This window comes from Anopheles ziemanni, chromosome 2 (assembly GCF_943734765.1).
Source record: "Anopheles ziemanni chromosome 2, idAnoZiCoDA_A2_x.2, whole genome shotgun sequence".
NCBI classification, from domain to species: domain Eukaryota; kingdom Metazoa; phylum Arthropoda; class Insecta; order Diptera; family Culicidae; genus Anopheles; species Anopheles ziemanni.
In genome coordinates, this window is record NC_080705.1 from 53007540 (window position 1) to 53079628 (window position 72089).

The following is a 72089-nucleotide window of genomic DNA, read 5'->3' on the forward strand; positions in this document are numbered from 1 at the left end:
CTTTCGCGTAGAAAAGCACATTACTGTTATTGCTTCATATACTGCCTAAATGAATTCACGTACGATAAAGGCATTTCATAGAACGGTCCATACATTCAGAGATTAGACTGTGAAGATGAGACCTACGGGTTCTTATGGACACCTAAGTATGGTCGAATCGAATGCAACATATTCTATGTTTTCCTTTTCATGATTTTGTAAATCCGATTGGTAACAAAATGTTAAGTTTGAACCATTTGTCATGCCAAAAACAATCTATCTTGGCAGAGCTCTCACTTTTCCTTTGCCCATGGAAGTTGGGGGGTATCATGTTGGGGATTGTGTTTTTGGCGCATTAACTTATTTACCATAAACTGATCAGTAGTAAATATTTTAAGTGTAGGTTTTGGAGATTGTGTTACATGTGTATTGCATACACAGTGCATGTTGATCAGCTTGCATTTTGAAAAATATGATTTCAGTATAGTTGTAGATCTTGGCAGTTTAACACGTTAAGCGCTATGCGCAAATTGCGCTGCTTTCCGTTCTGCCAGCGATTCGTAGAAACGCTGCCCTACTTAAAGGCGTACTGTCGGTCCGAGCAGACCGACGCCGGCTTACGGGAAAGAACACTGTCGACCCCACGGGACCGCTTAACGTGTTAATTTAGTTCGTAATAACCGTGGTTGGTGTCGCATTGTTGCAGCTTCTTTAACCCATACCGGAATAGCGTTTGGCATGTTTTCTTAAAACGAATAGGTTTTGCATGTGTCCCTTTTTCAAGTAGGAACTTCATCCATAACCATGATTTTCTTTTGCGAATCCTTCCATTCAAAAGTATGCGCGAATGGATACGTACATTTGTTTTTCTTTACAAATTTGAGTCGCTATCAATTGCTGTACCAGTCAGTGTGTAGCTCAGGCGCGCAATACTGATTTACATGTGCACACTCTTTCATACCCCAAGCGGCATGCCTTCGAAACTTTACGCTACGGTTCATGGAGAGAGCATCAAGCAGTGCTTGCAAACCATTATCTAAGAGCGTCGCATTGTACGCATCTACCGATTAGTGCGAAGCCCAAGTTGCACACCTCTGGTCTGCATTCGCTCGCTCTTTCATATCGTGAGCGGCATTGCACTGAGAGAGCACAGCGATACAATACAGTGAAGTGAGCAAGGAGGCTGCGAGAACTGCAGAATCCGTATCTCTGATTTACACTACCGCGCTCTTTCTCACCGGCACGTGTTCCCCTGCGCATGCTGCCTCATTTTTGCTGCAGTCGTTCCGGCCTTAGCGTTACGCGTTAGTTTCCACGGAAGAATGTTTATATATAGATTTAGTTTGTTTTATATCAAACTAAAAAAAATCTTTAAGTTAATGTAAAAACAAAGATTGAAAAAATAACGCACCCATAAAAAAGTCCAAAAATATGAGGTTTTTGCAGCGCCACCTGGCGGGATTGTCCAGAAACATCATAATTTCGTGTAATATAATAGTATTACACGATATTACAATGAAAAAATTGCAAAAAAATTGATTCCGAATTTTGCGCACCTGGTATTGAATTCAAGCGCATGAAATATAATTGTTTGCGATGATGTTTAATATTTGTTCCAAAGATTTCGGTGAACACGTTACCTCTCTGCTACTTTTTACACTTAAGTATTCAAATCAAGACTGAATGCGTTTTCATTTGGATCGGCTCACGAATAGTAGCGTCAACACGAAACGAAAAAAAAAGACAGCAAAATCGACATTCGCGCGTGTATTATAAATCTGTTCCGTCTCGTGCAAATTAAGCATTAAACTGCAGCTACACATGATAATCCACATTATTGAGATTGAAGTTGGGTATTGTTTCGGCCAATAGCACAAATCAACTCAAACAGGAACAAAACAATTCAAAGAAGTCAAAGGCACTTGCTCGCAGCCTGAGCTTACCGAAAAGCCAGTGTTGCCGGTGACATCCTTCTCTCTCCATACCATACGTGCCCATTCGCTGCACATTCTACGGCTCATTATTCCCCTCGTTTCCGGTTTCTTCTTTCTTTCATTCGTACTGCAGAATCCTTCCATGTGTGACGATTCACGAAAGGCGCAGTATCGGCTCGACATCCGGCACACTCTGCCGCTTGCTGCCGCTTTCTATATCTCTTGGCTTGTGCGAGCAAGTAGTTTTACCTTCCGCGAAACGAACAACTCGGACATACCGTCCTATGCCGCTCGCGTTCTCCCTCCCTCCCCCTCGCCACTCACTCTCACCCTCTCTCGTTTCCGGTTTCTTCTTTCTTTCGTTCGTACTACAGAATCCTTCCATGTGTGTGACGATTCACGAAAGGTGCAGTATAGGCTCGACATCCGGCATACTCTGCCGCTTGCTATATCTTTTGGCTTGTTCGTTTCGCGGAAGGTAAAGCTACCTGCTCGCACAACTCTGACATACCGTCCTATGCCGCTCGCGTTCCCCCTCCCTCCCGCTCCCCTTTTACTTACTCTCTCTATCTTTCTCGTTTTCTCCTCATCCCTCTCATTCTCATCCAATCCCTCTCTTTCTTTGTTCACCACTCTATGACCCTTACTTTCCCAACTCTCACCACCCATTTCCTAACTCTCTCCACCATCCTCCTATCTACCACCACTGACGACCATCCACCCACCACCAACCACCACCACCAATCGCCCACCAACCGCCCATCTCCCATCTACCATCTCCCATCTCCCTCCTCCCACCATCCCTCATCAATAATCTCTTTTCTCCCCATCGTGCTCTTTCTTACTTTGCCTGCCACACCTCCCATCGCATTCACACTGTCTGTCTCTGTCATTATCTCTCTCCCTTTATCTATTTATCTCTCTCTCTTTTTCGCTCTCTGACTTTCCCTATCCCTATGTCTCTCCTTGTCATACTTTCAATTTTTGGCTCTCTTTTTCCCACTATGTCTGCCTCTATCTTATTGTATGTCTCTCTCTTTCTCTCTCACTTTCTCGTTCTACCTCTCCCTATTTCTTTCTCTCACTCTTACACACACTAACAGCACAAAATTCCAACAGTCACGCGCAGAAGGGTCGGTTTTGGTTAGCAGGCCCATTTTTCTGATTTTGCATTAGTAGCGACATCGAATCAGACTTCAATCGAATGAGGGTAACTTTTCGCGCGCGTGTTTGTTGGGCCATGGTCGACCCTCGGAAGCAAAATTATTATAAGAGATGAAGTCGTCCAGAGTAAAATGACATTTCATGACTTGACGTAACACTGCTGTTGGTATTGTTGTGAGTTTTGAGGGAGTATTGGAGAAGGTTTGAGCTTATGACATATCATTACTCAAATATGGCACACCTGCTAAAGCGAATTAAAGTCACCTTCTATATTTATACACCTTGGGCTTGAGAGCTAAAAAAAATGTGAAATAGTGACATTACAGAGTAAGAAGGAGCAAGTGGGAGAGGAAGTCAGAGAGCTGGGCGAGCGGGAATGAGAAAGAAAGAGAGCGAGAGAGAGAGAGAGAGAGGGAGAGAGAGAGAGAGAAAGAGAGTGAGAGAGAGAGAGAAAGAGAGAAAGAAAGAGAGAGAAAGAGTGAGAAAAGGGCTGGGAAGCGTGTGAGATAGTGAGAGAGAGTGAGAGGGGGGAGGCGTGCGAGAGAAAGAAAGAGAAGTTAGAGGAGGCAGCCTAAGAGGGGGAGAGGGAACCGTGCGCATTAGAAATTTGGTAGCAACGTGGTCAGTTAATTGGAACGCGCATCTACATGCATCCGCAAAACGAACAAGGGAGATACATCCTTCCGAGAAACAAAGATAGCAAGCGTCGCAATGTTCCGGCCTTCGAGCTGATACTGCGCCATTGACGAATTTTCACATATCCAGAAGGATCCTGCAAGATAGTATGGAATGATACGGATGTACACCGGAAGTATCATCAATGTGTGCTCTTTACTTCTCTTAATTTTTGTCTCCCTTTTCGGAGAGGGTTTTATTCAATGACCGATACAATGTGGAAATCGCATCGCAATCATGTGGATTATCATGCGTAGCAGGAGTTAAAAACCCGGCACTTTCAAACGTTGTAACTGTGTTGTAACTTGGCTAACTAAGTTGCAATGTGTTGTAACTTGGCTTGGCAATGAAGAAACCTCCTGCTGAATTAACCGAAAGGTTTGGTAAACGTGATTTCATGAGCCATCGGTGATATTTGTATTTAAATTATAACCGCCATTTGACACAAAAGACCTTCTACAGAAAGAACTAGAAAATGTAACGGGGACGACATGAAACCTTCCATGGGACGGAAGGGGATCCAGGAGTTACCGACGGGCCAGGTACCTGGCCTCCAAAATCTAGTTATCATCTTATTTTATATTCATTTTATCGTTGCAGGCAAATCTGACTGTAATCAGCACCCCATCCGCTACAGCCAATAATGATTCGTGCACATCTACCGGTTCCAGTGGCACTGCTGCCACATATGGTCCCATCGCTTCCTCCACCGATCCTGCTGCAACGGCACCAAGTAGTGGCATGTTAGAGGGACGTGTTTCTGGCTCGCGGAACCGTAAAAGAAAGCGTGAGGTGGTGACAACTCGCTCTCGGTAGATTGCCGATTGTATAACCACGCTCCGCTCCCTAACGGAGACGGCTTCCGCTGCAAACGCTGCTACCACAGCAGCCGCAGTTGCACCGTTATCGCGAGCCAGAAATCTGGGTAACTTTGTGGAGACTGAAGTTCTCCCTTTCGAGCAAAGTAACCCGGAGTTCTGCAGCCGACTGATCCGTGGGGTTACTTCATTTTTAATTGAAGAAATCCAAAAATTCTATGAGATGCAGCGCTTTGGACCACGTCACGACCACGACTATCTGTAGTTGTAGCAGATGATGCGAGCGGTTTCAGGAAATACAGCGAGCAGATTTTAGCAGGGAGCAGGCCAGATAAATTAATAAATGAAATTTTAAAAAACAACAAAAACCAGATAGCCTTTATCTTGCCTAATAGTAATAAATGGTTCAAAACATTGAAGCAGAATAACGTGTTTTTAAACTAGATGAATTAATACCATACCTTGACAAATTCCTTCAACTCATCGATGATATGAGTATAAACTTCTCGAACGATACTGGAATTGGAGTTGCTTGAGACCTAAAATAAATTATAAGATTTATAAAGAGTCTATAATTTTTACGAATAACTTACTCTGAATATGAAAGCCAAGGATTCTTATGAGACGCCTGTAGCCAAAAATCGAAGCGCGATGGCGAGCCGTTGCTTAGGAGATATTGCTTTGCGCATTGTGGTATTTTCTTTAGCTATTTTCGGCCCAACTAAGGACAACAGGTCCTTAAAAAGGACAAAGCTAGGTGCCGCCGTGCTTACTGGCGTTGCGACTCTCATTTCAACAAGTGCCGCTATAAGCTGGCTTCGTCCGCTTTCCGAATCTATAATCGCTCGCGTTATCGTATCTATAATGCCAGATTGCAGTTGCATTTTCACACAAACCCTCGGTCTTTCTGGCGCTATGTTAACTCCCGCCCTGGTGGTCAATCCATCCCTGCCCAAATGTCACTTGGGTCCCGCAGTGCTAACTCGCCTCAAGGCATAGCGGCTTTATTCGATGAACATTTTGCGGCCATGTCCTTGGACCCAATATCCGATCCTCTCGTACAGGGACTGTCTTTTACCCCGTCGAATGTTATCCATGTTCCTCCTATTGTTGTGAATAGTGAAATTGTTGAGGGAGCTCTTGCCAAACTAAATCCGTCGAACTCTCCAGGGCCCGATGGCATTCCGGCCCCGGTCCTTATCAAGTGTCGATCGATCCTTGCTCCACTGCTCGCTTCAATTTTTGGACTCAGGCTCTCTACCAGTACTTTCCCGGCTTTGTGGAAAACCAGCTGGCTGTCTCCTGTGTTCAAGAAGGGCGATCGCAGTGTGATATCTAATTACCGTGGCGTCTCCTTACTCTGTGCTTGTGCGAAAGTATTCGAATCCGTCGTCCACCCTTGTGTTTTGTTTCATACTCGTTCGTGGATCAGTATTCATCAGCATGGTTTCATGCCTGGACGATCCACAACGACGAACCTTGTGCTTCTCGTCTCTTTCCTGTCCAAGTATTTAGATCGTCGTTGTCAGGTTGATGCTATTTACACGGATTTTCGTTCAGCGTTTGACCATGTTTGTCATTCATTGTTATTAGCCAAGCTTGACAAACTTGGTTTATCTTCTTCCCTACTTGCCTGGCTTTGTTCTTATCTGTCTGATCGGTCTGCAGAGTTAAACTTGGTGTCTCCGGCTCTAGTGTTATTGCCTGTACTTCTGGGGTTCCCCAGGGTAGCGTTTTGAGTCCTCTCCTTTTTCTTCTGTTTATCAATGATGTTTGTCCTATACTTTCCCATAATGGTCATCTTCTCTATGCAGATGACCTTCAATTTCCTGTTGCCAATCTCTCTGACTGTATGGTTCTTCAAGATTTTTTGAACGAATTTTCCTTGTGGTGTTCCGCTAACTTTTTATCCCTGTGTCCCGAGAAATGTTCTGCCATTTTTTTCTCCCGTTCCCAATCTCCTTTTTGTGCGACTTATTCTGTGTATGGTTGCCGCCTTCAACGTGTTGAGTCCATTCGTGACCTTGGTGTCATTCTTGACTCCAGGGTTACTTTCAACCTGCACTATGAAGCTGTCCTTAGTAAATGTTTCAAAACTTTAGGTCTGATCAGACATTTGTCACATGGCTTCTATGATCCTCTTTGTTTAAAAGCCCTGTATTGTGCCCTCGTTCGTCCCATTGTTGAATATGCTTGTGTTGTTTGGAATCCCGCGGGTGTTGGTTGGTGTGCCAGGTTTGAGAGGATCCAAAGAACTTTTACCCGTTTTGCTGTTGCTCGTTTGTACGGGGGTTCTGTCCTACAGATGCCTTCGTACACGTCCCGGTGTCAGCTACTGGGTCTTCCCTCCTTCATTGCTGGAGTTATCCTGGGCGAGATTGATGCCCCAGCGCTGCTTGCCTGCGTCAACTTTTACGTGCCTTCTCGATCCCTTCGTCCGCGTGCTCCTCTTTTTGTTGAATCCCGTCGTACTGGTGTCGGTAACAATGACCCTTTGCTTGTGTCTATGCGTCACTCCAATCTTCTTTCAGATCACTTCGATTTCAATTCTTCCCTCTCAAATTTCCGCTCTTCAATATCCTCTACTCCTGCTTTGCTTTAATTTTTCTATTGCCTTCTTTCTGCTTCCGGTTCAACAGCATCTTTTCGGGTCCTCGCTTATCGCGCATCTTTTCGGGTCCTCGTCATTATAGCGGTTGTTTGGGCCTTCGGCCCAACAGGAACAGCCTCGAACAGCCGGCTCCACACATCATCCCTTTCCAGGAAAAGGTCCGTCATCTAGCAGCGCCGTTCCGCATTCTGCTCCTGTTCCTCCTCCTCTTCTTCAATTAGTAACTGCACTAATATAGACTGTTCTGCAGCTGCAGCAGTCAAAACTGTGTTGAATGCCATTTTAATACTAATTTTTTTAACTTAAATACCACAACGAACTCAACGAACAACGCACGGCACAACGAACTCAAACCACTACTCATAAACACAATAAACCTTCATTTGGCATTTGCAACTGCAGCGATTGACAGCAACATCTGCGGTACCACAGAAGCCCTCCCAAACGTGACATATTTATCTGTGGTCGCCATTACGGAAAGAACAAAGGAAAAGCTGTAGATGTCAAAGATCTGAACAGATTAATATGTATCGTCTACATCCAGCATAACGTTTACATTCAGCTTTACTGGCTAAACTTTGAAAGTATAGTGTGAATAGAGATCTCGTTCTCTGGTTGACTAGCTTCCTATCAAATAGATCAATTAAGTTAAGTATAGGTGCGTCATACTCAGAAACATTCTCAAACGCTTCTGGTGTCCCGCAAGGTAACGTTTTAGAGCCTTTGCTCTTCGTTATATTTATTAATGACATTGTTGACCTATCTGATGTTTATAAACTACTATTCGCTGACGACCTTGTGAAGGAAGTGATGTATGTTAACGTTAGCAATATTGTCTCTTTCTCGCGCGATCTTCTGAAGCTCGCGATCTTGGTGTACTTCTTGATAGCAAGCTATCTCTTCAGAAGCATTTTGACCTAACTATTTCCATAGCTCTACAAACACGAATAACGAAGAAAGAACATGTAAAGATTTTAACGATCCTTTTTGTTTAAAATCTCTGTTTTGTTCGTTGGTTCGTCCCATCATTGAGTTTGCTGGTGTAGGTTGGTCGCCGCTGCAACCAGACAGGATTGGTAGACTAGAATCCATACAACGGAAATTGACAAAAACATTATTCTATCTCTTACCTAGGTCTACTAATATTATATATCCTGACTACCGAACTAGATGTTTACTTTTTGAACTCGATTCATTAGAACACAGAAGCAGGACGGCACAGTGCATCTTTCTATACAAGACCTTATCAGGAACCTTCGACGCCCCGTTCATTTTAAGCAAAATCAACCCTTTAGCTCCAAGTAGACAACTTGTTTGACGATCCCTAGGTTTACTTTAGCACGCTATATTTATATTTATGTTTTGTTATGAAGGCAGATTATGCCAGATAGCACGAACCAATAATAATACATAAATAAATACATACTTTCCTTCAAACAATATCGAAGCATCGAAGATAATTGCGGTTCTGGAAATATCCGTTGTTTCATCAATCGTAACTGCTTCGAATGGAGCCTCCTGTACCTCCTGCGAAATTTGCTCCAGCACGAATGATCCAATTATTTCCACAAGCTCATTTTGGATTAGAGCTGACATCCCCGAAAATACTGCATACTCCTTTATTTACTGAGGTGGCGCTTTCGTCGTGACCTCGGAAGCTTAGACCGAGGTAGCACACTATATCGATTAGGGTTTTCATTCCCTTTCTATTTTTTTTCACTAATATATTGTGGTTGTTTCTTGCCACTATACGGAAATGATCCAAAGCATCATCAATTCGCGTTTTCCCGAATGTGCGGCATGCCAAGCTGTTGTTGATGTTTTCTTTGGTGGCAGAATGCATTTTAATGGCAGCAGAAAGGTGATTCAAATCTGCGTATCCTGCTTTATGCCACACGCTCTCTGACGGCTTTTGAAAAAGCAAACAGGGCCAGTAAAATAGTTTCAACCTTGTCTCTGAGCCACAAAGCTACTTCGTATCATAAGCTTCGTATCACAACTTGAATGAAGCAAACTTCAATCAGTGAATGCATGCACCAGAAGCAGTGCCCAGTTCTGAGCTTAACCCTTAACCCTTAACCTAGGGAAATATTTTTCCCATCTACAAAACTCGTTACTGTTTGTCCAACTGTTATCGAAACGATATTTTTGAAACGAAACATCAACGAAAACATTATGTCAAAGATGGCAAATGTTTTTCTGAATTAATAAAGAAAAAAGAACTGTCACAATTAATTTCGCCAAAACCAAACCATTTGTGCGTTTCGGAATTTCGAAAGATTTTTAGACTAGAGAAAGTAAAATAATTGTGTTTTGCCTCGTTTTTTATGATTTGGTAACTAGAAGGTTATGTACTAATGGAGAAAAACTGCAACATATAAGCACATATCATATGATCTAAAACTTCCAAATCATCTTAAGGAAAATAGTTTTCCCTATGGTCTACTTGTAGTGTGGTGATACGTAGTGCTTAGTGATGTTGTAAGGTTCTCTTGTGTGTTTATTGTGATTAAATCATTTTTTCACAGAAATGGCTAAAAAATAGAGCAGAGGATTTCACATTAAAGATGATTTCATTGCTCAAGATATAGAAAATGGTGATTTTGTGGAAATTGTAGAATTTGATGTTGTTGAAATTGAAAATTCTGTTCAAGAACATACAAATCAAAACTCATCACCCACTTGTTTGGCCTTCAGACAGAGGCTTCAGAGACTATTCACAATGGTGGAATAACTCATACACTCCTCACATATTCAATGAAAGTGAGTATGATTTTGGCCGTATAAATGCATGACCGGAATGGCATGTCGTTAGAAATCGACATTTTTATGTACGTTACACAAACGGATCGGTTAGTGTCTAGTATCATAGTACCAGAAAGTGTCAAATTCGCGCATCAAAATGGAAGATTTACAGTCAGCTTGGATGTAATGAAAGCATTTTTAAGGATGAATTTTGTAATGAGCTATCATAGTTGACCAACTCTTGGCAATGAAAGGCACACCCATGTCTTCATCAGCGGACCAGTAATTTCTAATGTTTTACAAGCTATAGACTTGAGGAGATTCTGCAAAATTTACATTTCTCTGATAATAATGGTCAGTCACAATCAAGTGATATATCCCACTTCAACTTCTCCTCAACTGACTGGAACTTTTTGAAGAATCACGTCACCATAAGTCACCATCAAGAAAAAATCTAAAAAGTCCAAGGTTTCTACTCGGGCCAAACATAATATAATCAGAATAGCTTAGAATTCACAAACATCATTGGAGAAGCAGCAGCTTCAGGGAGAAAGAAGTGGCCCGTCTGTGCCGGTAAAGCCCATCCAACTAATGCAGCACCCGTAAACGAATGTTTGCGGCCATTATTTTTTACTACTACTATTTTTAGCAAAGAAGGCCTGAATTCCTTGGAGTCGACTCTATCTTTGCAAGAAAATGTAGCAGAAATGGAACACTGGCTCGCACATTCAGTTAGCGGAAACCCGAGGCAGTGGGTGAACGAGTCATTGGACCTTTTGTTCAATAGAATTTCTTTTGTCGGGATGTAATTGGACGGGGCTTTCCAGGGACAACGAAAACTCTAAAATAACTTTAAGGCATATTCAAATATTCTTAAATTATTAATTAAAATAACTGATACGGATAGCGTATGTTTTAAAAACTATTTAAAATTAAAATTATATAATGCAAAAAGGGCATCAAGCTAGAAAAAGTGTACCACATGCGAGTCATTCGCGAAAAACCAATGTAGAAGATAACGTAGTTGTAGAGTAAGAACAGTGGCTGGTATCGCGAACGAATCGATCGATACGATTTCGATCAAAAGAATTAGTCGATCGAAATCTAAATCTACTCTAAATAGCTATCGGCAACGGGGTTTCTGTTTCGATCGATAAACTATGGGCGGTCGTATAGTCGAGCAGCTGTCAGATCGATGTTGTTTTCGTTTATGGTATCGCAAGCGTATGCAACGTTGCTGTGTTTTGTGTAGTTTGTGATTAAAAAATTCAATATGATTTATTCGCCGTGTATTATAAACGATGTTAAAGGCGATTCAATCAATCTTGTCAAATATCGTAGAAAATAGCGGAACGAATTGTAGGAAAAATTTCAGTGTCTACAAGACTCTGTTTGTTCAAATTCGGCACCAAAATGTGCCCAGCATCGGTCCAAACCACCTTCGGGGACATTTTGCATGAGTAACTAATTTGTTGTGCCCCACACACCGGGCATCACCTTGCTTCACGCATCGGGCTTAGGGATATCAGGCATCTTCGTGCCAAGCTCAATTTTCCTATTATATTTTGAAGAGCATGGGGTATCAATTTTTTTTTCGAATCCGAATAATTGAGCATAATGAATCAAAACATCAAAAATTAATTTTATACGCCTTCCTTGAATCAGTTTATACGAGGAAATATGTTTGCCCATGATTTTGCGGCCGCTCTCGATAGGTCCCGACCTGTCTAAATCGTTTCGATCGAGAAAAGGTGTATGCGATAGGAATTATCGATCGAAATCGAGACAACTGTTGACTGCTTGAACATTTATCGATCGTTTGCTTCTACATTTCGATATCGATCGATCGCGATTCGGTTATAAGGGTAATTAGGTTAGGTTAAGTTGTTTGTAAAAAGAATAAATACCAAATCGCTCGACCTGCCATACCAAATTTATAATATCAGCTGCTACGATTCTGATTTTAACTGACACAGTTATAGTAAACATGATTGCGTTATAAAATCAACTAATGCTGATGGAATATCACGTGCTGCAGTTGGAATAAATGCTGTTATGATATCACCTGAAAATTTCTGTAATTAGCGTAATTTGGATAGGTAGTTTTAAGATGTTTGTTGTAGTGTAGGTAATTAGAATAAAGCAAAGAGCTACAAACACTAACCACTCACAAAATTACTTAGCAATAAAAAGAGCATCAATTGTTTTCGTTGAGAAACTGATTTATTGACATTGAGAACTTGAATGGCGCTTATTGCGTCAGGAATATTACAATATTCCTAATTTCCTTAAAATTCAAGTAAGTAATAGGTAAAATAGACATTAGAAAAGTAATAGTGAAATAATTATGTGTTAGTAAAGATGTTAGATGGAACGTATATGACATACAAATATTTTATAGTTGGAACGTATGAATTAGCGGAACTGTAAACGAGTCAGGTTGAAGTGATCGTAACTACACTTGAATGAAAGTGCCCTGCTAGGTATAAATACCGATAACAATTTACACTTGATCATGGACGGTAATATTTTAACCGTTTGATTTAGAGCATTTAGCTCGATTTTGTAAATATTCAAATTGACTGACGATAAGTTGATGATGCCCTCTTGTGAACCTCTTAAAGTAATTTTAAAACATTCTTCAAAATGCAGCATTTTAACTTCTCCTTAGTTTTGGTTAGTAACCAACAATTATGGAATTGTGGACCTAGTTCATAATTTTCCACCACCTTAAAACGTCCCTTTTTCTAAAGCCTCGGATACTTTGGGACATTCTGCAACCTAGCCTTAATCACAACACTCTGCTCTGTCAGCCTGCCGGCTACCGGCTCCTCAATTTTGCTTCCTGATTTTACGCAGGGCTTTATGAAACGCATGTTGTTTTCTTATGCGTAGGCAGATAATGAATCGAATGGTCCTAACATCTGCACTTCTTCAGCAATGTGTTGCAAATTATGGACGTTGCTCGATACAAAAGATACTCCATAATATTTTGCAAAGTCTTGCACGAATTTACCGAACATGTTCTTTGCAAGCGGCAAGAGATGCTTATATTCTAAGGAATTTAAAATAGTTATACTACTAAAATATAACAAAATATGGCGATATACCTCGCGAAGCATAAAATCCTTAAAAATAACTATACTAACTTAATGTAGGAATTTACGATATTCATTGGCCTTCCACAGACAATGGACAATTTTGTCTGTTTGAACTTAAAATTAGTCTTAAAATTAAATCTAAGTTTACAATCTTCATTTAAAACAATATCACAAACTGAACATTTTTAATTAGTGCTAGACGTTGTAGTGCTATCTTGTAACTATAACTCATGTAATTATAACTCATGGTAAGCGCTGAATATATTAAACATTTTACACATAGCGATAATTGGGCAATTGCATATGCCGTACTTGTATGTGGGACTCTGATGGCGTCTGTGAATCTTCGTCAATTTAATTATTTAATATTTAGCTATGAACGTAGCTTGGGCAACATTTCGCCTGTAGGATAGGGGTTACAAACCTAATAGTGAGCAACGATCACGATGGCATATCTGATTAGTAGGCCTGAACCACAGTGCGTAATAAAGAGCTAATTTAGTGAACCTACGCTGAATTGACTCTAGGCCTGTTTATACAAACTGCGGATTATGGCGTCCGTATGGGAGTGACAGAATTGAATTCGAATGTTGAGCGAACTAGCGAGGTCTAGAGAGCTTTCAGGCACTGCTAAAGACAGATTGTCTTTAACGGGGGACTCTAAGTGGAACCTAACAGCAAGTCATGATTAATTGTGTCAAAAGCTGCTTTAAAGTCTGTGTAAACTGCATCTATCTAATTTTTCCATGCAATTCTGAGTATTTCCATGCATCGAGGAATTTGCGAAAGCGTATTGAGGTTTGAAGCAAGTTACAGAGAGGAACACAAATGGCTTGTGCACACTTTATAAGCACAGACGACGGAATTCCATCCGGTCCAGAACTATTTGAGGGCTTTATTTTTTTATGGAGACCAGCACTGATTCAGGTGTAACACTTACATTCCCAAATGAGAAATCTATGACATCTTGTGGCAATGGTGAGAGGCATTCATCTACGTTTGTGCAAGCCACACAGCTAGGTGAAAACATTTTGCTCAAAAATTTGAAAATATGTAGACGTATGTCATTTGGTGTGGACCCTTGGGTATCATTAAGAGTCATTGTTGTCGGTATTGCAGGCTGTTTGCGTTTGTTGTTGAAGTATTTCCAAAATGCTTTAGGACTTGAGTAGAATGTTTTTTTGCATTTTCTGCGTATATCACGTGTGAGGCACGTAATTGAGTCGCCGACATCCATCAGTAACACCATGGAAGATTACTCTGTCGCGTTCGTGGCCCGATCTGTTGTATCATTTATGGGCTCTCATTTTTTCTACGTTGTGTTCCTTCTCTCTGAATGTTTATTAAATGGTTTTCCTATCTTGTCTGAAGAATGTATCTTTCTTGTCGCATCGTTATGCGCTCGATTTCGCTTGGCGGTTCTTCCGCTTTGTGTTTATGTTATTGAAAGTTCTTCCGCTTGAAGCGTTCGCGGTCACGCTGTTTGTTATTGTTTTCGCGTGGCTGTGCCTTTACGCGTCGCGATGCGCTTGCGAGTTGCGCTGTTTCGATTTAATTCATTGGCCAAAATCTGCAAAAAATTGCCTCTGAATATATGGGTCAAGTTGGTTCGAGTATGGTTGAATTGACGTTACGTATGTCCGGTTTGAATCTTTCCGATTCTTCTTGTGACATTGTCATCATTTTAAGGCTGTATAGCATAAGCATTGTAGCATACGCTATGCACAATCTTAACCAGACACACTTTTATTGATCGATGCCAATCTATTCATAATTGATTTGACCGAAATCATAAAGACGCAGCATAAGCAAATTCCGATCAACGCATCGAAACAGCGCAACTGGTAAACAGGTTGCGACTCGATTGTGCGCGAGCGTTCGGGCCAAGTAAGCATGACCCACAGTGGGCCGGATGTTATGAAACAGATAGGGAACGATGCGCGCAAAAAAGCTTTGCGCAATCGAACTCAACAACCTAATTATTCTTGAAAAACATCAATCTATCCAATCAGCATTTATAGAACGCCTCATTACCAACACTTATTCAACCACCTGTAAACTAGACCTAAAAGGCGTTTTAAATGATTGCAACTTTCACTTAACAGCAACTGTCAAACACTCATTTCACTCATGTGAAATCCAACTTAGCACGTCTAAACGCGAAATAAACAAACAATTTGAGTTGCGCAACTAAAATTTCACTTAACGTAGCCGGGCTGTAAATTTCTTTCACAGCAATGAAAGTTTTTTGACAGCTCGTGCAACTGACAGATTTAGAAGGCGTCAACAGTATACAACCATTTAAAATGATCGTTAAACGAAATAATCAAAGTTGTTTTATGCGATTTAAGTTCACTTGCATGATTCACTATGCTAAATGAGTATTATTATTAATTTTAGAGATGAAATAATACAGCTCATTTACAATTCTACATAGTTTTTTAACGACTCATCATTGCCGGTTGACAGTTAGCGTTAATTTGTTGTGAGTCGTGTAAACGCGTGATGCGTTCGGAAACTTTCAGTCCACAGAAATGACGACGACTGAAAGTTTCTCTTGCATGAAAGTTGCTGTCATTTATCTGCAGCTTAAAAGGCGTTTTAAATGATTGCAACTTTCACTTAACAGCAACTGTCAAACACTCATTTCACTCATGTGAAACCCAACTTAGCACGTCTAAACGCGAAATAAACAAACAATTTGAGTTGCGCAACTAAAATTTAACTTAGCGTAGCCGGGCTGTAAATTTCTTTCACAGCAATGAAAGTTTCTTGACAGCTCGTGCAACTGACAGATTTCGAAGGCGTCAGCAGTATAAAACCATTTAAAATGATCGTTAAACGAAATAATCAAAGTCGTTTTATGCGATTTAAGTTCACTTGCATGATTCACAACGCTAAATGAGTATATATATTAATTTTAAAGATGAAATAATACAGCTCATTTTCAATTCTACATAGTTTGTTTACCGACTCATGACTGCCGGTTGACAGTTAGAGTTAATTTGTTGTGAGTCGTGTAAACGCGTGATGCGTTCGGAAACTTTCAGTCCACTGAAATGACGACGACTGAAAGTTTCTCTTGCATGAAAGTTGCTGTCATTTATCTGCAGCTTAAGAAACCGTATAAATAAATCGATACAGAATAGACCACAGAACTATTCGGTGGAACTGATCGGACGTGGTCGTAATGCCCGTCGCACATCCAGTGTAACGAGGCGGTTATCCGACCGGGCGCGAAAGTGAACCCGACCGAGTGCGTCGTCGTCTGTCACGCGAGTATTCCCCAACAGGACACTTGGTAGTCCGACGGTTTCGGAATCAACGGGTTCCGTCCGGGCCGTGACTGGCCGACGCCGGAGAAAACCACGCGTGATGACGAAACCTTCAAGTTAAGGCAAATCGGGAACCCGGTCCGCAGCGCGACACGCCGCTGACGGAGAGGAATTCCAACGGATTTTCCTTAACCTTCTGGACGATGGAAGGGATCGAACTTGTCGAAGTTTCGAAGTTCCGTCCGAGCCGTGACTGGCCGACGTCGGAGAGAAGCCTTCGAGTTTTTTCTAAGTTCGATTGGGAAAGGGGACTTGTCAAATTTTGAAGTTCCGTCCGAGCCGTGACTGGCCGACGTCGGAGAGAAGCCTTCGAAAATTTTCTAAGTCTTTGGGAAACTTACGAAGATACCGGTCCGCAGCGCGACATGCCGCTAACGGAGAAGTGATCAAGCGTAAGGAGGTTGGGAGTAAGAAGCCTAGTTTCGGATTATTGGGACGTCGAAATAAAATTCCTTCGTCCTCAAGTGTCGGTTGAAAAATAACTGGTTTATTAAAAGTTTCAAGCGCTTATATACTAAAACGCTTCTTATCCTCTAATGATCGTTAGCGAGATGGAGGATCTCGTTCTAACATGCGAGAATTTTGAGCTTAGTTTGTTATCTCGCGAGTCCTGAATTTTACGGTCTTATCTTATCCTCGCTTTCGTTGCGTTCGCGTCGTTGCGCGGGTCCTAACGGGGTGCGTTCCTTGCGCTACGATTACGCAACGCATGCACACATGCGTCGGTCGTTGCGTAATGTTTATTCATCCCACGCATTGCCTTAGACTCTCGGTACCGACGCGTCGTGTCCTTTCCTTTTTATGTTTATTTAGGACCACGATCGCGGTCGTTACCGAAAGTTTACATGTAAATCTGTTCTTTGCCTTTCTTGGGTGGGCTCATGGGCGCGCAACAGCGGTAATCGCCGTTTTCTTCTATTCTCGCGTGTTTCGCTTCATCCTAAACTAACAAGCGTCGCAAGTACGATCTCGTTCGTACTTGACCCAAATTCTTTTAGCGTGTAAGTTTATGATGCCAGAAAGGAGCAAAGATTAGCAAAGACTATAAAAAATATGCACGAATGTTCCGTCCAATTCAGCTGGCCTCTGTAGGTGCTCGTGTTCTTCCGGATTCACTAATGTGTCCACCGACAGGTATTCTTCCTCTGTTTCCGGTACTCTCTCCAGAATACCGTTATTGATAGAGGTTACATCAACATTCATCTTATAGTACCTTTCGATGTTGGGGTAAATTCTTCCAATCAGGGCTAAAACGTCCGTATCTGGGTTGGCTGAGCGAGGTAACACCATATCTCGAGGAATTTTTGCAAATCCTGTGCCTAACTCCGGAAATGTTGGATGTCGTCCTTCGCCGATACGTAGGAGAAACTCACTAAAATCTCGCAATTCCGTGGCGTGATATGCGTTGGGTGCTGTTTGAACGCGCATGTTCGTTCATAAGCGTAGTACTCGGCAGTGCTGCCACAGTTAGTGTTGTGTCAAGTAGCTCTTTTCAGTGAGCAGAGCAGAGCCTGCTCGTTCAATCAGATGAGCAGAGTGAGCCACCTAGCTCAGCTTGCTCACCTACTATGCTTACCCACCTACTGAGCTTACCCACCTACTGAGCATGCTCACCAACTGAGCTTGCTCACTACTGAGCTTACCCACCTATTGAGCTGGTGAGCTCACCTACTGATCTTGCTCAATTACTGAGATGGCTCACCAAACTAAGTTGTGCTGGAGGCTTTCTTTGGGAACCAATACAGACTGAAACTGCTGTGGCATCAATTCCACTAATTTAGTCAATAACTAACGGTATTCTGTTTTATGTACTCTTCGTCCGATTTTCAGCTCCCTGTTGTACGTTGGCATAGGTCGATCTCAAATAAAGTTTAACATTTACCAACCGCATTAAATGAACTAGTTTAACCTTCTAACCTATCAGCTTTAGGACCAAAACTAAAGTTACTTAGCTGTCAGTTCAAGGAGATAAAACGTACTGTGTTTACTGAGCTACCAGATCAACTGAGTATGCTGAGCCACCTCAATAATTGAGCAAGCTCAATAGGTAGGCAAACTCAGTAGATGAGTAAGCTCAATAGGTGAGCTAGCTCAGTAGGTGAGCCACCTCCGTTTTTGTATCCGGGAGATAGCTCTCTGCTCAGTTAGGTGAGCATAGTGGGTCAGGTAGCTCACCTGCTCACTACACAACACTAGCCACAGTGGCATATGTGCCTTTCGGCACAATCGGTAGTATTTACCGAAAATCACTGCAAAGCAACATGACTTTGCCCCCGAACGGTTGACTAATGCCGATAATATCTTGCAGTGCCCGATCGACCGAAAGCGTAACGACTGCTCATGGAGGCTTCGTCCCAAACAATGAGCCAAGCTTACCGGATTAGATCTGCAAGATGCGATTGTCCAGGTATGGCACATTGCGAGTTCTCGTCCAGCACTAACGGCAATTACGCTCAACAACAATGCTGCAATGCCACTTGACGCAGCAGCAAGTGCAATTTTTGACTGTCAACGTGTGTATGCCAATATCTTTTCCAGAAGGACTTTCCAGTTCCGCCAGGCCCATCCAGAAAGAAAAATCTGCAAGTAGAAACATTCGTAGGTGCACGATCGACTGCTGTAGTGATGATTTCATAAACAGCACGTTGTTCTGAATTCAGAAGTCCCACTGTCAGGAGTGTCTCGTCCAGAGCGCTAATACTGTAGGAGCGTTCTGCATTAAGAAGAACGTTTACGTTCACCTCAGCCATAAGGTGTTCCCGCACGTGCGCAAAGTCAGCAAGCTGAGGCAGGTCTTTGAAGCTGGACAAATGTTTTGGCGGAGTCGTACCGCGCAAGTAGTCTTCTATGCAATGTTCGCAGCTGCTCTATATCTCGCAAGATACGGTTTTTCGTCAGAGTCTTCGGCCGTATACCTCGCTCGATGATTGTGACGAAAATCTTCGCAAAGATGGTCCGCGAATGCATCCCATAGACGCCTCGGATTTTGCGATACTCCTTCCGAAAGGATTAGAGCGAACAAATGGCGAAGCTGGGCTGGCATTTGGAACGTGACTGCTTCCCGCAAGGTTCGTTCCCATTAGTGTCGTCGTGCAAGAGCCCTCTAAGTGTTGCCGCCTTATGGTATGTGGTACATAGCGTTCCGTCCACTGTGCGAAGGTCTTCGAACGACGTTGGCCCTTTTCGGTAGCACAAAAGCAGTCGTATACAATACCGTTCCATGAGCGTCATCGAGCAAGAAACCATGCGTCCAGTTACTGTACCGTCATTTCGGCTACGGCGGATCCAATGCTTCCCTGAACCATGCCACGAAAGTTTTTGCCTTGCCGTCGGTATTGCAAATCGATAATACATAGGTACATCTTGATCTGTTAGTGTTGTAGCAAAAGCGTCATTTGTAGCCAGTTCAAAGAAGCGGGTAAGCATCGTGTCATGACCGCGATTGAGCACTGACTCGACGGTATCGTGCTCTCAGAATATGACACCTTGCGCGTTTTTCAGGTGTATCGGAAGTTGAATAATGGTGTGAGATTTGGCTTGCAGTTCAAAACGCATGATACGCCAACAGCTCTCGGATGCAGAGATATAGCGTGCATCGAGGTACTGTTGTATCTCATCCACCGTTTCGTTCGACGATACAGCCAGACGGTCGTGTCCTTTGTATACAAACTTGAAAAGGTGCTTTACGCTAGTTATCGTCGTGCATACCTCAACATTTATGTGGGCGTTATACTTGGCACAACGATGGGTTATAAGGTACCACGTAGCGGTTGTCTAACTCCACGTTACCTTTTACATTGACTGTGCGTCCGTTGTTGCAACGACGATACAAAGGATAACCGTTTTCGGCCTGGCGGGTCTGCTCACAAAACGCCTTCGGATAGTGCTTAGAGCATGCGCTGTCTTTCATGCACGTAGCATGTGGATAGGATCGACCACACGGGCCATAAATCATGCACTTCTTTATGGTCTCGTAAACTTGGACATTTTCTGGATCCGGTAACTCTGCCGATACCAACCTGTCGTAATCCTCAGGAGTCCTTGGTATGTCATGTATGTCATGACATGTATTCGCGCAACCAGCACTCCTATTGAAAGATCCTCCAGGATCGCTTTTAGTTTGAGGCGAAAAACACGGGCTGTTAGATCTGGCCTATCTGCAGCCTGTTGTCGTGGTAGCAAAGCCTCCGTAATTTCTGTCCTTAACGGATTGCATGTCACCCTGATGAAAAGATCGGGCTTGCCCATCGCTCGAACCATGGCCATGGTATCTTGGTATTGAGCCCGCATATACCGATCACTTCCAACAAACGATGGTGCCAGGATAATACGCGTGCCCGATCGACCCAGTGTGGCAGTTGCTTTAGGTTGGCGAGTAGCTGCCGCCGTTGACTGAGTACACGTTTTGGCCCAATGATCGTCATCCTCAAGTAACCCCAAAAATTGGCATGCTTGTCTATAAGTTTCACACACCGTTTACCGTATTTACCGTTTTTAGTTATTCAAATGATCGGGGCCCACGTACTGTGTGAAGTAGCATGCGAAGGTAAAAGCATTCAGCATTATTAGGATGGACCGTGTACACGCACCCTAAAGCGTCAAAGTTTTCCTGGATGCATTCCATGTGTAAAACGCTGGTACTTCAGGATATAGTAAGGTCCGAGCAAAAGTATCAGTTTGACACAGCTGAAAGAATGCTGTCAACGTGGTATAGGGTGGGTTATTGGCTATGTCCGAAGTATTATGCCTATCAAAAATGATTCTTTGCCCATTTTCTAGATGTACACCGAGATGAACAACGGCTGGATGCCTCTCGTGAATTGAAAATCCTAAAATACGCCAGACAGCTTCGTTACTGCTGATGTATCTTCCTAACTGATAGCTAGTCACTTCGTCCACATTTGTTCCACTGTCAATTTTAAAAACTGCCATATCACTTCCCTTGTTCACATATTTGCATACATATTTTATAGACTTGATACTATTACAGTATTCAACATTAATATGTGCATGGAACATTTTTGATAATAATGTAGAATATGGAACAACCCACCGGTTATCAATTTCAACAGCTTGGTTATGCCGTTCCAATGTGGCAACGAATCCACGTTGGGCTGAAGATCGACGTCTATATAATAGATATCCGTCCTCTCCGGATTGGGTTTCCTGTAAAATGATCGAGGATATATTTTAGAACATTTCCCGTCTTTCATACAGGGAGATTTTGGATTCAGCGTTCCGCATGGACCATGAATCATGTTCTTTTTTATTACCTCAAACAAAACAGGATCGGTCATTTGATTGGGCAACTCCGCAGAAATGACGTCATCAATTTGCGTTGGTTGAATTTTATCGACCAACCAAATGAGATTGTGTGAATGCGGCAGTCCACGCTTTTCCCATTCAATGGTATACATCCAACATCGAGATCTGCCAAAAATATGGCCCTTAGTGATAACGTCAATTAATTTGGCTTGTTTTTGCTTAAATACTCTAGCCAGTAAATCATGACGATCATTTGCACATTGACCTTCGAAAAGTTCGTTTTAAATCTCCTCCCATGACGGATTACAGGTGAAAGTAATGAATAAATCAGGTCTACCATACATTCTAACATATGTCATGGCATCCTGAGTGTATTCATGCATATGTCTTGGCCCTCCTGTAAAAGAAGCAGGAAGAATGACTAACGAACCAAGGGTTGATCAATACATCCATCTTAGAGATGCTGTACACAATGATGTAAATGTCTCCAAGATGGATGTATTGATCAACCCTAAGCTGTTGTTGGTGTCGTGTTATGAACAAAAGACGCTCACTTTCTATTTTGGCATACGTGTCCACTGCGAACTGATGGAATAGTTGCCTGCAATGTAAAACATGATTATTTTCCATTAGCCTAAATCTATAAAAATCCATTGATGTTTTTTTTTTTTAATGTATGGGCACCAGTCAATGGATTTACTTGCCTAAGATGAAAATTATATCCATCTTCTCCATATGGGAAAATAATTGGGTAATGTAGGCTATCATAGCAACGATGGGTCTCAGAAATCCGTTGCAAAGAATGACCTGGACGGTGGAGAACGATATCACGCTGCTCGAATTCAGTTCCTGATATTACCACCGCAACTTCATCAACTTGTGGAGTATTAAACCGACGTTCATGTTCGTTGGGTGGTTTTTTATCTGCCCTTATTACAATTTTATGTTCATCATCGGGCAGTCTTTCTAAGGTCGTTTTGAATAGTTTGATATGCTCATTGCATTCGTGCAGCATATCTTGCAAAGCCATAACAATGGGAAATTTGGCGTTTTTAATGTATGAGCACCTCTGTTCAGCCTCCGACAATGAATCGCCAACAAAAAAAAGTTGTGAAAATTGTGGAGGCTCTCTTGAAGGAGGAAGCAAAGAACCTATCCTATGATATATTTGACCATGTACGTGGGGGACCCAAAAGTAACGGGAATCGGGTTGTAGGGAGAAGAGGGGGAAAAGGGGATCGGGTGCAATTTTTTTTTGTAAAGCTTAACATGTTCTTGATCAGTATGCAAAGTTTAATTTCTGTGAGTGCATCCGCTAGTCTTTGAGAATTTTTTCAGTGTTACGGTTTTAGTGTTTTCGGCGATTTTGTGAGATGGCCAAGTGAAACTGAGGTTAACCTCGTTCTGGGCTTCGGACAGCTTCAAAAGCGGACGAAAATGTTTAAAAAATCCACAATCTTGTTCAGCAAGGGGTTCTGTCGGTCCGAGCAGACCGACGCCGGCTTACGGGAAAGAACACTGTCGACCCCACGGGACCGCTTAACACGTTGACTGCCAAGCCTTTTTGAGCGCATTTTACCGTCAGGCCAAGAAAATCGCTTCAGAGAGGGAGTCGCTTACTCATATGTATTTGTGGGAAGCGCTTCGCTTATTATATACGAAGTAACAGCATGGACCGGTCGAAGACTCGCGCTAATGTAAGAAAAGTTACTACATATTGTGAAAGTTGCCTGAACCAATCACTGATGTGTTTAATTTGTTTCGACATTGTACACAAGAATTAATTTTGTAATAAATTTAATAACGAATGAATTTTGTGAACTAATCAAACTTATTTCTTTATTCAATGCAAACCGTTTTGCGCATATAACACAGAACAAACAGTAGCATGTTCATGGTATTAGTGTCTTTCGCACGCGAGAGAGCAAGCAGTTTCGCTGTCACCCAAAAAGTGGGTGACATGGCCTGGAGAGAAATGTTACTGTCACCCAAAATTGGGTGACATGGCAGTCAAAGTGTTAATTGAAGGGAACGAGTTTAGCAAAAGAGACATTGTCCTTCACAAAAAAAAATAACACGCTGCAAAAAGTTTCTGATACCCATAGATCTTATGATGCACTGCAATATCCATTAATATTTTGGCAAGGAGAATATGGGTACTGCATAAATATTTCACAAGTGAATCCATTGACAGGACAGTATTCTCCAAAGAAAGTTTCGGCTCAAGACTTTTATGCGTTTAGGCTGATGGTGCGCTGTGATGAAGAAAACCACATTTTGAAATGCCGCATGTTATGGCGCCAATTCTTGGTTGATATGTACGCAATAATAGAAAGCGAGAGACTTAGTTTTATTAAATTCAACCAACCAAAATTACGTAGCGAATACTATCTTCACTTAAGAGATGCTTTGTCGAATGAAGAGGATCCGCATGATTTAGGAAGACGAGTAATTTTACCATCAACGGTGATAGTGAGCCCCAGGCATATGCATGAATATACCCAAGATGCTATGACGTATGTAAGGAAATATGGTAGACCCGATCGGTTTATCACCTTTACATGCAATCCAGTTTGGAAAGAGATAACAGAAAACGTTCATGACGGACAAGCATCCAAAGATCGCCATGACATAATAGCTAGAGTTTTCAAATTAAAACTAACGAAAATGAGCAATGTAGTTACTAAAGAAAATATTTTTGGAAAAGTTCGCTGCTATGTATGTACAATCGAATGGCAAAAACGGGGACTTCCTCATGCACATATGATCTTCTGGCTATTGAACAAAATTCAACCAATAGATATTGATAAAACAATAAGCGCAGAAATTCCAGATCCAGTTTTAGATCCCGTTTTAAATGAAATAGTTACCAGGAACATGATTCATGGGCCCTGTGGATCTTTAAACATTAACTCGCCGTGCATGATGCGTGGAAACTTTTTGGTACATTTACCACTCAAGTTTGTTTCAGAAACACGTACGGACGCGAACAGCTACCCCCTTTATAGATGAAAAAGCCCATCTGATGGAGGGTTTATCACAAAATTAAGGATTAGAAAAGGACGAAATGAAGAACTGATTGACGTCGACAATAGATGGGTTGTGCCTTACTGTCCTTTGCTTTCAAAAATGTTTAATGCGCACATCAATGTCGAATGGTGCCATTCAATAAGATCAATCAAGTATATTTGCAAGTATATAAACAAAGGCAGTGATCAAGCTGTATTTGAAGTTGTTGGACCCAGCAGATTGTAAATGAAGTAGAAGCCTATCAACATGGGCGTTATATTTGCGCAAATGAGGCAGTTTGGAGAATCCTTGGGTTCGCAATACACGAACGTTATCCAACTGTACTTCACCTAAGTGTTCACTTAGAGAACGGACAGCGAGTCCACTTTAATCCAAATACGGTAAATCATCAAACTCTAATGCCGCCAAAAACTACACTTACCTCTTTTTTTGAACTCGCATTATTATACTTGGAACGCAGCGCAAAAAACATTTCAAAGAAGAAAACAAGGTACTGCTGTGGAAGGACATCCTGGAATAAAAACCACCGATGCTCTTGGACGTATTTATGTGGTTCATCCATCAAGCGGAGAATGTTTCTATCTTCGAATGCTACTCTTCGTCGTTCGTGGACCTACATCATTTGAACATCTTAAAACAGTTGACGGAGTTGTATGTCAAACATTTCGACAGGCCATGCTCGAAAGTGACAATCACGTTGAATTTGCAATGCAGGAAGCCACTGCAACTCAACTTCCCATACGCCTTAGACACCTTTTTGCTATTTTATTAACCTCTGAAGCAATATCGCAACCCATGAAGATTTGGGAAAAATATCGAAAAGAAATGTGTGAGGACATTTTAAACAATTGGCAAACTTTGTGCCCTAAAGTAAGAATTGATTATTCTGAGAATATTTATAATACAGGCTTACGAGAATTGGATAAACTATGTCTTTCAATGAAAGACAAGCACGTCTATCAATTTGCGTTACCTAAACCTCCCATTGATAACAATAATAATAACGACGTGTGTTGGAACCGCTGTATCGGTCCAACGAAGCTGTCCGAACGGAAACGTCGCCACGACGGCGATGTTTTTGTAAATGTATAAAAGGGATCGAAGGATGCGCCTTCGTCCTCTTTGGTAAAACGTAAACGAGAAAGCCAGACGATTTTTTGGCTTTTGTAGCTTAATAAAGTTTCGCATAGGAAAGACAAGCTGGTTGCCTTCTCCTTTGTATCATCGTTCCACTTAGAGCCTTGTTAAAGACAATATGTCTTTAACAACGTGTGTCAGGAAGTTTGCATTGAAATGAACTATGATAGGGAAACTCTGACGGCTATCGTAGAAACAAGAGAACCTGTACTAATGGCCGATCAGAAACTGGTGTATGCATTTTTTTTTTTTGAACACTTGAACAAAGGTAATGGTGGCTTTATGTTTTTGGATGCACCAGGAGGTACCGGCAAAACCTTCTTAATCCATCTGATCCTTGCCAAAATTCGTCTCCAATCGAAAATTGCTCTTGCAGTCGCTTCGTCTGGTATCGCAGCCACACTATTGGACGGAGGTCGTACAGCTCACTCTGCACTTAAACTGCCACTAAATTTAGATAATGGAGAAGTTAATATTTGTAACATATCCAAAGGGTCTGGAATTGCCAAGTTACTTGAAAAGTGTGTAATCATCATTTGGGATTTGGCTCATAAGAAAGCTTTAGACATTTTGGATACAACTCTTAAAGATATTCGTAACAACCAATTTCTATTTGGTGGAGTTTTGGTATTACTCGCTGGAGATTTCAGACAAACATTACCAGTAATCCCAAAAGGAACACGTGCAGATGAGTTACATGCTTGCCTGAAATCTTCTTTCCTATGGAGACATGTGCATACTTTACGGCTAGCTACAAATATGAGAGTTCAAATGGCAGAAGATACTACGGCAAATAAAGTTGCAGCCCAACTATTGAAATTGGGAAATGGAGAAATACCTCTTAGCAGAGAAACCGGGAAAATTCAATTACCAACTGAATTTTATTCAATACTTTCGTCTACTTCTCAGCTTATTGATAGAATATTTTCAAACATTTGTCAAAATATTAAGAACTTTAATTGGATAGCAGAGAGAGCAATTTTAGCAACTGACGACTCAGTTGGTAATATCAACCTAAAGATACAGGATCAATTTCCCGGAGCATCAAAATCCTACTATTCTATTGATGTGATGTTAAAAGAGGATGATGCTGTCCACTATCCAGTAGAATTTTTGAATTCTTTCAATCCTCCAGGATGTCCTTCCCACAAACTCGAACTAAAAGTTGGATCGCTCATTATTTTAATGCGGAATATTCATAGCCCAAACCTGTGCAATGGCACGCGGCTGATCATCAAGTCGCTTCAAACAAATTTAATTGAAGCCGCAATTTTAACTAGGTGTGGAAAAATCTTATTCACACCGAGAATTCTAATTATTCCTAATAATCTTCCATTTAGATTCAAGCGAATTCAGTTCCCAGTAAGATTGGCATTTTCAATGACCATCAATAAAGCCCAAGAACAATCCTTAAAGGTGGTAGGGGTAAACTTGGAACAACCATGTTTCTCGTATGGTCAATTATATGTTGCGTGCTCCAGAGTAGGGTCTCCAAAAAATCTTTATATTTTTGCTCCTAATGGTGAGACAAACAACATTGTATACTATGAAGCATTGTCGTAATTCTAAGTTTTAAGTTAGTATTTTAGTTTACCTTTAGTTTAATTTAGTTAGCAATAGTGAAGTTTAGTTAATAAGAAAATTTCACTATTCGTTTTTGTTGTAAATTTTTTGTATAGACAGGGAAAATATAAACTTAAGGTTGTACATACCATAGTGTTAAGTTTTTGTGTTATAAAAAACAAGTTTCAAAAACTGAAAACATATACGATAGAAACAAAATATAAACCAAATCATACCAAAAAACTATCATTTTACTATTTCGATCTATTTCTTGCATTCAACATTTTCAATGCTTTAATAAGATTATACTAATCGATATATTAATGTAAGAAATGGGATAAGGGAGGTTTTAATAATGAATGCAAAACTTTATTGTACTTCGTCTTGATGGTGCGTGCGTTCCTCGTGGCTTTCTAACTTCTACTGCCTCTTGTATCGCCAGCTGTCAATTTTTGACAGTTGACATCGGGGGGTAGGTATATCTTCCTACATTAATGCTTTACTATCCATTATTCCTCGAGCATCGCCGGGTCTTCAAGCTAGTTAGTCTATATTGCATGTTGTACATACATCATTACAATTGGTACAAAATGCCTTCTACTGTCAATATTAAAGACATTTTTATGAGAGCATTTCATCTCTGTCTAAATCGTTGAAAAATAAAAAACAAATTCCATACCCAGACGCAGTAAAAACATTCTTCGTAGATTACAGCTCCTCAAATAGTAACAGACCCTTGCCAATTCAAAACCAATAATATGATGGTACAAGCTCAGAATAGTTCAGAAGTTTTGTCCGCGTTAAATATCAATTATTTTCCAGATAACAATATTTTGAATGAAAGTTTGTTGTAAATTTAGTTTGTTTTATATCAAACTAAAAAAATGTTTAAGTTAATGTAAAAACAAAGATTGAAAAAATAACGCACCCATAGAAAAGTCCAAAAATATGAGGTTTTTGCAGCGCCACCTGGCGGGATTGTCCAGAAACATCATAATTTCGTGTAATATAATAGTATTACACGATATTACAATGAAAAAATTGCAAAAAATTTGATTCCGAATTTTGCGCACCTGGTATTGAATTCAAGCGCATGAAATATAATTGTTTGCGATGATGTTTAATATTTGTTCCAAAGATTTCGGTGAACACGTTACCTCTCAGCTACTTTTTACACTTAAGTATTCAAATCAAGACTGAATGCGTTTTCATTTGGATCGGCTCACGAATAGTAGCGTCAACACGAAACGAAAAAAAAAAGACAGCAAAATTGACATTCGCGCGTGTATTATAAATCTGTTCCGTCTCGTGCAAATTAAGCATTAAACTGCAGCTACACATGATAATCCACATTATTGAGATTGAAGTTGGGTATTGTTTCGGCCAATAGCACAAATCAACTCAAACAGGAACAAAACAATTCAAAGAAGTCAAAGGCACTTGCTCGCAGCCTGAGCTTACCGAAAAGCCAGTGTTGCCGGTGACATCCTTCTCTCTCCATACCATACGTGCCCATTCGCTGCACATTCTGCGGCTCATTATTCCCCTCGTTTCCGGTTTCTTCTTTCTTTCATTCGTACTGCAGAATCCTTCCATGTGTGTGACGATTCACGAAAGGCGCAGTATCGGCTCGACATCCGGCACACTCTGCCGCTTGCTGCCGCTTTCTATATCTCTTGGCTTGTTCGTTTCGCGGAAAGTAAAACTACTTGCTCGCACAACTCGGACATACCGTCCTATGCCGCTCGCGTTCCCCCTCCCTCCCGCTCCCCTTTTACTTACTCTCTCTTTCTTTCTCGTTTTCTCCCCATCCCTCTCATTCTCAACCAATCCTTCTCTTTCTTTGTTCACCACTCTATGACCCTTACTTTCCCAACTCTCACCACCCATTCCCTACCTCTCTCCACCATCCTCCAATCTACCACTACTGACGACCATCCACCCACCACCAACCACCACCACCAATCGCCCACCAACCGCCCATCTCCCATCTCCCTCCTCCCACCATCCCTCATCAATAATCTCTTTTCTCCCCATCGTGCTCTTTCTTACTTTGCCTGCCACACCTCCCATCGCATTCACACTGTCTGTCTCTGTCATTATCTCTCTCCCCATATCTATTTATCTCTCTCTCTTTTTCGCTCTCTGACTTTCCCTATCCCTATGTCTCTCCTTGTCATACTTTCAATTTTTGGCTCTCTTTTTCCCACTATGTCTGCCTCTATCTTATTGTATGTCTCTCTCTTTCTCTCTCACTTTCTCGTTCTACCTCTCCCTATTTCTTTCTCTCACTCTTACACACACTAACAGCACAAAATTCCAACAGTCACGCGCAGAAGGGTCGGTTTTGGTTAGCAGGCCCATTTTTCTGATTTTGCATTAGTAGCGACATCGAATCAGACTTCAATCGAATGAGGGTAACTTTTCGCGCGCGTGTTTGTTGGGCCATGGTCGACCCTCGGAAGCAAAATTATTATAAGAGAAGAAAGATGGAGTCCTTGGGAGCGGTCACGGTTAACAAACTCTCTGACGAGAAGGCCAATTGGCCAAATTTCCGCATACAGTGCTTTATCGCGCAGGGCAATCGGGATCCGTACCTTTTATAAAAGAAAACGCATGGATGCGATTATCTGACCTGGTTTCAGTAGCGGAAACGCGATCACATTGTCGGTGTCCAATTTCTCAATCACCGCACTAACAATAGTGGTGACGTTGCGATCAAGTCCAGAAAGATGTGGTAGTTTTATTTCTCGACGAGGTTGAAATATTATCATTGTTGTGATAATATTGTGAGTATTGTGTTGTGAGTTTGCTTTCGAAGTTGGTCTTATTGAAGTCAATTGTTATCGTTGGTGGACAGTCATTGTCGACAAAAACACGGCGTTGTTTGCCAGACGGAGTGAGGGAGTCGATTGGGTGGTTCAAGACGCGTTGCACAGTCGGGTTTTGTGTGACTTTCTTCTATTTTCAGACTTTCGACTTGAGCAATGAGAACACTCCATATTTCATAAGCCTCATAGAACTGTCCGCGTGCTTGTGGAATAGGAGGGATCCAAGCTATAAACATAAAAATAGGCATGGGAAGAAATCAGTAAAGCAATGGGGGTTTCAGTCCGCAATCGGGTATAATGGAAGCACGAAAGACCGCACACACCTGTTTCACCCATACATACGCAACAGAGCATCCATTTTACTCTTTGTTTCGGTTTTCAAATTATTTCAAATTTGTTGTCAAACGCACGATTTTGTTTTGGTTCAGTTTTTATTTCGCTATGTATCCAGATCCTAAAAAGGCAACCCATCGCACAGCATTCCGACCAGGTGTTTTGTAAGGCGTTGTACCAAAACAGCCGAATGTAATCAGTATTGTACCGAAAGTATGGCAACAACTGAAACCCTCATGACCGATTATTCAACAGTCACGTCGTCCAGCCATACCCTCGATTCCGATTGAAAGTGCTTAATTACCCCAATCAACAAAAGAGCAAAGCAACTTTGCAAAGATGATATCAAGGAGATGAAAGAAAGAATAACGAAACTAGAAAGTGCAATTGAGAGCCTTACAAAACAAGTAACGCATTTCAGAACAATTTTGAGCAAATAAAAACTAAGCAAGATCTAGACGATTTCGAATTGAAGTTGGCAGAAGATTTATTGTTTAAGTCAAACGTGCGAAAATGGCTAGCGTCTCATATGGTATCGATAAACCATACCAAAAGAATGCATGATAATTTAGATAAAATTATTTCATTAGAATTATTCGCTGCGTGCACCTGGGCATATGATAAAGGTGAAAAAATAGCTTTACGGGAAAATTTAAACGTGATAAATTTAATAACAGAAGTCAAAATGACAGGGCTGCATACGAGCGTGAGAAGTGAGGAGAGAGACCAGGAACGGTATACACTCGGAACTAATAGTTCAAAAGTTTGAACCGGAGCCCACAGGGGTTCACGGGAGGCAATATACGAGGGCTGACAATAAAGTAAGGTCTCCAACGCTGCAACTTCGCCGGATCACGCGCTAGGCGAAATCTGGCAACACCGCCGTGTTCCTTGGTTCCCCCACTACCACGTTGCTGCTGGGTGAGGCTTCCCCGACCGCTCAGTCTTGGCTGAGCAGCCGTCAACGATGGAGGTACCCCTCGCGTCAGCGTCCAAGTGCGAATTGCGTTCTGTAATACGTTTTTTGAGTGCGAAAAAGGTGACACCTATTGAAATCCATCGTCAACTAGTTGAAGTTTACGGGGAAAATTTTATGGACATAAAAAACGTGCGTAAGTGGAGCCGCGAGTTCAATTCCGGGCGCACTAATGTTCACGACGAGGAGAGAAGTGGCCGACCGTCGGTCTCGGATGCGATTGTTCAAGCAGTGGAGGCAGAAATACTCAAAAACCGCCGTGCGACAATTAGGGACTTGGAAGAGAAGCTTGGAGGAGTGTGTAGCAGCGAAACAATCCGTCATATCCTTGTGAACAACTTCTAGTATCACAAAGTTTCTGCCCGATGGGTGCCGAAACAGCTGACCGAAGACCACATGAAGCGGCGCGTGGAATATGTGACCAAAGTTGTGGCCCGTTTTGAAGAGGAAGGCGATGATTTTTTGGAAGGGTTTGTTACGGGGGATGAAACGTGGGCTCATCACTACACACCCGAAACAAAGGAGTCGTCCAAACAATGGCGCCATAGCGATTCTCCGAAACCCAAAAAGTTTAAGGCGACACTGTCAGCCGGCAAGGTGATGGCTACGGTGTTTTGGGATCGCCACGGGGTATTGTTGGTGGATTTCATGCCAAGGGGAACCACTATCAATGCAGGAAGGTACTGTGAGACCCTGGAAAAGCTTCGTCGTGTCATAAAAAACAAACGCCCGGGATTGCTGAGCAAAGGAGTAAAATTTCACCACGACATCGCGCGCCCGCACACAGCCAACGTTACCCTTGACCTGCTCAAGAAATTTGGCTGGGACATCATCGATCACCCTCCCTATAGTCCCGACGTGGCCCCAAGTGACTACCACATGTTCCCCAGCCCTGAAAAAACATCTCGGAGGGAAGAAGTTTGAAAGTGACGCGGAGGTTCAGAAAGAGGTCAACACCTGGCTGCGCGAGGCGGACGGAGAGTGGTATTCTGCCGGCATAGACAAGTTCATCGTGCGGATGCGCAAGGTGTTGGAAAAAAATGGCGATTATGTAGAAAAGTAGCCAAGACCTTGGCCATTCCAACGGTGTATCGCTTTTTGTGAATAAATGTCATTTTCTATGAAAAAACAAATTGGAGACCTCACTTTATTGTCAGCCCTCGTATCTTGGCAACAAACATGTTTCTACAAGATGTCGAGCCATAATTGCCGACTCACCGGCCAGGGCTTTCATTAAAAGAGAGCAGCTTAATTAGAAATTTTGATATAAAACTGCATTTACTTATACATTATACGTTATAGGCATAGTGAACTCCAATGCATAGCATGGTTGCCAGAAATGTTCAGTACTTGGTGAATTTAATCGTGAAGCACGTTCGATGGCTTTCAAAGGAGTAAACGCACCGACACGAACAGATTGAGCTTTCAAAGCAGGATTATATCCTACACTCCAGAAAGTGGTGTCGCCACTTGTGCATCTACGCGACTTCGATATAATCGAAGATGTGCTAGTTGCAGATCGTTTGCATCTCGTAGATTTGGGAGTCATAAAACGACTTTTGTGGGGATAGCGTGATGGAACACTCGGAATAGACACAAAATGTTCCAAAACTGAATTTTGATCTGAACTGAACTGATAAGTCCGCTGTCATGGAAAAGGTTAAGCTGCCCAATAAAATTCACCGAAAACTACGACCCATAAAGTATCAATCGGATTGTAAAGGCTCAGCGTCCAATTCATTTCTCCGCTATGCAGGTACAGTGGTACTGAACTGAGTGAAGAATTAAAACGTCAGAATATGAACATTTCATGCTTCTGTTCTGTGCCGTTTCGCTGCTTTCTTCGGAAAATTATTGCCAGTATTGGGAGTTAGCTGGGCCGCTACTCGATAAGTTTGTATCTGACTTTTCTCAAATTTATGGAGAAAGATACCTCACTAGCAACGTTAATAACTTGCAACACGTAACAACTGAATTTAAAAAAACTGGTTCACTTTGTTTGATATCTTCGTATCCTTTCGAAAATAAACTACAACATCTGAAAAAGCTGGTTCCAAGCGGATACAACAATCTAGAGCAAGCATACATGCACTGCAGTGAACAGGCTCTCTGAGCTCAAAGATTTATAAGAAATGTTACATCTTATTAAAATATCCAGGAAGTATCCATGTTTAAAAAAGAGGAAACATTATACCACCCGTATAAACTACTGGACTGCTTTGGTTGACCACGGTTGTAGGTTTAGGAGTAACCGGTGGTTTCAGCATAACTGACCGAGACGAGCCTTGAATGAAAAATTAATATAATCATACACATTCACACATCCTCAGGTAATATTGCTTTTAATGCTTCCAGTTACCACTTGCTGCTGCACAACCCGTAAAACTCACTACACGCAGTTGGCGATTTTGATTTATGGCACAGTTTGCAACATAAAACACAGTTTTAATGTAGCCCGTTTGCAAAATCGGCCTAGCTACTTTTGAAAATACGATGGTTCAAATGATCACAATGCAGTCTGCAGTAATGGGTTCTAATCCTGGTCCGGTATGTAAAGCACTTCATGTACAGTATGTCCCATAAAAAAATGCGAATGTTGTCAATGCTTATTTTTGGGTAGTATTAAACATTTGAGGGTATTACAATTGGGAGAACGGAAACGACACACTTCTCGACGCTGCCCCATACAAAAGGTAAACAACACTTTAAAAAAAGCGAGAAAATATCATCACTGGCGATGAGACGTGGATCTACGCGTACGACCCCGAGACCACCGACCGGACCAGCGAGTACCGTGCCCCGAACGAGCCGAGGCCCAAGCGGTCGCGCCAGAGCCGCTCGAAGATCAAAGTCATGCTAACGGTGTTTTTTGGCTGCCGGGGGGTGGTGCACCATGAGTTTTTGCCCAAGGGGCAAACAGTCAACAAGGAATACTACCTGAGTGTTATGCGGCGGTTGCGGAACTCCATTCGGCAAAGGCGGTCGGATTTGTGGACGGACAACCGTTGGTTTTTGCATCACGACAACGCGCCCTCCCATTCGGCCATCATTTTGCGTGATTTTTTGCGAAAACCACAAACAAACTTGTGTTCTATATTACAATATCGATTACGGCACACAGGATAATGGAAGTTCTTCGGCTGACACCAAAGCAGTGTACCGCCAATAATCGCGGCTATCTCACATGCGGTATATTGAACTGGTATCGAACACTAATCGAAAACTATTCAAACAGTATTTAAAAATGGCACCATCTGTCTACACGCTGCTATGTAAGCTTTGCTTGCCAAATTTGTCGTATAGAAATACATTGGGATTGGATGTTCCAGTCTATGAGCAGATGGCTGCCACATTTCGTTACCTTTTAACCGGCAGAACGATTGCGACAATGGCTGCAACTACTTGTATACAAACGTTGCAGAGCGACAGAGTTGGGACTAATGAAGGCATTTATGCGCGTAGCAATTTAAAACTGTGTTTCATTTATGCATGCAGTTCAATCAATGTTTTATTTTTTTTAGTTCCCACAATGCCGAGATGAATTTGATTGTATAGCGGAAAATTTTGAAAGAAAACAGAATTTGCCCTAAAGCATTGGTACAATCGACAGTCTACATATCCGAGTAAAAGCCGAATAGGGGAAGAGACAAATTTGAAAAATTACAAGAAATTCATTAGTGTTTTTTGGCTGGCGGTAGTCAACGCGGAGTGTGAAGTCATTTTCTCTAATATTGGTTCTCCTGGTAGATTGAGGGACAGTCGAATTTATGCCACTAGTGATTTGGAGACGTTAGTGAAGCGAATGCCACCTGTGAACGTGTCAGGTCCGCAAGGAATTGCAAAATATGTGATTGTAGGAGACAAAGCATTTTCCTTAACAGAAGAAATGCTTCTACCTTTCAAAATTGTAGATACCCAAGAAAAACGAGCATTCAACTACAGACTCTCTCGGGCACGCCAAGTAGTTGAACGTTCATTCGGGCAAATAACCCAAAGATTTCGAATCTTAAAAACACACCAAGAATTGACCGCTTCAACAGTAATGCCCATTTTGACTGCATGTGTTATATTGCATAACTTTATATCTATAGCATGTAAGCGCGGCAATAACGCCAACCGACTTGCTCAAAAAATACTGCAAATAGAATCAAATGCTGCTATTGTAAACGAAATAAAAAAATCCGTGCCATGCACAGATTACGAGCGGAGGAACGAGAACGAGAGATATTTGCTGAATATTTTTTCAACAATTTAGAGTAACTGTGTAATATCTTCGTCTTTCGGTTTGTCGTGATTTCCACGATTCATTATGATATATTTTCCAAATATTTTCCAATTCATCCAAATATTCTTTAAATCCAAAAACAACACATAAGGTTTGCTGGAACAGCTACTAGATATTCTTGAGCAGTAACCCGAGTGCCACCGCGCTTTGTAAAACGCGTTTCGTACGCATGGTGACTTTTACTTCGTTTTCAGATTTATCGCGACACCTAAACCGAAGCAAAACCGAAGTTGCCACGACAAAAACGAAAAATGGAGGCCCCTTTCGGGGCCCTCGCTCTTTTTCTCTTCTCTTCCTTCTACACATTCTCATGTCTCGAGCTGTTACGCGGAATTGAACCGCGTTGTTTCCACTCCGGTCTCTGCACACCTTCCGCAAGACCGTCGCTCTTTGTTGCGAACGGTGTGCTAAAGGCCCAATATATATCTACTGCGTAGTCGTTTGTATGGACTGTATGGGAATGCATCGGTATACGCTCAACCCGCTCTAGCCATTTAAACCTCTCGCGGAGCGAATTCATATGGCCACCGCGTTTCGGTTTTTGCTCTTCATTTAGCGATCGCTTGCGCTGCGTACGTATGCATGAATGACCGCTCGCGCTGGGTATACCCGTACGGGTACCCGTACGTACGTATTCGACCGCGCTGGGTATTCGACTGGTCTACGATTGCTCGCGCTGGGTTTTCGATCGCTTGCGCTGGGTCTTCGAATTCGCATTTAAACTTCGTATCGTATTGCAATGCGCATGCGCACTTGATGACTTCACACATGAGGGTTCGGCTAGCCAATCACAAAAATCGATTTTTCAGTTCGGATCGGCTGCCGCGGCAACAGATGGGCGCGGTAAGGAGAGATTTCTGGCGGTGGCGGGACGGTAGAATTTCTGCGTTGGTGTAAAAGAGACAAGGCTATCACCATCTCGCTCTTGCCCATTGAATTCCCTATCTCCACCCGAAGCTATTGCTGGTAGGGAAATTTGTCCAATATATCTAACTTTATTATCATACTCAACTTGCAATTCATATTTCCAACAACAACTAAGCTTGAGAATATTTTCGCAAAATATCCTACAATTATGTGGCTACAATTAAGGTTGTCTATCTATCTGCCGTGTTGATGGATTCTCCGAGGATAAATCATTATCTGCATAGTATGTTGCCCCAAACAACACAGTATTGATTTGTTGGTAGTTTAGCTTATCTCTCTTCTTTGACAAAGAGGCTCGGCTGATAAGGTAAGTGATTGTGAGAAATAATCTGTTCCACGTGGAAACAATTATGTACTCCGCGCGACGTTACGATATGCGCATATTAATGATGTGCTCCGTGCGACTATCAAATATGCAAATCCCCTCCACGGCCCGGACCATCGTGCGACGTGCCAAAACCGCGTGCTGGAATGTCAGCTTATGACCGCGTGCTGGTACATCACATGAGAGAGTGCGTGGAAGACGTTTCACTACGGGCAACTCTCCCACGCGTAGGGAAGTGGAGGGGAGCGTTAGAACCTATAAAACCGTTGATCAACGGATCGCGGTTCTCTTTTCCGTTGACGTTCTTGGATCTTTCGGGTGATATCGCGAAATCAATAAATAGATTAAAACGTTCTTTAAAGTTCTTAAACTTCGTGAATCTAACACTACGTGTGAAGATTAGTTTAGAAATCGACTACGTGCGTCGTTCCTACTACGTGTGACGTTTCCCGAAGTTTTGTGTGGGACACGAAGCGTTGTTGTTGGAATTTGCCTGATTTTGCCAAAACAGTAGCGTCATCTGGTGGTTCTTTTGTAGAACTTTCGCTCGATGCATATAGCTTCTTGCACGAGCGTGATTCTACATTATTTCGAGAAGAATATTTATCATTGCCCTCTGCAAACCCCAACATAAAATCAGTTACTAGTTATATGTGCTTTCAATACTTTGATTAATATTTTAGCCCGAACTATCTCCTACCCGAAAATGAAAGGAGAGGAGGCGCGAAGGCATGAGCGGAAGTAAAAAACCAACTGTGTATCATCATATTAGATACTTAAAAACTGTTAAACATAAAATATTTTCATCAATTGCATTTTCCTGGAACAATGAACAGTATTTGAACAATAATTAGCGTGGTGCATTCTGCCCTTGGGCTTAAACCGTTTTGAACAAAAACTTTAACTGCATTTGGGGATATAATCAAACAAAATTAGTTGAATATAATCAACCAAATACCGTATGCATGATGATGTTTGCGCCATTTAACAAAATTTAAAATGTCCTCAAAACCTTACGACGCATAAATTAATGCAGCTGGGGTGAATAAAGCCATTTAAAAATAATTCAAGTAATAGAATATGTTCATCAACGTATCCCCAGGAGCATTAATTTATGCGTCATGCGACAAATCGCGTACATTAACATACGAAAGAAGAGCGTACAGTTAGCGTCTATTAGAAGAGATACAAACGCCTTATTGTACGCTCTCGTAACGTTTCAACCTGGCGGTTGCCTACATGTAGGCGCTAAATTTAAACGGTTTTTTCGGTTTAAATATTGCAAATTCCAATTTACTGTTTAATTTTCGGTTTTACTTTTTTTTTTTTGTTCATTTCATTACAACATCCATGTTTTTTCAAATTATGTCATCAAATGAACGGCATTTGTCCAGAACGTATTTACGTTGCTCTCATGATGGTTCTAGGTTAAGAAGTCTGTAAAATAAAATACCCTATTATTGCAAACGTTTCAAATATTTAAATGCATACTTACATTGTTTGTTAATTCAATTGATGTTAATAAGCAAGCTGGTGGTTTTATCCATCTTTTAGTTGCTTCCCCTTAGCAGGTGCTGTCAGTGAAGATTATTTATTTACATTTGTAAAACATGTTGAGAGCGGCAGAAATATTTGATTAGTGAAAAAATAAAAATTCCACTATTCATAAAATGCAACTTACACAAAAAGGAATGAAGGTTTGCGCTGTTTAATAGACACAACGCATGTAGTCTATATACAAACGGCCGCATGTTCTACCGGAAGCCGGACGCCTGCGGCAACTTGTGCAGTAAGGAAATTTTCGAGCCGGAAATTTCAGAGCCTCTCACACCACCTGAAGATCAATCAATGGGCATGAGAAAAGAAAGATAAAATTGGACAGCAATATGACCTCTACCATATATACCTGAGTTTCGCCGAAGATTAAGTTTTTCCCGGGCAGCGACACGATTCCGTTCGGTATACGGGTGATGGTCAGCTAATACGGGTGATGGGGTGATCCTCACAATTTGGTTCTTCTTCCGGTTTACGTCACACTTACTTGTTTCCAAGGCGCAAACACTGTCCGCGTCACTGGTTGAAACAGCGATAACTGGAACAGCAGGGTAACGGAGCTACCTTCTTTGATAAGCTCATCAAACCTGCAATAAGACTTTCATGGGTTTTATTGATTTCGCACCATACCAACATCAAACTGCATCTAATTTACCAGCTGCCTCCTTACTGCTGCCTCAGGATGTAAGAGTGGAGCCGTATTGCACAATGCAGTTTTAATTTGACTGAAATGTAAACAACTACATTCACCTTTAATTCTCGTGCAAGTTTGCCAAACGATTTATATTTTCCGTGTAGAGAAATACCTTTACCGTCTTCATTTTTACACTATACATTCACTTTTCACGATGATTCTGCTGTAAAAGCAAAAATATTCTTTCGAATGGAGTCTTCTAAGCGCTGCGCACAAGTTTGTTTTGGTTCGAAGACGTCAAACAACAACAAGACCCAAGAAGAGTTAATACGGAGGTTACCTCATATAGCATCTGATTGAATTTGAATGTGGTACTGAACTTGAGTTTTGCCTACTGAGATGAGAGGAAATCAATTTTTCACCATCACAACCAACAACAATTCGTTAGCAGACGACAATGAGTGCAAAAAAATACGTTTAACGTTTTCTTTTTCAATCAACGCTTTTTGTTCTAGATGAACCAACCTCCTTTTTATATGTGTGTTGCGCGGAGCACACTAGCGCCCCTTCGGATTGTTCCTGTGTGACGCGGATGGTTTGAGATCCTTTGGGGTTATAGCCGTTATGCTGTGGTGTTATGTTGTCTTTCGCATCGATTAACGAATCGTTACTATGGCTATCGTACGATCGCATGATTTAACGTAGCTGGGGATATATCTAATACAGCATATGTAAATTTCACTGCACGAAATAACCATTTCAAAAAGAAAACGATAAAAAACCAAATTGACTCTAAATGAGCTAATCGGGTAGAGCACGGACTACGAACGGGTAAAATCCGTTCGAATCGAGTTGTCAAGGGTCACTCATGTTGAAAAGCGCGGGCAAATCTGGCTGTCAAGTATCACTCACCTCCTCTCAAATGTGTTCATTTTACCTGCCATTTTGAATATGAACGAAATGAACTCTTTTCGCAAATCCGTTCGTTCCCGTTTGTATGGGAAGAAATCCGCGAGGTTTTAAGCCGCGGATTCTCAACGAATTCATACATTTTAGGGATCTTATTTAAAAAAAGAGTGTTAATTGCTTTTCTGAGGATCCGATTTGTAGTTTTTTATGAATTTATCATCATTTTGTGTAATTATTCAAAATAGTAAAAATATTTTTCGATGATTTAAGATTATTATTACATGATTATTGTAGCATGAAAGAATATGGAATTTGTTTTTTGAAATTTAGGAAATCCAATTAAATCGTATTTGATGTGCAATTGTACTACGATTTTTGTTTTATTACTAATCAACTCTGGCAACACCTACAGGTGTATGCTGTTGAATACCGCCGACAACATATTCTCCCACGTTCTCCAAGAACGACTTGACCCATATGCTGAAGAGATAGTAGGAAACTATCAGACGGGATTCGGAAGAGAGAGATCAACCATTGATCAGCTTTATTGGCCTTAAAGCCGCATATAATAGCATAGCCAGAGTACACCTGTTGCAACTCTTGCTACCTCTTGGTCGGATATCGGAATCAAACTTCAATAAAAGTCAGCGATTTCTTCGATTTGTTTTGAGCCAAGAGTGAAGCACTCTTCCCTCTTGGCTCCTATTTATGTCCTTTTTCCTCCGGTTCTCGCAAGCCCGACCAACGAACGCTAGCCGACCGTCATCATTCCTCCTTATCAGCTGATCGAGTAAAGGTAAATTGCAAACAACATAATTTGGATGTGGCAACATTCGAATGTGATGGTTTGCAACACACTTGTATCAAGCCATGAGCCCATTTGGAATCCCAGCTGAATTCATCAGACTTATAAGAATGACCATGACCAACGTCACTTGTCAGGTGAAGGTAGAACTCTCAAGTTCCCTTGCTACCACCAAGGGACTGCGCTAAGGGGATAGGCTTGCCTACAGACTCTTCAACCTAGCGCTAGAGAGGATCATCCGAGACTCGGAAATGGAAACTTCGGGGACCATCTTCTGTAAGTCAATCCAGATCCTGGTATACGCTGATGATATTGATGTTATTAGTATGATATTGATGAGTAAGCGGCTAATAACCTCGGACTGCAGATAAACGAGGGAAAAACCAAGATGATGGTGGCACCACCAGCGGCCCTGCCAACAATTGCCGAAAGCCTACTCGAGGGTGACGCACAAGTAGGTGAACGCCGGACTAAACCGGAGGAGGGACAATTGAGGAGCCGATATAATGACGAGCTTTAAGAGCTGTACGGAGACCTCACTGTCGTACAGCGAATTAGACTCGCCAGGCTTCCGTAGGCTGGCCATGTCATGAGAATGGCACCGGACGACCTAGCCCGTAAAGTCCTTTTAGGTTGTTCCTAAGGACAGAGGACACCTAGCACGCCAGGCCTAAATTGAGATGGAAGGATGGCGTAGACAAAGCCACCAATAAAGCCGGGATATGGAATTGGACCAGCGTGGCGAGCTACCGTGAGCGAAATTTCTTTCTTGGAAGATCAAACAGTTCTACGGAGTGGAAAGGATAGTTATATTGAAGTGAAAAAACGATTTAGTAGGCCAGTCTTGCGATTGAACTTGACTAGAGTGGTCTGCATTCAAAGAGGTGTAAGAATAAATCAAGTTAAAAATGGTTGTAAGTATATCATAATAGGATATATAGAAAGGATAAATAATCAATGCAATGTTGTTTATAAGGGCCCACGTAAATCAAGAACGAAGCAACAGTTTGAGATGTTAGTTTCAATGATTGAAAACTGCGGTGCTTTAACCGCAGATCGCGTCAAGGGATCTAATGCATTTTGGCAATCAGTTGCCACAAACCTTAACGAATTGGGTCCTCCAATCAAAGATGGCACAGGATGGAAAAAGATATGTAGGTATGATTATTTTTATTACCATTTTTGACTAATTTCCATTAAATTATAGGTTTGGAGTGATTACAAATTCCAACTAAAAAAAAAAATAAATCATAATAAAAATGAGTTTAGATCGACAGGAGGCGGACCCTGTAACTTACCCAGTTTCAATGCCCTCGAACAGAAGGTGATTGAAATGTTCGATATGAAGCGTACGGTTCTAGGGTCTTCCAGCGTACCTCCACTGGGTGTTGTAATGGAAGAGATTGAAGAAGAACCGCTACTTCCGACATCAGAGCATCACGAAATAAATGACCCGCAATATCAAACTTCACCTGAACATCACCTTGAGATTGAAACTCTAGATGACTCAGAAGAAGTAGAGGTCCTAGAGGATATGCAAGATCCGGGAGAGCCGTCGTACAGCGAGGTTGTAGTTGGCCGCTGAAAGAGACGCACGATTGCGGAGCAAAATTTGTTGGAGTTGCGAAAATGCAACTCCCTTAAAAAACAAATCCTCCAGATCAAAACTAAGCAACTTGAGACCAACAAGGCCCGGTTGTCTATGGAAAAAGAAAATTTCTCCATGTTATACAATCTGAAAAAAGGAAATTAGAATTTGATATAGAAACTGCCAATAACGAATTCCTTTTGAAAAAAGAGATTGCCAAACAAGAATTAACTTTTAAGTATGAAAAGTTAGAACTATTACGAAATTTAAATAATGCTAACCATAAGTAAATTAACCATTATGTAATGTTTTTATATCTTCCCATTGTCCTGCATGTTTTGAATATAAACATAATTATCCTATATAATAATTTTCCTTCCGAGGGTCGACCATGGCCCAACAAACACGCGCGCGAAAAGTAACCCTTATTCGAATGATGCCTGATTCAATGTCGCTACTAATTCAAAATCAGAAAAATGGGCCTGTTAAGCAAAACCGACCCTTCTGTGCGTTGTTGTTGGAATTTTGTGCTGTTAGTGTGTGTAAGAGTGATATAAAGAAATAGGGAGAGGTAGAACGATAAAATGAGAGAGAAAGAGAGAGACATACAGTAAAGATAGAAGCTGACATAGTGGGAAAAAGAGAGATAAAAATGGAATGTATGACAAGGCGAGAGAGATAAATAGACAGAGAGAGAGATAATAAGAGAGAGAGAGAGAGAGAGAGAGATAAATAGACAGAGAGAGAGATAATGAGAGAGAGCGAGACAGTGTGAATGCGATGGTAGATGTGGTTGGCAAAGTGAGAAAGAGTAGATGGGAGATGGGAGATGGGAGATGGAAAATGGGAGATGGGAGATGGAAGATGGGAGATGGTTGATGGGCGGTTCATGGTGGTTGGTGAAAGGTTGGTCGTGGTTGGTGGGCAGTTGTTGGTGGTTGGTGGGCGGTTCGTGGCGGTTGGTGGGCGGTTGGTGGTGGTTGGTGGGCGGTTGTTGGTGGTTGATGGTGGTGGGTGGATGGTCATCAGTGGAGGTAGATGGGTGGTGGGAGGAGGGAGGTAGGAAATGGGCGGTGGAAGGTGAGAGGGTAGAGTTGGGTAAGTAAGGGACATAGAGTGGTGAACAAAGAAAGAGAGGTATTGGGTGATAATGAGAGGGATGGGGAGAAAACGAGAAAGAAAGAAAAAGAGAGTGAGAGTGAGAGGGGAGAGGGAGGGAGAGCGAGAATGCGAGCGGCATAGGACGATATGTCCGAGCTGTGCGAGCAGGTAGCTTTACCTTCCAAACGGGTGTATAATACTCGCGCGAATGTCAGTTTTGCTGTCATTTTTTTTGTTTTGTTTCGTATCGACGCTCCTATTCGTGAGCCGATCCAAATGAAAGCGCATTCAGTGTTGATTTGAATGTTTAACTGTAACAAATTACAGAGAGGTAATGTGTTCACCGAAATCTTTTGAACTAACATTAAATATCATCACAAACAACTATTTTCCATCGGTTTGCAAGCAATACCAGTTGCGCAAATTTTTGCAAATCTATTTGTCACTCGACGACCGAAAACACATTTGCGCAGATTTTGACAGTTTATTGACTATCTGACATTTTACCGTTTGCAAAGGTTGCAGTACCCGGTTGCATGTGCTGTGTGGCACAGAAACTGGTACAATATGCTGTACCCACACAACACGAAGTCGTATAAAGTTGAATAAATTGAATCTCATATTAGTATATTTCGAATCGGAATCGCATTATGCATAGACAATGTACGAGCAATGTATATTCTTTGTTGCATATGATGCCGATTAAGAATGTAATACGATTTTCTTTATGCATACGTATAGATATACGAACAATGTACGGCTGATGTATATCGTAAGTCGTATATGATGCCGACTTAGAAAATATACGACTAAACATATACATTTTGAACAATGTACGGTTAGCGCCTCCACTTTTGTACGTTTAGGCATTATTTTAGCATCATTTACGATTCAATCATATTGCATAGAAGTACGATTATTTCAAGTTGATATTCGATTTACATGCATATGTGTTGTGTGGGTAATTCGGTTCAAGTCCCTGTCTTCGAAAAACCTTCTACTAACCGAGCTGTTCGATAGACGCGTTTGGTTTTTTGGTTACATTTTGCGATATAACAGTGCTTTTGCATACATATCGATGGGGGCTTCAATTAAAGGGACACATCTTGCGCGTGAAGATCGGGCGCTGGTCGAACAGAGAGAGGGTCAGATTATTTCGTAATTTTTTATCCCGCAATTCGTATTTGTATTTGAACCCACTTATCGCTCGGCAATTGTCAACACAATATACCTTCTGCGGAAAGACCTAGAAACTGTAACGGGGACGGCATGGAACCAACAATGGGACGGTAGGGGAGCCAGGGACTGCTGACGGGCCAGGTACCTGGCCTAAAAATCCTAGTTATATGTATAATAATATAATTAAATGTAAAAAAATTGGATTAATTGTTGAATTATGTAGAACAATTAAATAGAAATGAATTTTACATGGATAATCAAATTTTGCTACTCTAAGTCAAACATATTTTTGGGTCATGTGCATTGAGCCATAACAAAATCTGAGATCCATCTTTATTGTTCCATTCTGTATTAACACGTTCCGTACCGCGTCACCCAAAGATGGGTGACAGCAGTTCTAGTTCTAAAAAGTTTTTGACCAATAAATAAATGAAAATGCAACATAAAAATAATTGTAATATTTTCTATAAATTTTTGGGAAGCTAAGTTTTTGCTTGGCCTTCGAAAACAATCGGTTTAACAAATATTGTAAACAAATTGTAATTTGAAAAATTGTACTAAAAATTGTGCTAAAACGCTTGGTACGCAACGCGTACCGGTAAATACGCATTCGAGGCAATTATTGTAGATTCAATTAAGCGGTTTCAAACACTCCAGTGAGTGATACGTCAGTAAGTAACACGAAAGGTATTTTGATCAAATAGCATCTTTTTATTGAGACAGAATAGAAAACAATTGGCAAAGCATAATTCAAATTTCTTGTAAGTAATTTGTAAATGTGTCTTGCCCTTCTAAATTATTTTCTATGCAAATATTGTGCAGAGCGCAACATGTATTAATTATAAGCCCACATCTATCTGGATCATAATTAAGTGACCTGTCTGTTCTAGCGAGGCATCGAAACCTGGTTTTCAGAATGTCTATAGTCTGCTCAACAATAATGCGCCCTGACGAGTCCCTTTTGATGAAATAGGATTCCACAGATCCTTCCGTGGGATCTCTATAAGGCCTAACCAACCACGGCTCCGATGGATAACCTGCATCACCTGTAAACTTAAACAAATCGTCAAGAAATATAGTAACCGCTCAAGAACAAGGATTGTAAAATTCACCTAAAAGTTTGTCGGTTTGCCCATTACTATGTAGACCTCGAAAGAAATTTCTTACAGTGCTCACCCTCCAAATATGTGCATCATGATGGGATCCAGCAAATCTAGCAACTACTGCTCTTATACGCGATTTATGGTCATAGACCTATAAATAAAAAAATGTATACAATTACGAATTACAAATAGAACACTATAAACAGCTTTTAAATTGTATACTCACAATCATGGCGTTGATGCTATAATATGATTTCCTGTTTAGGTAGAGCAGAGGACGATCTTTAGGTTTCTTAATTTTTATGTGCGTTCCATCTACACTCATAACTATGTCGTCGATGCCGGTTTTTAAAAGGAAATGGTCCTTTGCTTCTCTCTTTTCTTGCTGGTTCATACGGATGTTTACCCAATCCGATACCAACGAATGAAGTGGGTTCAGGGTGCTGCGCAAAACTTTGCTCATAGTAGTCTGCGCCATAGCAACATGAAAATCTTTTCCCACGCCATGTTGGTATCTGCCAAATGCAAAGAAAACCATGCAAGCTGCCAGCTTTTCCTGCTTTGATATTCTATGTGAGCTTATTGGGTCAATTGATGAGCCAAGTCCATCGAGTAAATCCATGAAAATGGCTTTCGAAACCCGGAAGTTTTCCACAAATCTGTAATGCAATCAGTATATTTGCAGTGATTATCAAGACACACCAATCTCTTTACTTACGCTGTATCGGTCAAAGCAAGAGGATCAGAATTATATCGAAGATTCCTCCTATGCTTTTTTAACTGCTGCTTTGCCTCATCTTCTCCAGAAATAGTGTTTTGAAAAAACCACATTATTTCGCAACAAAGAATAATTATTTCGTAAGCAGCAATTTAAACGTTCACTAACAACATCGTTTGTAGACAAACAATCATCCACTTCATGGAAACACTTGAGCACCTTAGGTATAAACAAGCTGGAGGCTTCAAAGGAACCTTTGAACATACGAGGTATAAACGCACAGAGTTCATTTTTTCACCGACCGTCGAACGGATATTTTCCGATCGTAGTCCGTGCTGAGCACGAATATTTTGTCACATTTATGTAAGGTATGGCATGCTTTGATATTATATTTTTTAAACTCCCAAACCTTCTTTTACTACCTTAAAATGATATTTAACGAATATCGAAGAGAAACTGTTTTAAAATTCTCAAAATTTTAAATAAATTACGTAAAACGGACGATCCTCAGAGTGGGGCAAGATGCACCGGTCAAGGTGGGGTAAGACGCCCTAGCATGCCAAATGTAAACAATGAGGCAGGACGCACCATTAAAACAAGAGCAAGTCGCACGGTGCCTCTATTATCCACGCATTGTTGATTCAAATAAGTCTTATATGAAACATGTCATGTGAGTTTCATAGAAACGAATAGTTTTAAGTTCGTCATATGAAATTTTGTTAATTTTTTATGATGTTCAACTGTGTTTTCAAACCACTGATCATCTGGATTACAAAACGTCAAATTTTGACTCTGTCAGAAGTGCTACCTGCAAGGTTGATGTAATTGTAAAGGTTGGACTAAGGTGGTTTGTATAAAAGGCCAAAAAAATTGTTCGGAATTCAGCAACGAATTTATACCCTAACTGTCTTTGGATTGAATTTTGTGGTGTACTGACACCCAAATTCTCCACCAATGTATTAAACGCAGTACCCTTTGGCCGCTGTTCCGTAAAGTACTACTTACGACTAACATGTGAGTCCATTCTGTGCGCGATGCCTTTCGCGCTACGCAGCTTAATCGGTTTGCCGATTTTCTATTGCAAATCGGTGAGGGTCGTCATGAACGACCACCTCCAATCAGAACGCCCCTCGATGAAGCACCCTGCGACCCAGCAGCCCATGCTTGCATACCGCACGACATGTTACTGTCATCAACTGATGACCTGGATCAAGATCGAAGCACATTAGTGAATGCAGTGTATGGGGATCTAAGCGAGCGTCATCTTCAGGAACATTATTATGTTCGTAACTCCTCTCAAAATACACCAGGCGTACCTTTTCAACTAATCAATAATGTCTTCTAGCATGGCGTGTCGTCCCGTTCGAAAGTGTGCGAAGCTGTAGCTACAGAATTACGCGGAAAGATCGCCGAAAGTGGTTTTCGATACATCGCTCGACGCTTTGATGATGAAAGACATTCAAGAACATTATCCCCTAAATTTGGATGTTGAGGCCATCAACAAAACGGTGTTGGATCGCTTACCACATATTGTTCAAGAGTACCTTTCCGTATACACTTGTGGACAGTGAAGGAGACCACACTCATGCAATACAACCTGAGCATCTAAATTGGCTCAACTCAAGCGGTGTTCCGGTCAACCAGTTGCGGTTGAAGGAGATCGCACCCGTTCTATTGATGCGGAATCTAAACTCCGAGCGAGGGCTCTGCAACGGAACGCGGCTACAGGTTTACACCCTCAAGCACCATTGCATCCACGCCCGTATCCTAACTAGTCAACGGGCTGGAGACATGCTTTGCTTCCTCGCGTAATATGTACCAGCTCGGATTCAAGGTTGCCATATCAATATCGTCGAAAACAGTCCCCGCTGCAGTTGTGCTTTGCTATGACGATTAATAAAGCACAAGGCCAGTCACTGCACCATCTCGCGATCTACCTGCCGCAGCCAGTATTTGCACATGGGCAACTGAGCGTTGGCCTGTCGCGAGTAACATCTCCAGCCAAGTTAATGATATTGATTGGCAAAAAGGCCCATGAAGATGAGCATGGTGTTTGGACAAAAACCGTCGTCTACCGGCAGCTTTTACGGGATTAAGCAAGTATGTAACATGTGAAATCTGGACATTTCGAAGCCAAAAAAAGTCTTTTTCAAAACTACCAAATGACTTGCAATGTGTCATGTTTGATGATGAAAGTGATGGGAAAATCGGCTCCGCAACCGGAGCCAGCTCCGACGAACTCCGCTAAGTTTTGGAGCCGGCTCCGGAGCAGAGGATTCACTTCAAACATGAAGAGACAACTGGAACGTAAGCATCCATATATAGAAATAAGCTCCATATACAGGAACCGCTATATAGAAATAAGCTATACATCCGGTACTCAACCTGATCCAGACACGCTATTATCATAGAATAATGGTGCAGGAAGTGGGTCATGGGTTGGGGGATGTTATCATAGAATAATGTTCACTGGGAGGCGAGCGAGTGAGATACAATAGGAAGACAGATAGATCGTGGATCGGATCTGTGGAGTAGCAGAAGAGGAATCCGACGCGAAGAGACAGTGGTTCAAAGTTATGGTTACAGAAACTGACAAAGCAGACAACAAACAAGTCATTTCCAGTGTATAATGAAACATAAGATTTTTTGAAATCTAATTTAAAGAATTCGTCAGAAGTTTCTCTGCAGATTGCTGGACAATGCTCACACTTACTCCAATGTTCGGAATTTTCCGTTAGTCACACAGGAAAGAATATTGAAGATTGTGTCTTCACTATTGTGTCACACTATCACTAATAAGTTTGATATAACTGATAAAATATTCGCATTGGTTACTGATAAAGCATTTATATGAAGTCATCTGTGTCAGAGTTAAACATTGTGCATCACTCTCGTGGGGCACATACATTGAATTTAGTCGTACAGCAGTTACTCGAAAAATCTATCAAAAGTACCATAGATAATGCTAAAAATGTAGTGCCAATCTCCAAAATAAGTTCAAAAGTAGCTCAAATGAAGCTAGTAGGAAGATGGGTGTCTTCCACCCAGTGTACAAGAAGGGTGACAGAATGGACTGTGCCAACTTTCGAGCCATCACAGTCCTCAATGCCGCCTACAAAATCCTATCCCAGATACTCTTCTGCAGACTCGCGCCCCTTGCTACAGATTTCGTCGGAAGCTACCAAGCTGGGTTTGTTGGAGGCAACTCCACCACCGACCAGATCTTCACTCTACGGTAGATCCTCCAGAAGTGCCGGGAGCACCAGATCCCAACGCACCACCTCTTCATCGACTTCAAGGCGGCCTACGATACCATAGACAAGAAGGAGCTATGGAAGACCATGCGGCAGTACAGCTTCCCCGAGAAGCTGGTTCGACTACTAGAGGCCACAATTTTTTTTTGGACGAGGGTTCAGCTTGCTCGATGTACCGATGTCCCGGACTACGAAATAAGCATACTCCCTCCTCTAGCCCTTTGGATTCCATCCCGCTATACACCTACACGGTAGAAGCAATGACGGAAGAGGCATCTGTCCCTAGGTTAAAATCTCAGTTTACGGACGCTGTGGCACGCAACTAACTCCTGAAGGGTGAAAGCGCGTGTTACTAAAGGTCTAACAGGTACTACCCTGACTAACAGGGGCTATTTTCCAAGCCTAAAGCAACGGACTCGGTGCAGTGCAACTTAAGCAGCTCAGAAGATCGATCCGACAGCTGATATATCTGGCACCACTACCTCCTAAAAACCCGTAGATGGACTTGCACTTGGTTCTGATACCATCCGGATTCGTCAGCCCGCAAAACTAAGCTCCTGCCTAGTCTACGTTCTGGGTCTCCGGTATCTGACACCTCAGATGTTCCTTGCTGGCCCGCAAAACCAAGCTCCTGCTCGGTCTACGTGCCGTCCACCTTGGCCTGTTTGGTCTTGTACCAGGCCCTGAACTCAACCGGTGTACAAGAGGTTGATCAGCGATGGCTTGGTACCGCGATTGGCGTCTCATCTCACCCCCGGTGCATCCCTTCACAAAGCCTCTCAAACCTCAAGTAACCGGTCTCTGTTCCTCCATCCTTACTGAACGCGACCACTGTCCAAGATGATGATCCGCGATGGCTTGATCAGCGATCGGAGGCGACGGCATTACACGCCTTACGCCTCCCTCACCAAAGCTTCACAAACATCGAGTACTTAGTCTTGTTCCTCCACGTGTTGAAACCAGCGCAAAATCACGCTGCTGCGCAATCTACGTCTGATTCCAACCTTGGGGTCGTCCGACGTCTGAATTGATTCAGTCATGGACGACTTGGTACCACCTCGGTGGAGGCCGTACACCTCGGCTTCCCGCGCCGACCAATCCTTTATCGCTTCTTAGTCTGGACTTGCCCTCTTACGCTTGGCCTGGCTGGTGTTATGCCAAGCCCTTGACAGACCGGTTTCTGGTTTGACAAGACAATTGTCGCATAGGTACCACCTTGGTGCAGCGCTTACCGGTGCATCCTTCATCGACAAAAGGCAAGTCGCCCCATAGCCCTTACTGTCACCCTCACACTGTACGCTTTCGCGCCGCTTGTGCCACGATATGTGCCCGCTTATGCCACGAGCGACCTTCCGTTCTGCTGCTGGTCATGGCTTTCGATGGTGGAGCAGGTCCATCCTACTCGCCCGCCAGCAACCCCAGAAGTTGTTTCCCACACAACTCCCTCGTATCCGGGCGTCCACTCGCGGCCTGCGCATCGGTCTAGGTCCTGCGGCCCGGGGAGGCAACAGAGCACATCGTGACATCGACCTTTGCGACTTTTCGTGAATCTTCCGGAAGAGTGAGTCCCTTCCGAAACAACGACCGAACCCCGAGACCCTACGTCTTCGCGGTCCTGTCCGCTGACATAAGGTCCATCCTAACCTCCGGAGAGGCTAAACAGACCAGAGGGCTAGATATCTAAAACCAGGATTAAAGATACCTTACAAGGCTCGTTCCGTCTGCGGCACACTACCTACTACCTGGCCCATCAGGGCATCACTCTGATAGTGCACGGGAGAGCGGATATCCCTCCCACCCGGATCTCTGTTCGTCACCCCTGTTTCTAGGGGGTCCAGTGGCGCCACGAGGAGGCCAGTATTCCAGGCGTTCACGCCGTCACACCGTTTGACCGGAATGACCCCGCAATGACTGCGAGCCCGCTAGAGGCCACAATTTTCCCTACGCTAGCCCTTTTGGTGCCCCACACGGCATGCACCTACACGGTAGAGCCGTGTGGGGCGGGCTTCTGGCCATCGGGCCGCTATCTGCTAAACATTTGTTTTCCGGGACGCATTCCCATCCTATCGTCCACGTCGGACGTGGCCGCTTTCTCGGCCTTGCTGCCGGTTACTTCTCCGCCTCGCCCGTTGCCGGGCGTTACTCTGCTCTCGCCGAGCGTTTTCCAAGCCCAGTTGGGCCTGCTGCAGGGTTGCTGCCGTTGCTGCCTGGTGTTCCGGCGCCGCGTCGTGGTGCCGAAGCCTCGCCACGTAGAGTGACATCGTGGCTCCAAACACCCCTGGCGGCATCCGATCTTACCTCAGCTCCAGCCGCCTTATGTTGTCCTGGAGTTTCCAAGCTCGCCGCCTAAACGCCTCGCGCGCGTCGTCGTTCCATCGCCATGATGCGGTCCCGCAGTGCTGGATCGCGGTCAAAATGGCCCTCTCTCCACTGCTGCCGTCGCGCCTCACGCTCCGTCACTCGACGTCTGGCCTCCCGCGTCGCTCGTTGAGCCTCGGTGCTTCTCTCCAACCTCCAGACTCGCTGTAGCTCCCTGGTGACGCTTACCGCTGCCTCTTCCACACGCTCCCAGGAGTCAGGATCGTGCAGCATGTGGTCGAGGAGCTGGTTGGAGACCGTCACCCGTGAGGAGCCGGTCACGTACGTCCGCGAAACGCGGACACTCGAACATGACGAGCTCCACTGACTCGTCGACTCCCGGACAGGCCGAGCAATTCGAGGACCGGGTAAACTTCCTGGAGGCCAGGTACTGCCTGAAAAAGCCGTGGCCTGTCAGGACCTGCGACAGGTGGAATTTTACCCGTCCATGCTTCCGATTTACCCATATATCCACGTCCGGGAGGACTCGATGACTCCAACGGACGAAGCGGCTGGATTGCTCACCGTCCTGCGCCAAGTCGTCCCAGCTTTGTTGCCACGTCTGCAGTGTCGCTGCCCGCTCCTCCTTCCGTATGTTGGCGGGATCCCCACCGGACAACCGCCTCCGCTCGTAGCAGCGATGGTCCTCCTTGACGAACTCCACAATCGGTATGAGGCCAGCGACCAGCGTGGCGACGGTTGTGAACTCGGTTCAGCAAACGGCGATTGCTCTGCACCTTCGTTGCCTCCCACCAGACCGGAGCCGCGTATCGCAGGATGGAGGTCGACACATTGGCTAGGGTCCGGCGTCGGACGCTAGAAGGGCCACCATGATTCTTGAGGAGGTAGCCCAGAGCCCGGTTGATTTTCGTGGCCTTTTCCGTCACTGCTCGCACGTGAAAATTCCACGAGAGATGGTCTTCAAGTTGGACTCCGAGGTACCTGATATATCGCTTAGTCCGCAGGGTTGAGTCTCCGACGCGTACTGGGCCTTGGGGATGGCCCTGCCGCAGGCAGCTGATCATCACCATCTCGGTCTTCTGCAGTGCGAGGGACAGCTGATGATCTGCCATCCACCTCCGCACTTGGTTGATCGCTCTCGTCGCCAGCGTCGACGCTTCCCTCGGTGTTCGTCCTGGTACCAGTAGGACGAGGTCGTCGGCGAATCCAAGTATTTCCGCTCCCGGTGGCAGCTCCAGGTTGAGGACTCCGTCATACATCACATTCCACAATGTGGGCCCAAAGATGGAGCCCTGTGGAACGCCGGCGGTGACGGGCCTCGTTACCTTCCCGGTGTTGGTGGCGTAGTGGAGCACACGGTCGCGGAAGTAGCTCCCTATGATGCGCAGCAGTGGCTAGGGAACTCCTTTGGCCTCCAGAGCCTCTCCAATGTCGGACCATCCCGCTTGTTGGTTCGCTTGGAGGCCATGGCCCGACGTCCTGCCTTCACCACCTCCTGAATCGCCTCCACCGTCGATCTCCCCTTACGGAAACCAGTACTGGCGGGGAGAGAGGCGAGGACCATGTAATATGATTTATCTCGGATAGGAGAAACACTTTATTTTACACTTCGAAGCTTGTTCGAGCTTCACCGATAACTTTATTGCGAATGCCTTTTTACATCGTTCGTAGCGCGTTTTTATATTAATTTGAACAAAAGCCTAGTAGCACCGCGTAATTGCGCGCAAGGTGACCGCTTGAGTATGCTGCGCAATTTGATCCTATCTTTTACTTTTAATGTTTACTAATAGTACTATCCTACCTAAATCATATCTTAAACTAACCTAATTTAAATTACCTATCTGTTGAGAGTGTCTCCTATTTAATTAATATATTATTTGAATCGAAATTTATGGATAATTTATTATTTACGGGGAAACAACTATCTGTCTCTTTCTAATATATTATCGTTCTATCTTATCTAGACTGCCTAGTTCAATTTAACTTCTATCCTTATCTTAACGAAACTATTAATCTTACACCTTTAATCTATACACCTGATCCTTTGCCATAATTAATATCTAGCTATAAATAACTTCAAATAGTTTTGATCGTTTTATTTTTTCTATAATTTAAAAATAAATTCTATTATGATTTATTACTTAAAGTATATTACATCCTTCCCCTTAAAAAAAATGAAAAGTGTATGGAATGGAACGAAGATTGTGAGTGTAATTACGTATACTTTTCATTTCTTAATTAATCTATTTTATGCACTATAACCTCTTTAGCGGTAGTTTTATTTTTAATTGTACAGTTTGGGTCATTTATTCGTATAACTGTATATGGTCCTATATAGCAAGGATCTAGTTTTTTCCTATTTTCGTTCTTTAAATACACTTGATCGCCTAGCCCTATCTTGATGGGATTTATATTTTGGTTCTGAGTACTTTGTCTTTTTATTTTTTCTTTTATTAAATTTTCACGTGCGAGCTCATTAGATTTCTGTAGTTTATACTTCATCTCATAGTAGTATTGCTCTATGTTATACACAGGGTCTGTTTTGCCATTGTAAACATCTTGTGCTATATTTGGTGACCTTCCAAAGATTAATTCGAATGGAGTGAATTGTGTATTAGTATGACATGTTGTGTTGTACACAAATTGATAGAACTGTGTCCAGTCATCCCAATCATCATGGTGCTCATTAGAGAAGGTTCTCAAATATTCGTTCAAGCTTCTATGGCTTCGTTCAAGTGATCCAATAGTCTCAGGGTGATAGGCTGTGGCAAAAGTTTGTTTAATTTTGAGGATCTCCGATATTTTTGTTAGTATTTCGTTATTGTACTGAAGTCCTTGGTCAGATCTCAATTCCATAAAACTTCCGTATACCAATATAAATTTTTCAATCAATGCCCTAGCTATTGTATTAGCTTCTTTGTTGGGTATTGGTATTATGACAACAAATTTACTCAGGTCGCACTGTATTGTAACAGCATACCTGTTATTTTTATTAGTCCGTGGTAATGGTCCAACTGTATCAATGGATATAACTTGGAATGGTTTGGCGGGTGTGGATGTAATAGTTTCTTTTTCTTTTGTGTGTTTTGTAATTTTATGCTTCTTGCAAGCTTCGCAATTATTAACAAACTTTTTTATGTCTTCCTTCATATTTTGCCATTTAAATTTTTCTCGAATTTTTAAATATAATCTATATTGTCCAATGTGACCTCCTGTTGGGGTCGTATGATAATTATTCATTGTATTATTTATATCTGATTTTTGGGAAAGCATCCTAGGTGGCTTGAATATTATTATCTCGATACCGGAAATGGCATTGTTTGCGATTTCCTTTATGGTACAGATACTATATAACGAAAATATTTGATCATGAACTGATATGGCTACTTTGTCACGATTAAATCTCTTCAGGATTTGGCATAACTCTAGAAGAGCTGATTCGAGAATCAGACTTCCATTTTGGCCTTTTTTATCATTGAGATTAAATTTCGTGCCTCCTAGCTTTGTGATTCCGTTATGATTGTAAATTCCAATTTCTATGCTTTCTTGTTTAATGTCAGTTTTTAATTTCAACAATTTATTTACTTGGGATGGCCTATCTGTTTCCCATATTGTTGGTTTATTTATAGTTTCCTGTTCTTCTATTTCTTCTTCTTTCTTGTCGTGAGCTTTACTCATTGCTCTAGTATTTACTCTGAGTATTGTTTTATTTTTCATCCTTATTATATCTTCGTCCTTTACCGTCGGTATTTGTTGTTTTAGATATTCAGAATCTATTTTAATTCTGGAAAGTGCATCAGCACCTACGTTACTTTTACCTTTTATATATTCCAACTCAAAATCATATTCCTCAAGGTCTAATCGTATGCGAGTGAGTTTTGATGAAGGGTTTTTCATGCCAAATAAATAGGTCAGTGGGCGGTGATCGGTTCGTATTTTGAATTTTCTGCCGTACACATAGGGTTTAAAGTGGTTAATTGCCCAATGGATGGCAGTTAATTCTTTCTCAATAATTGATTTATTTTTTTCTCCTTTCGTAAAACTTTTACTGGCGTAAGCTATAGGGAGATCTTTGTTATTGAAGGTTTGAGAAAGAATGGCCCCACATGCTGAGTCTGATGCATCAGTCGTGATTGTGAAATCTTTTTCAAAATCTGGGAACTTTAAGACAGTGGGCGACAATAGTTTTTCTCTTAATAAATCAAAAGATTGACGACATTGTTGCGTCCAATTGAAAGTAGTGCCCTTTTTAAGTAAATCATTTAATGGTTTTGCGATTTTAGCAAAGTTATTTATGAATTTTCGATAATAATTGCAAAAGGCAACAAATCTGCGCACTTCATCTGCGTTAGTTGGTATTGGATAGTTTTTAATTGCTTGGTACTAAGAATCGTCTGGATATATTCCGGCTTCCATTATTTTGTGTCCCAAATATGTTACCTCGCTTTTAGAGAGTTTACATTTCTCCGGATTTAACTTCAAATTGTAATTTTTCAATCTTTTGAAAACTTTACTTAAATTTTCAATGTGATGATTTTCCGTACAACCGGTGACAATGATGTCGTCTATGTATACAAAGGCTATTTCTGGATTCAGGCCTGACATGGCTATCGCCATTGTACGATATTGCGACGCCTAAAGGTAGGCCACAGAACTCTACAAGGTTCTGAACAGTTAGGAATTTTGAATTTAACGAAACCCTACAAGTACCGGTTTATTGATAACCTGCTGTTCAAAAATAACGGTAAATTGATAACAGTCTCACCGGTCTTAGACATCGCTAACACAACATTTGTGACGTAAGTAAAGGCGTTCAGAAAACCAAATATATGCAACTTGAGAAAAAACCACTGGTGTTTGTTAGGCTCTGTCCCCAACATACTTAGCATTATAATCCACAGAAAGTCCCTGGCGGGTAGCGATCTGTGGACACTATATTGCGTTCTCTGGTACCGTTGGACAAACCCAGATTTTTGAAACCATTTTCTTCTTTTCTCTATCCACCTGTTGAGTAACAAGTTCCGGAGTAGGCCGTACCCTACATTTTGGTCCTTCGAACCGGATCGGCGTAGCGAACCTATCGTGCGCTGATTATTTCATACATTCGTCGTCGGAAGAGGAACTTTCGTCAACCGGACGGGTTGATTGAACATCGGTGGCAGACCACGGACACCACACGAGGCCGATCCAGTGCACATCGGTGCCTCAAGGGGAGAGAACCCAAGTCGGGAGTTCTCTTCAGTGGATCAGTCCAGCGCTTCGTGCCCAGCGTTTGTTCAACCCAGCGTCTACAGGAATCGTGTATCAACCGGACGGGTTGATTTTCCATCGGTGGCAGACCACGGACACCACACGAGGCCGATCCAGTGCGCATCGGGGCCTCACGGGAAGATAACTCAAGGTGTGAGTTTCCTTCGGTGGTACCGTCCAGCGTCTCATCGCCACGAGAAGTTTACTCAGCGTGATTGTGAGTACCAGTCCAAAGTGTCGTAGCAGTCGACGCTGACAAAACAGTGAAGTGAACAAGTGAAAAGTGCAAAAGACTAGTTAGAAGTGACACAATGAACACACGCAGGAATAAAGTGATGCACTCCCCGCCACCAGAACATGAGGGGAGTGACAATTCAGACGAAGCGGCTACGGAAGCCACGGTGGAACAGCGCGCGAGTGACCACGTGACGGAAACAACCCCACAGCACGTGTCACCAAAACCGTCGACGTCATCGCCAGGGGATCGCGAGTTGGCCGTGTTGCGGGCCAAAATGAAGCTGGCATATCGTCAACTTATGCAGCTTCAGCCGGACATCACCAACAACAAACTCCCTCCGGCCACTGCGCGGGTGCACTTACGCACATTACGGGAACTTCAAGGCACCCACGGCAGGATTATGCAGCACATCATAGATCTCCTGCCAGATGACCTCGAAGTCGACATGGACGCCGACGATGCCTTCCGGAAGATCCACACCACCTGCCCAGCCATTCTGGAGGCACAGCTGGACGAAACACCAACAACGTCAGCAGCTCCGGTAACTTCGGCAGCGCATCACCTCAGCGTCCCGATGCCAACCTTTGACGGACGCTACGAAGAGTGGCCCAAATTCAAGGCCATGTTCCTCGACATCATGGGAAGGACACCTGTTTCGGATGCAGCAAAGTTACACCACCTGAACAAGGCACTCACCGGAAAGGCAGCAGGGATAATTAACGCAGCAATGGTGAGCAGCAACAACTACAAGAGTGCCTGGGAGGTGCTAGAAAAGCGGTTCGCGAACCCGAGAGCAATCGTCGACAAGCACATTGCTGGGTTACTGCAACTTAAACCCGTGCAACGCGAATCAGCCAGCGAACTTCGATCACTAGTAGAAACGTGTAAGGGTCACGTTGATGGGTTGCAGTTCTTAGAGAAGAACATTGATAAAACCAGCAACCTCATCATCACCCACATCCTCGCGTCGTGTATGGACTCCAGCACTCGTAAGGCATGGGAGCTTACATTGCAGCACGGCGAGTTTCCGGATTTGTTCCGTACGTTCGACTACATCACGCGACAATGTGAAGTGTTGGAGAGCTGCGCAGCAGGCAATATGGACAAACCATCCCGTCCAAAGCCGGCTCCTACTAAAGCGTTCACGTCGACCGTTACTCCATCACCGACCGCAACGTGTGTGATGTGCCTGGGTCACCATATGCTCAGCAAGTGCGCGGATTTCATAGCACTATCGCTACCAGACAAACGGGACAAGCTCCGAAGTTGGAAACGTTGTTTCAACTGTTTCGGAGCTGGTCATCTCAACAAAGGGTGCCCATCGAAGTGGACGTGTCGTCGGTGCCAGCAGAAACATCACACCTTGCTCTACGACGAAGGGACTAGTGCCGCCAGCGAGATCCGTCACGAACAGCCAACATCTGCAGCAGAACACCGTACAGCTACAATATCGCTTCACACGGCGATACCATCGACAGTGTTGCTGTCAACCGTCATGTTGTACATCACTGACAGCGCAGGGAAGAACCATGCTGCAAGGGCTCTCTTGGACAGTGGAGCACAGTCCAACTTCATTACGGGAAGGTTGGCGCAATTCTTAAACCTACCTCGGAAGTCGGTGAGCATTCCGCTGTCGGGGATTGGTGGCAGCCAAGCGACGAACGTAAAGTCATCAGTACGAGCCACCATCCAGTCACGCTGTTCATCATTTTCGACGTCGCTGGAGATGCTGGTACTGCCCAAGCTGTCAGCAGATGTGCCGGCCCATCGTATACACCACAGCCAGTGGACGATTCCAGCAACCTGCGTCTTGGCTGACCCAACATTCCATAAGCCTGGTGGAATCGATATCATCCTGGGTGCGGCGTGCTTCTACGAGCTTTTAAAAACCGGACGCATCTCACTTGGAGAAGGTATGCCGTCACTCCAAGAAACAGCATTTGGGTGGGTTGTAAGTGGCACAGCCCAGATAGCAGAGCAGTCTCTGCCAGTGGTGTGTTCAGTCGCCGTACACACCAACGAGCTGACTACGATGATGCGGAAGTTCTTCGCAATAGAAGACGTAGGCAGTCTCCCTAGTTGGAGTATCGAGGAGAGAGCCTGTGAGGACCACTACGCGGCCACTACAAGCAGAGACGAAGCCGGCCGATATGTCGTCCGACTTCCGAGAAAGTCTGACATGATCGGGAAACTAGGTGACTCGCGGACGATCGCCCTCCATCGGTTTTTGGCTATCGAGAGACGTATGCAGCGAGAACCCGAAACAAAAAAGGCGTACGTGGAGTTCATGGCCGAATACCTCCGCTTAGGCCACATGACAAAGGTGGCAGCAGCAGTTGATAGTCGGGAAACATTCTACCTCCCACACCATCCTGTTTTTAAGGCCGACAGCACCACCACGAAGTGTCGGGTTGTGTTCGACGCATCCAGCAAGTCATCGACAGGAGTGTCGTTGAATGATACGCTGATGATCGGACCAACAATTCAACAAGATGCTACATCGATCCTGATGCGATTCAGAACTCATCAAATTGCACTGACAGGAGATGTGGCAAAAATGTACCGCCAAGTATGGGTACATCCCTGCGATCGCGCCCTACAGCGCATTCTGTGGCGAGCTTCACCCCATGATCCCATCGAAGAATATGAGCTGAATACTGTAACTTATGGAACCGCATCTGCACCATTCCTTGCGGTGAGATCTCTGCAACAAATAGTATTGGATCATGGGAGGGACTTTCCAATAGCAGCAGCTCGGTTCTCTGACTTCTACGTGGATGACTTTGTGTCTGGAGCTGATTCACCCGAGGCTGCTCAAACCTTGCAACAACAAACCGAACAACTGTTTGCCAAAGGTGGATTTGAGCTGCGGAAATGGGCATCAAACGAGGAAGCGGTGTTGCATCATGTGGACCAACAAAGCCGAGCATCCAGCCCATATCCCAACGACGATGACGACGGATCGTTGGCAACACTTGGAATCATATGGGATACGTCAGCGGACACTCTGCGCTTCAAAGTCCAAGCCCCTGATGTCAACAAAGATGCAACCAAACGCAAGGTATTGTCCACCATTGGGAAGATCTACGATCCGGTAGGGTTTGTTGACCCAGTGAAGGCGGTTGCCAAGCAACTTCTTCAACGTGTATGGACTCTGAAACACGTCAACCAACAACCCTGGGGATGGGATGCTGAACTTCCGCTGCAGCTACGAACGGAGTGGCTCAACTTTCTTGAGCAAATGCATTACCTTCACAACATCAGTATTCCGCGAGTCGCCATTAAATCTTCTGTGACCACCATCCAATACCATGTCTTCTGCGATGCTTCGGAGAAAGGATATGGAGCATGCTGCTACATCCGTAGTTGCGATGCCCAGGGCCATGGCACAATGGAGCTCTTTGCCTCAAAAACCAAAGTGACGCCCCTCAATAGCAAGCACTCTATCGCTCGGCTTGAACTGTGCGCAGCACAGTTGGCCAGCTTGCTATTCGACCGAGTAAGGACTGCGGTAAACCCAGGATCTCTGGCAGTCTTCTGGACAGACTCCATGACTGTGGTACATTGGCTGCGAGCATCACCAAACTCCTGGAAGCCATATGTTGCCAACCGGGTATCGCAGGTGCAACAACTAACGGAAGGTTGCACGTGGCGTCACATCGCAGGAGTCGACAACCCGGCTGACCTTGCTTCCAGAGGCTGTTTGGGCAAAGATCTCCTCTCCAGTACCCTATGGTGGCAGGGTCCTTCCTGGATGAGCCTGCCAGAAGATCAATGGCCTCCACCATTGCTTGCGACACCAGATCTTTCAGTGCAAGCAGAGCAGCGAGTAGCAGTTGTGGCATGCGCTGCCATTGAGCTGCCAGTTCATCGCGTCTTTACGCTCTTCTCATCGTACTCGAAGCTGAGACGGATGACGGCGTACTGGGTTCAGTATTGGAACCGATGCACCAAACGCCGGTCGTACGAGAACCCTGGCCTGACGACGAAGGACTTGACGGATGCAGAAGAAGTGCTGTGCCGCTTGGCTCAACGAGACCACCTGCAGCAAGAAATCAAGGCAAGAAAAAAGGCGTACGTGGAGTTCATGGCCGAATACCTCCGCTTAGGCCACATGACAAAGGTGGCAGCAGCAGTTGATAGTCGGGAAACATTCTACCTCCCACACCATCCTGTTTTTAAGGCCGACAGCACCACCACGAAGTGTCGGGTTGTGTTCGACGCATCCAGCAAGTCATCGACAGGAGTGTCGTTGAATGATACGCTGATGATCGGACCAACAATTCAACAAGATGCTACATCGATCCTGATGCGATTCAGAACTCATCAAATTGCACTGACAGGAGATGTGGCAAAAATGTACCGCCAAGTATGGGTACATCCCAGCGATCGCGCCCTACAGCGCATTCTGTGGCGAGCTTCACCCCATGATCCCATCGAAGAATATGAGCTGAATACTGTAACTTATGGAACCGCATCTGCACCATTCCTTGCGGTGAGATCTCTGCAACAAATAGTATTGGATCATGGGAGGGACTTTCCAATAGCAGCAGCTCGGTTCTCTGACTTCTACGTGGATGACTTTGTGTCTGGAGCTGATTCACCCGAGGCTGCTCAAACCTTGCAACAACAAACCGAACAACTGTTTGCCAAAGGTGGATTTGAGCTGCGGAAATGGGCATCAAACGAGGAAGCGGTGTTGCATCATGTGGACCAACAAAGCCGAGCATCCAGCCCATATCCCAACGACGATGACGACGGATCGTTGGCAACACTTGGAATCATATGGGATACGTCAGCGGACACTCTGCGCTTCAAAGTCCAAGCCCCTGATGTCAACAAAGATGCAACCAAACGCAAGGTATTGTCCACCATTGGGAAGATCTACGATCCGGTAGGGTTTGTTGACCCAGTGAAGGCGGTTGCCAAGCAACTTCTTCAACGTGTATGGACTCTGAAACACGTCAACCAACAACCCTGGGGATGGGATGCTGAACTTCCGCTGCAGCTACGAACGGAGTGGCTCAACTTTCTTGAGCAAATGCATTACCTTCACAACATCAGTATTCCGCGAGTCGCCATTAAATCTTCTGTGACCACCATCCAATACCATGTCTTCTGCGATGCTTCGGAGAAAGGATATGGAGCATGCTGCTACATCCGTAGTTGCGATGCCCAGGGCCATGGCACAATGGAGCTCTTTGCCTCAAAAACCAAAGTGACGCCCCTCAATAGCAAGCACTCTATCGCTCGGCTTGAACTGTGCGCAGCACAGTTGGCCAGCTTGCTATTCGACCGAGTAAGGACTGCGGTAAACCCAGGATCTCTGGCAGTCTTCTGGACAGACTCCATGACTGTGGTACATTGGCTGCGAGCATCACCAAACTCCTGGAAGCCATATGTTGCCAACCGGGTATCGCAGGTGCAACAACTAACGGAAGGTTGCACGTGGCGTCACATCGCAGGAGTCGACAACCCGGCTGACCTTGCTTCCAGAGGCTGTTTGGGCAAAGATCTCCTCTCCAGTACCCTATGGTGGCAGGGTCCTTCCTGGATGAGCCTGCCAGAAGATCAATGGCCTCCACCATTGCTTGCGACACCAGATCTTTCAGTGCAAGCAGAGCAGCGAGTAGCAGTTGTGGCATGCGCTGCCATTGAGCTGCCAGTTCATCGCGTCTTTACGCTCTTCTCATCGTACTCGAAGCTGAGACGGATGACGGCGTACTGGGTTCAGTATTGGAACCGATGCACCAAACGCCGGTCGTACGAGAACCCTGGCCTGACGACGAAGGACTTGACGGATGCAGAAGAAGTGCTGTGCCGCTTGGCTCAACGAGACCACCTGCAGCAAGAAATCAAGGCCTTGCAGCAAAAGAAACCCGTTCCTGCGTCGTCCCCGCTTAGATGGTTGCATCCGCAACTGGGAGCTGACGGAATCATCCGAGTTGGAGGACGTTTGTCCAATTCACCGCTAGCGGAGGATGTTAAGCATCCACTAGTTGTTCCGGCCAGCCATCCATTCGCTCGTCTGCTGATGGAACATTTTCATAAACAATTACTTCACGCGGGACCGACTCTGATGCTAAACACGTGCAGACAACGCTTCTGGATTACAAGTGGCCGAAATCTCGCCCGGAAGGTATTTCACCAGTGCCACACCTGCTTCCGCGCCCGACCATCATCGTCAGCAACTATAATGGCTGACCTGCCGGCTGTCCGAGTAACACCGGCCCCTCCTTTTTCGATCACCGGTGTTGACTACTATGGTCCAGTGTTCCTGAAAGGTGGCCACCGACGGGCGGCGCCCGTGAAGGCATACGTCGCCATCTTTGTATGCTTCACCACCCGTGCCGTACACATCGAGCTGGTGTCAAACCTGACAACGGAAGCATTTATAGCAGCATTACGACGGTTTGTGTCTCGTCGTGGTTTGCCATTGGAGTTACACTCGGACAACGCGACGAACTTCAAGGGAGCAGCAAACAAGCTGAACGAGTTGTACAAGCTGTTGCGTACAACTGAACACCAGCAGAGCATTCAAGCTTGGACACTAGAACGCAAAATTTCATGGAAGTTCATCCCACCAAGAGCTCCTCACTTCGGTGGACTGTGGGAAGCCGCCGTCAAAACCATGAAGTACCACCTAGTGCGCGTTTTAGGAACGACATCACTTTCGTATGAGGACATGTCTACGCTGCTGGACGAGATAGAATGCTGTGTCAACTCCCGACCTATAACATCGATGTCAGATGACCCACACGATATGACAGCCCTCACTCCTGGACATTTCCTGGTTGGAACGAACCTACAGCTTGTTCCGGACCACTGCTTGCTGTACGAAGCCGAAAACCGGTTGAACCACTGGCGTCATGTTCAACAACTTCGCCAGCACTTTTGGAACCGTTGGCAGAAGGAGTATTTACAACAACTGCAGGCGCGTTCTAAATGGACAAAGGATGGTACAACCACAGTAACGCCAGGAACGTTAGTTATAATTAAGGAAGATAATGTGCCTTCGGCGTGTTGGCCATTAGCACGCGTAACCGAGGAGCATCCTGGAAAGGATGGCAAAGCGCGTGTCTTTACATTGCGTACAAGTAAGGGCACTACAGTGACTAGACCATTGGTAAAGCTGTGTGTATTACCAAAGGCAAACAGTTAAAATTATTCAATTTTAAGGTGGCAGAATGTACGATATTGCGACGCCTAAAGGTAGGCCACAGAACTCTACAAGGTTCTGAACAGTTAGGAATTTTGAATTTAACGAAACCCTACAAGTACCGGTTTATTGATAACCTGCTGTTCAAAAATAACGGTAAATTGATAACAGTCTCACCGGTCTTAGACATCGCTAACACAACATTTGTGACGTAAGTAAAGGCGTTCAGAAAACCAAATATATGCAACTTGAGAAAAACCACTGGTGTTTGTTAGGCTCTGTCCCCAACATACTTAGCATTATAATCCACAGAAAGTCCCTGGCGGGTAGCGATCTGTGGACACTATATTGCGTTCTCTGGTACCGTTGGACAAACCCAGATTTTTGAAACCATTTTCTTCTTTTCTCTATCCACCTGTTGAGTAACAAGTTCCGGAGTAGGCCGTACCCTACAGCCATCATCCGTTGAAAGCTGTTGGGACTTACATTAAGCCCAAATGGTAATCTGGTAAATTGATAATGCCCTGTGGGAGTTGAAAATGCAGTGTATTTTTTTGAGTTTTGTTCTAAAGGTATTTGATGGAACCCTGACATGAGATCGAGGGTGCTAAAATATTTGGCTCGCCCCAATTGGTCCAATATTGTGTCTATTCTGGGTAGGGGAAACTTGTCAGGAAGAATTTTTTTGTTTAGTTGTCGGAAATCGACAACTAATCTCCATCTTTTGGAAATATCTTGGGATTTTTTTGGTACTAGAAGAATTGGTGAATTATATGGGGACGTTGAGTGTTCTATGATTTGGTTTTCGAACATCTTATTAACTTGGGCATTTATTTCATTGGTTTGAGAATATATCTGCTTATAATTTGGTATAAATAACGGATTATTATCTTTGAGTTGAATTGATTGTTCATAGAAATTGTTTGTTGTTATTTGATCATTTTCTAGACAAAATAGTTCTGAAAAGTCTGATATAAGCTTCTTTAAATCATTTTGAACAAATTGTGGAGTGTCATTTATATTTAATTTTTCTAGAATGGTATTTAATCTGGAACTACTACTCAATTTATTCTGTTTAGCACAAAAAATGGTATAGTTTTTGAGTGGTTCTATTGTTGGGTGGAAATTTTTGTTGTTTATACACACGTCTTTTTCTGTTGTGTTTATGAACTTTACATATGGGCATTCCTTTGAAATAATTGAATTTCCACAAAATACTCCAGGTAGTATTTCTTGACAATGTATTAATGAGTCTTCCTTGATTTTGGGTGAAAAAATACTTTGTATAAATTCACTTCTAGCAGGGATAGTAAAAGTATACTTGTTATCTTCTTCAATTGGGTGCTCTATCGTTATACCTTTCCACGTAAAGGTAAGGAGCCAATGCTCGTAATCTATTAAACACTTATATTTCGTAAGGAAATCTCTACCTAAAATGCCGTCTACGTTTAGGTCTATTGAACTTGGAATTATATTGAATTCTTGACACAATGATGTATTTCCAAAAGTTATTTTGCCATAGGCTGTTCCCAAAGTATTGATTGAATTGCTACTGATGCCTGTCAATTTGATTTTCATATTTTCATTAATACTTTTTACGTTACTTATTTTGTTGATTTTGAGGAGTGAACTGCACCTGTACCAATAAGGAGGTTGCAGTATGTGTTGTCTGATAAATCTATTTTTACTAATATTGAATTATTTGTTGTAAGATTTATTGTGAGGATTGGCATTCGGTATGAGGTTGTTCTCTTTGTTCTAAAAAAGAGTCCTCTTCGCGTGTAGTTTCTATTGGATATGTTCTCCTATTTGATGATTCATTGAATTGCCTATTATCATTATTGTCCCTTGGGGCAAAGTTCTGGCTGTTTGAATAATTATTTCTCCTGCTATTATTGTATTTATTGTTGTTGTGGTTTTGCCTATTATTAAAGTTATTTTGATTTCTGTAACTGTTTTTATTTTGAAATCCGTGGTCATAATTATTGTTGTATCTGTTACGATTTGAATATGATTGGTTAAAGTTTTGGTACTTTTGGTATCTGTTTGGGTATCTATTTTTATTTGAAAAGTGAGGTGGCTGTTGGAATTGATTATAATAATTGCCGTAACCGGAATGTCTTACAGGCATGATTTGTGAGGTATTACTTGATTCATTTTCTATTACTTTTTCACAAGCTGCCGAGATTGAAGAGAATGCGGCTGCTTTAAGCAGTAATCTGGTCTCTGGATTGTCGATTTTTTCTATAAGTGTTGTGACGCCAATTTTAACTGCCATTTCATTGGCGACATTTTCTGGGATATTTTTCTCTAAGTATAAATTCTTAAGCTTTGTTGTTAATTTTTCTACCTCGTCGCATAGTGATTGCGTGTCTTTTGGTCTTAGACATTTGAGTTTGTTTGCAATGTTGTCTGGAGATACTTTTAACTGACACCTGGTTTTTACATCATTCAATAATTGCTCTATGGTTTCAAGTTTCAGAGGTAGTCCTAAACGTGCCTTGGCAGTTAACCTTGTTTTCACGAATTTAATTATTGTTTGTTCCTGAACACTTCCTGATAAATCTCTATATATATAATTCTTGTGTCACGGTGTTAGTGTTCAAACTCCTCCTAAACGACTGAACCATTTAAACTCAAACTTTGCACACACGTTCCTTAGGAATGAGAATAGGTTTTTAACTATATCTAATATCTGGAAAGTTTATACTTTTTTAATTAATTACAATTATCTATCGTCATACATTGGTTTATTTGTTTTGTTTACATTCAGCAATGACACATAAAGTGAACTACAACAAGTGTAAACGGACACAGCAACATGCCTTTTCACATACTGTGGTGGTGAGTTTAATACGTAGGTGGTGAGTTTAATTCAAACAAGTCGTTTCATATAAGTGACGATAGTAAAATCTTTGTTAATTTTTGGTAATAATAACTAATGTTGTTAATTGGTGGTAATAGAGTATGTGTGCAAATTATTGATGCATAGAGCAGTGAGAAAACCTTCTCATTTACCAGTGTTGTGATAACGAATTTCAGTATAGCTACCACAGCGAGGCTATGAACTCGCGAATAGGGACGAGCATACTTATTCGTCACGTTTACATGCAATCCAACGTGGCGTAAGTTTTATTGTTACCAGGACAAAATGCGGCGCATAGTCATGATATAACAAAACGTGTGTTCAAACATTAATGTCGCTGATAAACTCTATTACAAAACTACATGTATTTAATCCAACACGCTATGATTAGTATCGAGGATCTTTGCATGGTAATTGAAAATTTGCCGCTAAGTTATTATTATGTTTTAGGTTCGCCGAATCGAAGTGCATCAAATTTGATGGACACTGAAATAAGTCGTGAACTGCAGCATAATATTGCAGTCATGTTGGATATCGTTTCTCACAACGTATCAATGTTGACTGATGAACAAGCATATGTTTACGAACGCATTATCATGGCAGTATCAACGGGACAAAGTGGTATCTTTTTTTGGATGCCCCAGTCCGAACTGGCAAAACATTTCTCATATCGCTCTTGCTTTCCAAAATACGAGCAAACAATGACATTGCAATACCAGCTGCTTCATCTGGAATTGTAGCTGGAAATGGAGGTAGAACGACGTATTCATCATTTAGGCTACTTCTAAACATCAATAGGAACCCAAAAGCCGTATGAAACATCAAAAATCAATCACTCATGGCCTAGGTCATGCAACAGTGAAAAATAATTATCTGGGAAGAATGCACCATGGCAAAGAAGCATTCTCTTGAGGCGCTGTACAGAACACTCAAAGACGTGAAGTGTAATAAAGATTGTTCCAGTAATACAGTAGGTCCCTGCAGTACGCTATTCTCGATATACGCGAATTCGCAGAACGGGATTTTTTACAACTGACAGCTCATAGGGTTGCTCGACTTCTGATTAGTCAATTTTACTTTGTTTTGGTAGAATGAAGTTTTTAATATGCACTTTTTCACAGAGATATAATGACACAATAGAAAAAATGGAACACTTTTTAGTGATTTGGATTGAAGATATGTTAAATAAGCGTTTCCCTCTCAGTGTCAACTCTTCAATATGAAGTATAAACGATATGGCAGAGGAAATCCGCAATACGCGAAAATTCGACATACGCTATTGCGTTCGGTCCCAAACATTCGCGTACTGCGGAGACCAACTGTACTGTGTTTCTCCTCTCAGGGGATTTCAGGCAAACTCTTCCCGTAGTGCCACAATCCACCTATGCTGATAAGATCACCTGAGCTTGCCTTACTCATCGGTGTTGTGGAGCAATTTTGAAAAACTTTAGCTAAGCATAAACAGGCACGTCCAAATGCTACAGGATACATCAGCTTCTACTTTCTCCAAACAGTTATTACACATCGGCAATACACCTTAGCAGTTTCTTAGAAAGCTCTAATAGAAACCCGATTTAGAAAACTAATATGTACGTCATACATGGCTTACCAGGCGTACAAAAAACATCGTTCATTCAATTGGTCTGCTTGATTAATAACAAAATAAGAATGATAATCATTAGCAGCCTCACTATAAGCTTATTACGACGTAAATAGTGTAAATACAATGGATTAATGTACTTAAGAAATTTAATGTGACCTTTAAACCAATTTTTAACAACATCAAACGGGTCAGCTAGTCTTTTAATAAAGTTACGGAATCTACAAAAGAATCAAGATTATCATCGGAACCATCGTACACTTGTACGAGTGCTGTGGCTACTTTAATATCTAACTGAGCCATTCTATTTAAAATTATAACCAGTTTGGAAAGTGTTTTGAAAGTTATATGTTTTCGAGCTATGCCTAGGTGTTGGTTTATGTGAGATACTATGTTAGAGTAAATATATCGGGAACGCAGAATTATGGAATTGACTTCTTCTTCGCTAATAACTTTTTCCAATTGGATAATATCGGCTTGAATTCCAGCTACTATTTGTGTAGCTAGTAGCCTATCACTTGTAAGTTTACACGTTCTGTGACTTTTGTTTGGATCGCTTAGACGAATTTCCAATGTTTTGAGCCTTCGAACTTTTTCTTCCAATTCATCCATGCACCAATTGATGCTGGCAAATGACAAAACATAAAGTGTAGGAGGAAAATAAAACTAATGAGCAGGACGCGAAAAAAGGCGAGGGAAGTGGAGCAGGCAGCGCAAACTGAATGGGAAGCTGGAAATTTCGGCGAACAGATGCGCTTGCCTCCTGGTGTTTCTACATTTAGATGGCCGCTTGGTAAGTAAAAAGAATGACTATTATATAATCCAGTGAATTCATGTTTGCATTAAAAAAATCACAAATTTTCGTCGGAGATAAGAAGAAAGTTAACCTAGCTAATTGAATTAAGTAAATTTTATTGTAAAGTAATACATTTTGGCCAGAACCAAACCACTGAATCGTACTCTAAATGATGTTTTCTAATAAATTTGATTAATTCCGTAAGGCACTGCACACTATACACTTCTCCATACGCCGGAAGTCTGGACACGAAGAACAGTGATTTAGTGCATAGTATTTTCCCTGAATTACAGCTACGATATGGCGTTCTATGGGAGTGAAGGGACTCCAAAAAATATTTTAAGTATACTGCTTGCGAACGAACATAAACGAGTAAAAAATACAATATAATGCCTCTCATTCATAATTATCTTTTTTTTATTTTTCTGTTTTAGATGATGGTTTTCCTGTCCCAACGTTTGGAGCTGTCGGTGGTTCACCGTATAATGTCGGTAACGTAGGTGGTGGTGGTAGTAATGGGAATTTAGTTAGCAATATCAATAATGTAGGAGCTAGTGATAGTGTAAATAATAATCAAATAATAGTAGATAGGAATCATGAAGGCGTGAGCGATGATGGCGAAATTGATGGTGCCGAGGACACCACATCGGTAGGTTGGGATAGAAAATATCACTTCCTCAATAACTTTAATAGTTTTGAGGGGGCCTTGAGACATTTTCTGATTGTAAGCTGCCTATCTCGCGATCTCGCCAGTTTACTTCTGGTGATCCTGGTGAAGTTTCTTAATTTAGAGCTTCCGCGAGATTCACGAACATTCCTCAAAACTCCCACCAACATCGGATCACAGCTATCGCCGATTGTTGGTGGAAACTTGTGGTACCAAGGGGTTGAGACGGTTCTTAAAAATTATTTTAAAGATATCGAACCTGAAGAGTCACATTTTACAATTCAAGTGTACATCGACGGGCTTCCACTTTTTAAAAGCTCGGCTACACAGTTTTGGCCAGTTCTTATAAAAGTGGAAGAATTGCCAGACGCTCCGGTTATGCCCGTTGCTATTTTTTGCGGGCAAAAAAAACCGGAGAGTGTCGAACAATATTTGCGGCCGTTTGTTCAGGAGATGAACATACTCATAGAAAGAGGCTTGAAATTCGGCAATAAATTGGTGCATTTCTCAGTCAGCGCCTTTATTGCCGATTCACCAGCACGGTCATTTATAAAGTCCGTGATGGGATTTTCCGCCAAGCATGGTTGCACAAAGTGTACCGTCCTAGGAGTACACATCAAACCGGAAAACAAAGTTATTTTTGACTCCGTGCATGCCGAATTGCGTACGGACGCTGGCTTTCGGGCTAGAGAAGATAAGGACCACCATAAAGGAATACGGACACCTCTTGAAGATTTGAAAAATTTTAACATGATAGTCAATTTCCCAACCAGCGACCGTCTCCACTTGATTGATTTGGGAGTTAGCCGCAAAATACTCCAAGGATTACTAGACAATACCTTTGAGCGGTTTTGGTCGGTGGTCCTCCCAACAGAAGGACGGCGTGTCTAAATATATTTCAAAGACAAAGCTTCCTTCTGAGGTGAATCGCCCATTTCGGTCCCTCGTAAATGTCCCAAATTGGAAAGGAACGGAATATAGGTCCTTCCTGCACTATATAAGTGTTGTGGTCCACAGTGATTTCATGTATTTGGAAGCATTTAATCATTACTTGCTCTATTTCAGCGCTGTGACGATATTTTCATCATCGGCACATAAAAGCTTATGGCCATTAGCGGGAAGACTCCTTACAAAATTTGTTAAGGAGTTTAAGACGCATTACGGTCGATCCCATTTAACAAGCAATGTCCACAATCTCCATCACGTGCATGGAGACGTTGTGGTACACGGACCGCTTGATGACTTTTCAGCGTACTGTTTTGAGAATCACATACAACATCTCAAACGCTGCGTAAAATCGGGCACGAAATGTTTG